This window comes from Argopecten irradians, unplaced genomic scaffold (genome assembly GCF_041381155.1).
Source record: "Argopecten irradians isolate NY unplaced genomic scaffold, Ai_NY scaffold_0033, whole genome shotgun sequence".
Classification (NCBI taxonomy): Eukaryota; Metazoa; Mollusca; class Bivalvia; order Pectinida; family Pectinidae; genus Argopecten; species Argopecten irradians.
The window spans coordinates 7,746-79,834 of NW_027187500.1; the positions used below are offsets into that span (position 1 = coordinate 7,746).

Below are 72,089 nucleotides of genomic sequence, written 5' to 3' on the forward strand. Positions count from 1 at the left end.
TTGTGTGTGCAGTATATCTAGTGCCAGAAGGACAATTTTTTAGTGAACTTTTGAATCGTGTACACGCATACCAGTATGGCAAGCCGTTTGGGTTTTTACCTATTGAAATGAAGATATCTCTATTTAATTAAATATATCTGTAATTTAAATACAGATATCTCTAATTCAATTCAAGATATTTATAATTCAATTAAAGATATCTCTAATTTAAATACAGATATCTCTAATTGTTGTAGAAATACAGATATCTTCATTTCAATAGGTAAAAACCCAAACGGCTTGCCATATACCAGGAGGAAGGTAATATTGTTACAAGGATGTATATGAGACACTTATAAATCCTTGGCTTAATCGATTACCAAAATATCAAAAAAATATACGTTGAACCCTTTAAAATAGCTAATATCCATCAAAATTAATGAAATTTCACGGTTGATTGCGGCATAACAATGGTGGACATAATACACAATGACATTAGAAGGCAATGAAATCAACATCCAACAGGTAACTGAGGAAAAATACTTGGGAGTAACCTTCGACAAGGACTTAAAATTCAACAAACATATTGCAGAAAAAGTACTAAAAGGAAATCAAATGACCAGATTAGTCAAAAGAACATTTGAACATCTGGATAAGGACACATTTTTACACATATATAAAGCCCTAATCAGACCGCAGCTAGAGTACGCAAGTTCAATTTGTTCCCTATTTACAGGAAGGACATTATTTCACTAGAAAATGTACAACGAAGGGCTACTAAATTAGTGAAATCAATCCAAAAGAAATCATACCACGAACGACTTGTAGAACTAGGTCTACCATCACTACAGTACAGACGAAAGAGAAGCGATATGGTTCAAGTCTACAGAATCCTACAGGAAATAGATGACGTGGATATGTCAAAATTCTTCGTAATGGACAATACGTGTACTAGAGGACATCAAAGCAAAACTGAAAAAATACAGAAGCAGGATAAACTGCAGGAAGAGCTGTTTCTCAAGCAGAGTGGTAAATGATTGGAACGGTATCCCTGAGACAGTCGTTTCAGCTATAAGTCTAAACTCCTTCAAATCAAGACTCATTGACCATTGGAGAAATCTACATATGAAATTCACACCTGACTGCTATTTACTACGGTACTGTACAAACCACGTTTGAAAAACGAGTGATCTTTTTTAGTGTCACTGTGTCGCTAAATAAGAAACTCAGATTTCATACCAATATCACACGATAGGAAGATAAAGATATATCGTACAATCACTACTGTTTCCATAATTGTGTAAGTAATGATCCAGTCTAGGTTGATAGTTTGATATATTGCGGTGTCAAAACTTATTGAGTGAAGCATACTGGACTCTAAAGGTGTAAGCTAGTGAAATTGTTTCGCTGCTTACCAGGAATTACTTCTTTTAAACCTTTTTAAAACTTTTAATTGTGAATAGTGATTTTAAAATATACATAATGTAAAATATCACCTCGTTGCGCAACAAGAAGAGGATCAATGACGAGACCAAATATACACTATATAGATCGGCCTTACAAGTCCAGGACTTACAAGGCTGGAAAACAGTGTGAACAGTGTGAAAATAAAACTAACCAGAAACATATATACATAGAGATTGGAAACTCCTTCTTTGTCTTTGTTGACTGGCAGCGGGACCTCCGGTTTATAGGCATTTTCCCTTGGCTAACTACTTTCTAGTGTATTCTTTTAAACATGACATTTTTGCATCAATACAAAGTTTAATAAAGTTGCATGGTCTATCACTTTCGCTCTTTTTGTCGTAATGAAAACTGTTTAAGTGTTATATATATTTTTCGCCGTCTGTCTGAGTTTAAAACCTTCTAATTTTACCACTTTTTATAAAGTTACAGCACTGGAAGTATTTTTAATTATAAATGTAAAAAATCTTTTTAACGTGTACACGTGAAAAATAGGCTCGAAAGATGCCGAATCATTCCGAACGCCAGTATATTGTTAGTAAATTCCGGATCCGCATTATCCGGAATTGGTTCCTTATATTACGCTCGCCTTGATGACGTCATTACAAGCTTTACAGTCTGCGTTTGTTTTGTGATTTGTCTTCCAACGTTTAGCCTAATATTGGCGTGGTGGCAGCGAGATTCTTACTCACACCTTTTCATCAGCAAACGGATGAACTTTTGAACTGTAAGAGACATTTAATCACAGCGTATAAACATTATACCCGGGTCGCAAGCGTGGTGTGTAACAGTGTCAATTCGCCCTACAAAAATGGCGAACCAAAATAGAGCACCAAAACAGTGGTGTCTGAGTAAAGTGGAGACAATAAACTCTTTTGAAAATTGGAGGCAAAACCTGGTGTGCACGTTGTCACTCGATGCTAATTTCGCCCCATTTCTTGTTGAAGGCGTGCAATGGGAGAAAAAGACCAGAGACACTCCTCATAGAGGTTTTGTTGACGACGATAATACTGTCCCCCAGGCACGGAGGAAAACACGTGCACAGAAAGTCAGTGCACTTGAAATGATGTTGGGTCAAATCGCGAACTTTTGTCCTATAATTTCACGCAGTACCATAGTGAAGAACTCAATTTCTCTCCCGTCAATCTGGCAGACAATTCGCTTGCACTTCGGATTTCAATCGACCGGGGCTCACTTTATCGATTTCGCGTCAATAACACTCGAAGCTAATGAAAGGCCGGAAGACCTGTTTCAGAGAATAACGGCGTTTATTGAGGATAATTTACTTCGTCGCGACATGGGAATCACTCATCACGGACAAGAAATCGCTGACGATGAAGAACTGTCTCCCACAATTGAAAACATGGCAGTCTTAACATGGCTTCGCCTAATAAACCCTGAACTTCCTCGTCTTGTTAAACAGCGGTACGGTACCGGTACGAATTGAGAACACGAACTCTTGCATCAATTAAGCCGGAAATATCGCAGGCTTTAGATTCATTGTTAGATAAAATAAGAGCTATCGACGATGCCAAAGTGATGAGAGCAGCGATATCGAACACTCGATCTCAAGGTCTCGCGTTTCCGCCCAAGCCCACCCCGCGTCCACGCGCTACCGTTTCATCGAAATCGTGCCCCCTCTGTAAGGAAGCAGGCCGGCCAAGCACACACTTCCTCAGTAAATGTACATTTTTACCCTTGAATGATCGAAAATACCTCGCTAAAGCGCGATGTGTTATGAATTCGGATGCTGCACCCAGTGACGAAGAAGACTCCGATTCTTCCCATACCGCGCGTGTCGAAGTTAGTGTGAATAGGGTACAAATCCGCCAATCACCGTATCTCGACGCCTTTTATGGACATCACACAGTTCGTTTAACGATTGACAGCGGCGCGACAGGCAACATGATTCATTCGTCAATAACTGCTAAGTTAGGCGTACATGTAAACAAGTCATCACATGTCGTGAGTCAGGCTGACGGTATCTCCGCATTACACGTTATCGGTGAAACGCGCTTCTCATTTCATCACAATGGTCATGATTTGTTTTTCGAAGGTCTTGTTGTGGACAATATCGCGACAGATGTTCTCGCGGGTATCCCGTTTATGGAGAAAAACGACATCTCTATCCGACCATCTCGACATGAAGTAGTCATAGGCGATAACTACGCGTACACGTATGGTTCCCAGCTACGAGGATCAAACCAACACATCGTACAGCGTGCACAAGTTCTTCGTGCTCCGATCGCCGCAACAACCAATGTATGGCCGGGCGAATTCCTTGAAGTGAAACTCCCTGACGATGTTGCGCCTTCTGATGAAACTTTCTCTATAGAGCCTCACCCCACGACTGATGAACCGTTTTCCTGGCCGCCACCGTCTCTTGTATCTAGCGTGGCAGGGACAATCAGAATACCCAACCTTACTACTGAACCTCAAACTGTTAAACGAAACGAGCACCTGTGCAAAATACGATCGACATTTTGCCCCGAACCGCTCCCACCGTTAAGTGATATGAACATGTCAACCAAAACTCAAACTCAAAAAGCCGGAAACGTTAGGTATTCTGACAGTGTAAACCTAGACCCTGATAATATTCTGTCTGGAGATGTGAAATCCCGCTTTCAAGACTTGTTAGGTCAACACGATAGTGTCTTCAACCCTACCTTCTCTGGTTATAACGGCGCTGTTGGTCCATTGAAGGCTACGGTAAATATGGGCCCGGTACAACCCCCTCAGAGGAAGGGAAGACTGCCCCAATATAGTAAACACCAGTTGGATGAACTTCAAAATAAGTTTGACGAGCTCGAGGGTCTGGGCGTTTTTCGTCGCCCCGAGGATGTGAGCGTAAATGTAGAGTATGTGAATCCATCCTTCCTCGTAAAAAAAAGCCTAACGGTGGCTTTCGGTTAGTTACCGCGTTCGCCGACGTAGGACGGTACAGTAAACCCCAACCATCGCTCATGCCCGATGTGGACTCCACGTTGAGACAGATCGCACAATGGAATTACATCGCCGTCACAGATCTGACAAAATCGTTTTACCAGATCCCGCTTGATAAAAACTCTATGAAGTACTGTGGTGTAGTGACTCCGTTTCGAGGCGTCCGCGTTTATGCCCGGTCTGCCATGGGTATGCCCGGTTCTGAAACGGCTTTGGAGGAATTGACATGCCGTGTTCTCGGTCATCTCGTTCAGGAAGGAATCGTTGCGAAAGTAGCAGACGATCTCTATTGCGGGGGAAACTCGGAAGAGGAATTGCTATCAAACTTCTGTGGCGAAAGTAGGCTTCACCTTTGCGTCGCATGTGTAATGTTATGTGTTTCCCCGTACGAGTGTTTTGGTGGTCGATGTCTATCAGGTGCTTCATTAAGAACGGTATCAGTAAAGCGTTTTAGTGACTCGTTTTCCTGATTAACAATAGATGGCGTTGTTTCCCTCGCAGAGTATAAATACAGCCGGCACACGAGAGTGATTTCATTCTGGGAACTGGTCGTCCGTTTGGTAAGATCTCTTGCATATAATCTATTGGTTAACGGCACTGAAAGACAGAAGTTGCTGAATAAGCATTGCCTTGATCGGTGTCGTGGCCAGGGACTTCCATTAATATAAGTAGCTATCGTGTTCTGAGCATTGTGGTTCATAGCTATTATATTATAACCTCAGTAAGTGCGTTGAGGCACATAGGTCGTGAGTTACTCGCAACATCGTCTCACGACTACTGTAGATAGTCGTGAACACTCACGACATAGGTAGGTCGTGAGTAGGACCGTCAACACTGGTGTTAGCGACACGCTCGCAGTCAGCAGACTCCGAGTTGTAGTGACCACAGTTTGGGTCGGTGTGTAGTGTTAGTACGTATATATACTGTCCGGTACTCTTAGGGTCGTAGCATCAGTCTCGTTTGTCCCTTATGTGTGTTATAGAGGGCCGTGATCAGCACTAGGTGTGTTGCGCCCTGTGTACCTATAGTGGTTGTATGAGCATACAGGGGTTGTCTCCCTTCACATAGTGTACTTTAGTTCAGAGAGGTACTCTGTCGTATTGTGCTTATTGATAACGTGTATTGTACATAGAACATTGACTAGTGTTGCTGGTTGTAACCTAACTTATCTGTATATATTGGCTGCTGTAGTATAGTTGGTAATTCATAATAGGGACCCAAGCATATCTTGGTAACAACCCCCGCCGGTACGTTACACTTCGGTCGATTACTGGATGCCTTACAAAAGTCTGGCTTGAATCTCTCCTCGACCAAAACCGTAATTGCACCAAAGGAAGTCACAATCCTCGGATGGATTTGGCGTCAAGGAACGCTCAGAGCATCGGCACACCGAATCGCCGCACTCGCCTCGTGTGAACCACCGACAACAGTCACTGGTCTGCGTTCTTTCGTTGGAGCCTATAAGGTACTCGCAGGCGTCATAAAAATCTGTTCGTCTTTAATATCGCCACTCGATAGCGCTACTGCTGGAAGGGAGTCGAAAGACAAAATATTATGGTACGATGAACTGTTATCGTCTTTCCGTAAAGCTCAGACCGCTTTGAGCACCAACAAGTCCATAACATTACCGCGATCAAACGACCAATTGTGGATAGTCACCGACGGTGCAGTCAAGTGTAAAGGTCTGGGAGCGACTTTGTACATCGCGCGCGGTAATAAACTACTGCTTGCCTGCTTCTTCAGTGCCAAACTGCGACAGAATCAGAGTCTATGGATTCCCTGTGAAATTGAAGCCCTTTCGATTGCTTCCGCTATAAAACACTTCAGCCCTTATATTATCCAGTCTACGGCTTCGGCTTGCGTGTTAACAGACAGTAAACCATGTGTGGAAGCTTACGAAAAACTGTGTAGGGGCGAGTTCTCGGCTAGCCCGCGTGTCTCCACATTTTTGGCTACCGCTAGTCGATATCAAATTTCTATCAGACATGTCGCCGGTGCTGCTATCTTACCGTCGGACTTTTCTAGCCGGAATGCCGCAGAGTGTGAAGAGCCCAACTGTCAAGTTTGTTCGTTCATTCGGTACACCGAAAGCTCTGTGGTACGCCACATTACCACAGAAGATGTGTTGAACGACTCGGTGAAGCTGCCGTACATAAGCAGACCTGCGTGGATATCTATTCAGAGTGAATGCTCTGACCTGCGTCGCACACATGCCCACTTGAAACAAGGGACACGGCCGTCGAAAAAACTCACAAATATCAAGGACGTCAAACGTTATCTACAATCTGCCTCAATTGCACAAGACGGACTTTTGGTTGTGAAGAAAGATATCCCGTTTGAACCACAGCGTGAACGAATAATCATTCCGCGCAACGTATTGGAAGGTCTTCTGACGTCGCTCCATATCAAATTGGACCACCCGTCAACTCATCAACTCAAAGCCGTTGTACATCGCTATTTCTTCGCCCTCGACATGGACAAGGCAGTTGAACGAACAACATCCGGATGTCATCAAAGTGCGTCACTCAGCAAAATTCAGCGTCACACTCGGGTGCAAAGCACTGGGGACCCCCCAGCAAAAATCGGTCTGATGTTTGCGGCGGATGTTATGAAACGCGAACGCCAACTTATTCTCGTGGTTCGCGAGTACGTCACATCGTTCACCTCCGCGATAATATTGGAAAACGAACGACGCGAATCTCTTCGTGACGGTCTGATCTACTTGTGCTCGGAAATGCATCCGTTAGACGGCCCATTCTCCGTTATTCGAACAGATGGCGCGCCTGGGTTTTCCGCTTTCGTGAACGACAAGGACTTGTCTAAACACCGATTGAGGATTGAAATCGGCCGTGTCAAAAACCCAAACAAAAATCCTGTTGCCGAACGCGCGATCCAGGAATTGGAGGACGAAATCCTACGACAAGACCCTACGTGCAGAGCAGTAACACCTCTCCTCTTAGGACTCGCTGTGTCCCGGATGAACACGCGCTTTCGAAACAGAGGGTTGTCTGCTCGTGAAATGTGGACTCAACGAGATCAGTTCACTCACCATCAAATCCCAGTTGACGACCAGCAATTGATTTCGCGTCAACACGATCTCAAAACCGCAAACCATCCTTATAGTGAGAAGTCGAAATCACCGTCCAACTGTCTGCCTACGCCTCCGCAAAGTCGCGTTGGAGACATCGTGTACGTGAACGACGACCGTAATAAGTTCTACGGAAGGGACAGATATATCGTTGTATCTTGTGACGGTCAGTGGCGTAACATTTGTAAGTTTGCAGGATCTCAACTCCGTAAATTGTCATACCGCGTGAAGGATTCTGACTTGTTTAAGGTTCCTTCCACCACTTCGACAAGAACGGAAAGAGAAACTCTCGCGTCTGACAATTCTGTACTCAACGATGAGGACGAGTCGGACTCGTGTAATGAAACATTGCCAACTAGTATTGGAAACAGACCGATGACATTTCGCGAAAATGAGCAACCGCTAGAAAACTCCACAACCACAACCACTACCCGAAATTCCTAGCGTCATATCGGAGATACCAGCGCATGAATTCAACCCTCAGTCGACCCTTAACGATGGACAAGACACTTTCACAACCCCGATCGTAACCAACAGGCCTCGCCGGGAAATCCAACGTTCGTATCTGGATGACTATGTGACTGATTAATAAGTGAACCTTTTTGATTGAAAGTGATAGTTATGGAGTGACTAGTGACCATGTACCAGTAATGTTTTTCCAACGCCTTTTAATTGTTTCTTATTTTTCTAAGTGCCAAATAGGTAGCTTTGTAATAACTTTTCCTTGTCCAATTATCGGATGTAACTTTGAACTCTAATGATCTTTTGAATATGTTAAGTGTGTCTTTTTTGTGAAAATAACCGGGGCAGAATAATCCCCTTACACGCACGAGGGCAGTCTACCCAATGAGTGTGTTCATGTTTAAAAGTATTTACTATAATTGATGTTCTCTCTTTGAAAGAAAAAAGCGGTAGCGCCAGTATATTGTTAGTAAATTCCGGATCCGCATTATCCGGAATTGGTTCCTTATATTACGCTCGCCTTGATGACGTACAGTCTGCGTTTGTGTTGTGATTTGTCTTCCAACGTTTAGCCTAATATTGGCGGAACTCTTCCGAACGTCGTCGCGACAATCTCGAAGTAACACGAGAGTTGTAAAACCAAGAAAAAATGTCAACAATTTTTTCATAAACAAAACATGTGGTCGACCTCAGCAAACTGGATTTACAAAAAAAATAATTCTCGCTCATTACAATATTTGATACACACAATATTGAATTACGTCAATACGTGAATTGGATGGTTCAAATACTCGCTCTGTGGACATATATTCCGTCTTTGCATATTACAGAGTTAGCTCCCTTGCGAGTAGGTATCGATTGTTACGTCATTATTTTGTGAGCGCAATTCACGTTGTTTTCTCCGAAACGTATGACGTTATGCTCGCAAACACATGATGTCACAATCAATACCTACCCGCAAGTGCAGATAACTCTGTAATATGCAAATTCGGAATACATATTGTATACATGTACCAGCACGATTTGCTCATATTAGCCAGAAGGAAAACGTAAACAAACACATGTGCGCTTACGCTAGTTACCTTGATCACCACGTGCAGGGCGAGTGGACGTCAGTCACGTGATACGATTTGGAATTCCGACAAAACCCGAAGATACTGAACATGGCGGTGATTGAAGGCGTTTTATTCAAAACCAGGAATATATGATTCCTAGATTTCGGCTCTCTTACAGGCTGACATATGGTTTTGGGGAGCTTAATCATTAAGTTACATGTCCATGTTTAAATATCAAATATTAAAGCGACCCAGAAATACAACTTTAAACATTATAGCATGGTTTGATGTGACCAGTTTGTCCAATTGATGTTATTTAATATGTTTTTTGAAAGCATGAAAATCGGCAATTTTACCTGGTTTTTCGAAAATCAGACATTCAAAACCGGAAGTGCATTTTGTTTTATTAATATATAAGTTAAAATTTAAATATTATTTTTTCTTTCCAAAATCGTCCTCAAACCATCTGAAAATTACTGAACTTTTATAATATTTCAAAGTTATTCTGCTCTATTTAACTATTTAAAAGTTTATCTAAAAACCCCTAACCACATACAGACCGAGAGGTACATCTGCCGATCGTAAAAATGGCGGAGTTGCCAATCTCGTTATGTATATATTGTAACAAATACTTGTCTCACCATAACTTTAAATGCTTAATTACTATTCTTAATTGTTTTTGTTAATTGTGTTTATTGCTTTGTATAAGTTTGTTTACTACACGTGTTTCTCCTAAAATAGTCGTCTGCTACAGCACTGCTCTGTCCCTGTGGTGACTGGCTTACCTGTGTCATGCTTGATTGCCTCTCAGGGGTCAAGCATGTGCATGAGAGGTCAGGCACCCAAGGTAGACAGGCAGAGCTGTAGTAGACCTCAGTTGGTGTTAGAGAGAGCTACAGTGTAGTGGTAGTGGCCAGCATGCAAGCCCAGCTACAAAGGGTGAGTTCCACCAGCGTTCTTGGGTGAAGTCCACCCATGAACTTGGTGATACTTCACCCAGGGTGAGAGGCCCCTGGTGAAGGTGAAGTCAGTGGTGGACTTCACCCTATCCAATGGTTCACTTGTATTATTATTGTACCAGTATAAATGTTATAGATATTATGTAAATAAATAATAGGACCTTCTGTTTTGTGTTGTGTAGTCTTTACTGTAGGGCCCTCCGTGGTGACTCCCTGCAGAGAGTAAAAGTCATCACTTTGTTTCTGATGTACATATATGTACATGTAACGTTATAAGAGCGCAGCTCTCTGCGCGGCCGAAGGCCGCGTAGAGCGAAGCTCTACTAACCATAACATGTGTGTAAGCATAAGGTCCAATACATTCCAGTACCCCTTGGACTTTGATAGACTGGTTCCCGCCTCAGTTACCTCCCTTGCGTACGCTTCACTGAGGACCGGTAGCGAGCAGCCATCTTGAGTGGGAATTCCAACTCCAGAGTAGTGCGCATCATTTCCGCGCATGATATGTCATCATGGAGACGGCTACTTCCGTTAAGAGAAAATAACGTCATTAACGTCGTTCCTATGAACACTCTAAACTCTGTTAGCACGAAATTATTTCAAAACTTAAGATCTTATTTACTTTTGTTTATATATCGTTCAAATAAATTATTTATTCTTTACGTTAAGATCCGTCGCTTCGTGCGTAAAGGGGTTTCCCACGCCTAAAAAAGTGATGTCAGCGAACCGGATATGTTGATTGACCAATCAAAAAAATCATCATGGTTACTCGCTACCGGTCCCTAGTGAGCGGAGCGCAGCCTGGCGGAGAGTAGAGAACTAAGGGAAGGGAACCAGTCTTGGACTTTGAAATCGTGTCCCGCGGGAAAAGTCTCGCGCCTCCATGCAGGCAGCCATGTTTTAATTCTCGTTAATAGCACGACGAGGTTTGAATTTTTTTCTAACGACAAAATGTATCACCAGGATACACTTTGAAATTACTGTAAGTAGTTTAAGATAACTACACAAAGATACGAACGATACAATAAATGTACTAGTCAAATAATATACTGTCTGTGTGTTGTCAAGCGCACCGTCAGCCGTGACGTCAGGAAGCTTGGTGCCAAAGATGACGGCACATTTTCCCGCGCTTTTTTGATACATGGCATGTTGCCAAGTTTTCCGCCTTACAGAGAAACAAGATCGAAAGGAAATTGAACTATTCCAGTTTAATGTGTCTTTCTGGCCTGTATATGACGACTGTCAATATATTGCTATACACAAAACATCAATCTATAGTATTGAAGAATAGCATTTAATAAAAATCAATGATCGGACTACAAGTTTTAATCTCGTTCTGAGGTTACAATCCTAACTATATTTACATTGTTACATGTAGCTGCGCTCTTATGAGGCTTTGCCTTAAATTCATATTACAAGAAATCACCGAATGAGAAAAGTAAAGAAAATCTGTGGTTGAGATTTGATACAATTTTGTAAAATTGAATTTCAAATCTAACTGTAACACAATTATTTTTGTAGTTTGTTTTATTGTCGATAAATCGGTGATGAACAGAATTCCTGGTACAGGGAATTTTGTACGGAAGCGGGAAACTCCCCCGATATTAAGGTGCATGATGGGATCGCTAATACCGGAAGTTATTCGTTACCTACGAAAACAAACCGAACTGGCGTAGCAAAACCTTAGCCAAGTCCAGCATGTGGCAACACTTGATGTATCAATAGGAGAAAGTGGATTAAGATCGGTGTTCACACAAATGTTAAGTGTTCTTTAAATGCACAATATTTATTTCTAACTGGCGAAATGTAATCGCAAATATACGTTTGAGGCGTTTCGGACAGCTTGCTTGGTACTTACGGCATTCCTTTCTTCATTTGTATTAAAAATGATGGAGCTGAGCGACGAGGCACTCGCAGATTTATACCAATGGGTAGATCAAATACCTTTATCCAGGGCAAAGAAAAATATTACGAGAGACTTTTCTGACGGAGGTGAGTTCGGATTCCTGTCATGTTAGCCTTGGGCCTACTGGTAATTTGCTAAGAAAATCCTTGTTTAGAATAGCTATAATGTTATGTATGGTAAATATTACTTAATTAGTTACAAGGGAATTAATCAATACATTTTTTTTACTTATAAGTTATACAAGGAAATCTTTTTTGTTGGTAGGCCTTTTTACAGAGTTCTTCAAATTGCTATTTTTATTGTCAGGTTAACTTGTAGAAAGTTTAAGCTTGATATTAATAATGTAAGTGTCCTTGCCTACTTTTATATTTGTTATGCACTCTGCATTTTCATGCAATTTAAAGTGACTTTTTTTTTTCTCTGACACAGAGAAGTAAAAAAGAAACTGGGTATTGGTAACGTTGGTTCAGTCCCCCAAATAGAACCTTGGTATTGGTAACCTTGGTTCAGTCCCCCAAATAGAACCTGGGTATTAGTAAAGTAGATTCAGTCTCGCAAATAGAACCTGGGTATTGGTAACGTTGGTTCAGTACCCCAAATAGAACCTGGGTATTGGTTACGTTGGTTCAGTACCCCAAGTAGAACCTGGGTATTGGTTACATAGGTTCAGTCCCCCAAATAGAACCTGCGTATTGGTGACGTAGGTCCAGTCCCCCAAATAGAACCTGGGTACGTAGGTCCAGTCCCCAAAATAGAACCAGGGTATTGGTGACGAAAGTTCAGTCCCCCAAATAGAACCTGGGTACGTAGGTCCAGTCCCCAAAATAGAACCAGGGTATTGGTGACGAAAATTCAGTCCCCCAAATAGAACCTGGGTATTAGTAACGTTGGTTCAGTCTCCCAAATAGAACCTGGGTATTGGTAACGTAGGTCCAGTCCCCCAAATAGAACCTAGGTGTTGGTGACATAGGTCCAGTACCCCAAATAGAACCTGGGTATTGGTAACGTAGGTCCAGTCCCCCAAATAGAACCTGGGTATTGGTGACATAGGTCCAGTACCCCAAATAGAACCTGGGTATTGGTAACATAGGTCCAGTCCCCCAAATAGAACCTGGGTATTGGTGACATAGGTCCAGTACCCCAAATAGAACCTGGGTATTGGTAACGTTGGTTCAGTCCCCCAAATAGAACCTGGTTATTGGTAACATAGGTTCAGTCCCCCAAATAGAACCTGGGTATTGGTGACATAGGTCCAGTACCCCAAATAGAACCTGGTTATTGGTAACGTTGGTCCAGTCCCCCAAATAGAACCTGGGTATTGGTAACGTAGGTCCAGTCCCCCAAATAGAACCTGGGTATTGGTAACGTTGGTCCAGTCCCCCAAATAGAACCTGGGTATTGGTAACATAGGTCCAGTATGGTTGTATTGTTGTTTTATAGACAACAGAAATGGTTGTATTGTTGTTTTATAGACAACAGAAATGGTTGTATTGTTGTTTTATAGACTACAGGAATGGTTGTATTGTTGTTTTATAGACTACAGGAATGGTTGTATTGTTGTTTTATAGAGTACAGGAATGGTTGTATTGTTGTTTTATAGACAACAGAAATGGTTGTATTGTTGTTTTATAGACTACAGGAATGGTTGTATTGTTGTTTTATAGAGTACAGGAATGGTTGTATTGTTGTTTTATAGACTACAGGAATGGTTGTATTGTTGTTTTATAGACTACAGGAATGGTTGTATTGTTGTTTTATAGAGTACAGGAATGGTTGTATTGTTGTTTTATAGACTACAGGAATGGTTGTATTGTTGTTTTATAGACTACAGGAATGGTTGTATTGTTGTTTTATAGACTACAGGAATGGTTGTATTGTTGTTTTATTAGACTACAGGAATGGTTGTATTGTTGTTTTATAGACTACAGGAATGGTTGTATTGTTGTTTTATAGAGTACAGGAATGGTTGTATTGTTGTTTTATAGACTACAGGAATGGTTGTATTGTTGTTTTATAGACTACAGGAATGGTTGTATTGTTAGGTCACCTGGACGGTGAGCTTATGTCATTGCCGTCATAGTTGTCTGTCTGTCTGTCTGTCTGTCTGTCTGTCCGTCTGTCCGTCTGTCCGTCCGTCCGTCCGTTCTTCTTGTCCAGATTAAATGGTTTCCAGATGCTTACTTCAGAACAAATGGATGGATTTTGATCTAACTTTACACAATGGAAGCATATGAGAAAATACAGCTTGGAATTGAATTTGGTGTCAAAAAGTCAAAAACAAAGGTTGCTGTTACTAAAAATTAATAGTTTCACAAATTTTATTGTCCAGAAGATAATTTGAGAACAAATCAACAGAATTTGTTCAATCTTCCTACAATGATGGCATAAGATGTGACACAACATGGTATTCTTTGTAGGAGACATCTTGTTATAATCATAACTTGCCATATAGATTAGAAAATGTAATTGTAAATGCGTTTCTTGCAACAGTTACTGTAAGCTTCTTTTTTTCCATTTTAGTGTGTATGGCAGAGATCATAAAGCATTATTTTCCACGAATCGTCGAATTGCACAATTTAAGTTCTACAAGTTCATTTCAAGAAAAAATGAAAAATTGGTATTTGTTAAACAGGTACTCTAAGTTTAATTTGTGTAAAATCGTGCCAATTGACATAATTCACTAATGCATGATCTTTATATTTTTATATGATGTTTTGCTGTGAGTTGACCTGAACACTCATATGTTGAAAAGTATTTATAACTAACATTTTAATCACTACTCTTAAAATAAGCGTAAAAATATTATCATCAACTAGAACTTTCACATTTTTACCTCATCTGAGATGAAGTCTGATATGATCTATTCGCTTTTTGTCTGTCGTCTGTAAATGACATTTTCTACTGAGGCCAAATATAGGGGCTCACAGTGGGAAAGTCTTATCTAGGAGTTCACAGTGGGAGAGGCCAAATCCAGGGGCTCACAGTGGGAAAGGCTAATCTAGGAGTTCACAGTGGGAGAGGCCAAATCCAGGGGCTCACAGTGGGAAAGGCTTCTCTACGAGTTCACAGTGGGAGAGGCCAAATCCAGGGGCTCACAGTGGGAAAGTCTTATCTAGGAGTTCACAGTGGGAGAGGCCAAATATAGGGGCTCACAATGAGAAAGTCTTATCTAGGAGTTCACAGTGGGAGAGGCCAAATCCAAGGGCTCACAGTGGGAAAGGCTTATCTAGGAGTTCACAGTGGGAGAGGCCAAATCCAGGGGCTCACAGTGGGAAAGGCTTATCTAGGAGTTCACAGTGGGAGAGGCCAAATATAGGGGCTCACAGTGGGAAAGTCTTATCTAGGAGTTCACAGTGGGAGAGGCCAAATCCAGGGGCTCACAGTGGGAAAGGCTTATCTAGGAGTTCACAGTGGGAGAGGCCAAATATAGGGGCTCACAGTGGGAAAGTCTTATCTAGGAGTTCACAGTGGGAGAGGTCAAATCCAGGGGCTCACAGTGGGAAAGTCTTATCTAGGAGTTCACAGTGGGAGAGGCCAAATATAGGGGCTCACAGTGGGAAAATCTTATCAAGGAGTTCACAGTGGGAGAGGCCAAATCCAGGGGCTCACAGTGGGAAAGGCTTATCTAGGAGTTCACAGTGGGAGAGCCCAAATCAATGGGCTCACAGTGGGAGGGGCAAAATCCAGGGGCTCAGAGTGAGAGAGGCTTAATCTAGGAGCTCACAGTGGGAGAGGCCAAATCCTGGGGCTCACAGTGGGAAAGGCCAAATCCAGGGGCTCACAGTGGGAGAGGCCAAATCCAGGGGCTCACATTGGGAGAGGCCAAATCCAGTAAAACACTGAAAGTTACAGCTTGGTAAAACAGTCTGAATGTTACTGCCCAGTAAAACAGCCTGAATGTTACAGCCCAGTAAAACAGCCTGAATGTTACAGCCCAGTAAAACAGGCTGAATGTTACAGCCCAGTAAAACAGTCTGAATGTTACAGCCCAGTAAAACAACCTGAATGTTACAGCCCAGTAAAACAGCCTGAATGTTAAAGCCCAGTAAAACAACCTGAATACTACAGCCCAGTAAAACAACCTGAATGTTACAGCCCAGTAAAACAACCTGAATGTTACAGCCCAGTAAAACAGGCTGAATGTTACAGCCCAGTAAAACAGTCTGAATGTAAACAGCTGAATGTTACAGCCCAGTAAAACAACCTGAATGTTACAGCCCAGTAAAACAACCTGAATGTTACAGCCCAGTAAAACAACCTGAATGTTACAGCCCAGTAAAACAACCTGAATGTTACTGCCCAGTAAAACAGTCTGAATGTTACAGCCCAGTAAAACAACCTGAATTTTACTGCCCAGTAAAACAGTCTGAATGTTTACAGCCCAGTAAAACAGCCTGAATGTTACAGCCCAGTAAAACAGCCTGAATGTTACATCCCAGTAAAACAGCCTGAATGTTACTGGGGATAACAGTGGGAAAGGCTTATCTAGGGTTCACAGTGATGAGACATCAGAAGCCAGCCAAATCCAGGCTTCATGGTGGGAGAGGCCAATGCCGGGGGCTCACAGTGGAAGAGGCTTAATCCAAGGGCCCACAGTGGGAAAGGCCATATCCTGGGGCTCACAGTGGGAAATACAAAATCCAGGGGCTCACAGTGGAAGAGGCTAAATCCAGGGGCTCACAGTGGGAGAGGCTTAATCCAGGAGCTCACAGTTGAAGAGGCCAAATCCTGGGCTCACAGTGGGTGAGGCCAAATCCAGGGACTCACAGTGGGAGAGGTTTAATCCAGGGACTTACAGTGGGAGAGGCCATTTCCAGGGTCTCACAGTGGGAGAGGTTTAATCCAGGGACTCACAGTGGGAGATGCTTAATCTAGGGACTCACAGTGAGAGAGGCCAAACCAAGAGGCTCACATTTTGAGAGGCCAAAGCCAGGGGCTCACAGTGGGAGAGGCTAAATCCAGGGGCTCACATTGGGAGAGCCCAAATCCAGGGCTTCACGATAGGAGAGGCGACATCCAGGGGCTCTAATTGGGAGAGGCCAGTTCCGGGGGCTCACAATGAAAGAGACTAAATCCAGGGGCTCACAGTGGAAGAGACTAAATCCAGGGGCTCACAGTGGAAGAGACTAAAATCCAGGGGCTCACAGTGGGAGAGGCTAAATCCAGGGCCTCACAGAGGGAGAGGCTAAATCCAGGGGCTCACAGTGGGAGAGGCTTAATCCAGGGGCTCACAGTGGGAGAGGCTAAATCGAGGGGCTCACAATGGAAGAGACTAAATGCAGGGGCTAACAGTGGAAGAGACTAAAATCGAGGGGCTCACAGTGGAAGAGGCCAAATCCTTGGGCTCACAGTGGGTGAGGCCAAATCCAGGGACTCACAATGGGAGAGGTTTAATCCAGGGACTTACAGTGGGAGAGGCCATTTCCAGGGTCTCAAAGTGGGAGAGGTTTAATCCAGGGACTCACAGTGGGAGATGCTTAATCTAGGGACTCACAGTGAGAGAGGCCAAACCAAGAGGCTCACATTTTGAGAGGCCAAAGCCAGGGGCTCACAGTGGGAGAGGCTAAATCCAGGGGCTCACATTGGGAGAGCCCAAATCCAGGGCTTCACGATGGGAGAGGCAACATCCAGGGGCTCTCATTGGGAGAGGCCAGTTCTGGGGGGCTCACAGTGGAAGAGACTAAATCCAGGGGCTTACAGTGGAAGAGACTAAAACCCAGAGGCTCACAGTGGGAGAGGCTAAATCCAGGGGCTCACAGAGGGAGAGACTAAATCCAGGGGCTCACAGTGGGAGAGGCTAAATCCAGGGGCTCACAGTGGGAGAGGCTAAATCCAGGGGCTCACAGTGGAAGAGACTAAATCCAGGGTCTCACAGTGGAAGAGACTAAAATGGAGGGGCTCACAGTGGAAGAGACTAAATCCAGGGGCTCGCAGTGGGAGAGGCTTAATCCAGGGGCTTGCAGTGGGTGAGGCCAAATTCAGTGCTCACAGTGGGAGGGGCAACATCCAGGGGCTCTCATTGGGAGAGACTAAATCCAAGGGCTCACAGTGGGAGAGGCCACATCCAGGGGCTCACATTGGGAGAGGCCAAATCCAGGGGCTCACAGTGCGAGAGACAAAATCCAGGGGCTCACAGTGGGAGAGGCCAAATCCAGGGGCTCACATTGGGAGAGGCCAAATCCAGTAAAACACTGAAAGTTACAGCTTAGTAAAACAGTCTGAATGTTACTGCCCAGTAAAGCAGCCTGAATGTTACAGCCCAGTAAAACAGCCTGAATGTTACAGCCCAGTAAAACAGCCTGAATGTTACAGCCCAGTAAAACAGTCTGAATGTTACAGCCCAGTAAAACAACCTGAATGTTACAGCCCAGTAAAACAGCCTGAATGTTACAGCCCAGTAAAACAGCCTGAATGTTACAGCCCAGTAAAACAACCTGAATGTTACAGCCCAGTAAAACAGTCTGAATGTTACAGCCCAGTAAAACAACCTGAATGTTACTGCCCAGTAAAACAGTCTGAATGTTACAGCCCAGTAAAACAACCTGAATGTTAAAGCCCAGTAAAACAGCCTGAATGTTACTGCTCAGTAAAACAGTCTGAATGTTACTGCCCAGTAAAACAACCTGAATGTTACAGCCCAGTAAAACAATCGTCTGAATGTTACTGCCCAGTAAAACAGTCTGAATGTTACTGCCCAGTAAAACAGCTGAATGTTACTGCCCAGTAAAACAACCTGAATGTTACAGCCCAGTAAAACAGCCTGAATGTTACAGCCCAGTAAAACAGCCTGAATGTTACAGCCCAGTAAAACAGTCTGAATGTTACAGCCCAGTAAAACAACCTGAATGTTACAGCCCAGTAAAACAGTCTGAATGTTACAGCCCAGTAAAACAGTCTGAATGTTACAGCCCAGTAAAACAACCTGAATGTTACAGCCCAGTAAAACAGTCTGAATGTTACAGCCCATTAATACAACCTGAATGTTACAGCCCAGTAAAAACACTGAATGTTACAGCCCAGTAAAACAGCCTGAATGTTACAGCCCAGTAAAACAACCTGAATACTACAGCCCAGTTAAATAGCCTGAATGTTACTGCCCAGTAAAACACTGAAAGTAACTACCCAGTAAAACAGGCTGAATATTACAGCACAGTAAAACAGCCTGAATGTTACTGCCCAGTAAAACAGCCTGAATGTTACAGCCCAGTAAAACAGTCTGAATATTACAGCACAGTAAAACAGCCTGAATGTTACAGCCCAGTAAAATAGCCTGAATGTTACTGCCCAGTTAAATAGCCTGAATGTTACTGCCCAGTAAAACACTGAAAGTAACTATCCAGTAAAACAGGCTGAATATTACAGCCCAATAAAACAGCCTGAATGTTACAGCCAAGTAAAACAGTCTGAATGTTATAACTCAGTAAAACAGCCTGAATGTTACAGCCCAGTAAAACAGCCTAAATGTTACTGCCCAGTAAAACAACCTGAATGTTATAGCCCAGTAAAACACTGAAAGTTACTGCCCAGTAAAACAGTCTGAATGTTACAGCCTAGTAAAACAGCCTGAATGTTACAGCCAAGTAAAACAGCCTGAATGTTACAGTCCAGTAAAACAACCTGAATGTTACAGCCCAGTAAAACACTGAATGTTACAGCCCAGTAAAACAGCCTGAATAAAAATCTGAATGTTACAGCCCAGTAAAACACTGAATGTTACAGCCCAGTAAAACAGCCTGAATAAAAATCTGAATGTTACAGCCCAGTAAAACAGCCTGAATATTAAGGCTCAGTGAAACAGCTTGACTGAATATGACGGCCCAGTAAAACAGGCTTAAAGTTACAGCCCAGTAAAATAGCCTGAATGTTACAGCCTAGTAAAACAGCCTGAATGTTACAGCCCAGTAAAACAGCCTGAATGTTACAGCCCAGTAAAACAGTCTGAATGTTACTGCCCAGTAAAACAACCTGAATGTTACAGCCCAGTAAAACAGCCTGAATGTTACATCCCAGTAAAACAGCCTGAATGTTACAGCCCAGTAAAAACACTGAATGTTACAGCCCAGTACAACAGTCTGAATGTTACAGCCCAGTAAAACAACCTGAATGTTACAGCCCAGTAAAACAACCTGAATACTACAGCCAGTAAAACGCTGAAAGTAACTACCAAGTAAAACAGGCTGAATATTACAGCCCAATAAAACAGCCTGAATGTTACAGCCCAGTAAAACAGCCTGAATGTTACAGCCCAGTAAAACAGCCTGAATGTTACAGCCCAGTAAAACAGCCTGAATGTTACTGCCCAGTAAAACAGCCTGAATGTTACAGCCCAGTAAAACAGCTTGAATGTTACAGCCCAGTAAAACAGCCTGAATGTTACTGCCCAGTAAAACAGCCTGAATGGTAAGGCCCAGTAAAACAGCTTGAATATTACGGCCCAGTGAAACAGCTTGACTGAATGTTACAGCCCAGTAAAACAGCCTGAATGTTACAGTCCAGTAAAACAACCTGAATGTTACAGCCCAGTAAAACACTGAATGTTACAGCCCAGTAAAACAGCCTGAATAAAAATCTGAATGTTACAGCCCAGTAAAACAGCCTGAATGAATAAAAATCTGAATGTTACAGCCCAGTAAAACAGCCTGAATATTAAGGCTCAGTGAAACAGCTTGACTGAATATGACGGCCCAGTAAAACAGGCTTAAAGTTACAGCCCAGTAAAATAGCCTGAATGTTACATCCCAGTAAAACAGCCTGAATGTTACAGCCCAGTAAAAACACTGAATGTTACAGCCCAGTACAACAGTCTGAATGTTACAGCCCAGTAAAACAACCTGAATGTTACAGCCCAGTAAAACAACCTGAATACTACAGCCAGTAAAACGCTGAAAGTAACTACCAAGTAAAACAGGCTGAATATTACAGCCCAATAAAACAGCCTGAATGTTACAGCCCAGTAAAACAGCCTGAATGTTATAACTCAGTAAAACAGCCTGAATGTTACTGCCCAGTAAAACAACCTGAATGTTACAGCCCAGTAAAACAACCTGAATGTTACAGCCCAGTAAAACAGCCTGAATGTTACTGCCCAGTAAAACACTGAAAGTTACTGCCCAGTAAAACAGCTTGAATATTACGGCCCAGTGAAACAGCTTGACTGAATATGACGGCCCAGTAAAACAGGCTTAAAGTTACAGCCCAGTATAGATATGTTATCATGGCTATTTGTTCCTGATGTTATGTTGCAGTTCAAGTCGCAGAGATTGTGAAGCACTTCTTCCCGAAACTGGTTGATCTTTACAACTATCCATCTCGTAGTAACTTTAAACAAAAAAAGGATAACTGGGATTTACTGAACAGGTAATTCTAGGTGACATCAAATATACCATGATAAGTGTTTTGTTGCATGATTATAATTAGTGAAATGGTAAAGAGATTAAGAATATGAAAAAGATAGTTCAAATAGTATAGAGTAGTTTTCAGAACTGGTTGCCAAACTGTGTTTTCAATTATCATTATTATAAAAGAAACAAATAAAATAAAGAAATGAGAAAAACAAAACATACAGTGCCCGGCAGTTATTAAATGTGGTCTTTTTAATGTGTCACAATATAACAGTCTCGTAGCTTGTTGGTGTTTTAATTTATAACACATGTGATATTGTGTTTAATCTTCTTTTGTTGTAAAACTGACTTTTGTCACATTGTATTTTACACTGTATAGTCGAGTGTGATTGACTAAACCATCTGTCAATCAAACAACACTGTTCATTAAAGTTATATGTGCCGTAACTGATAGAAAATTTGGACATGTTTTTTTTTCTTCAATTATCTATTTAAAACCATAAGTTTTAATGAATAAAGCGGTAAAATGGACAGACAATCATATATAATGCCTTAAAAACGTTCTTAGAACACATTGGTTATGCACTGTGAAATTCTTGTTTTTTATGGCTTATACATGTTTAGATGGAAATATACCTTCAGAAACCACTTTACAATTACTAATTATACTGCAAAAATGTGCAATGAAATTGTGGACACCAAGATGGCTTCATGGTCTGACCGTATGCACTCATTTCATTACACTGAAGATGTTAATATAATGATTTTTGGCCGTACTGCCAAAAATCATTTTCAGTCCTTTTTGTACTTGTAAAATTAAAACCTATGCATTGAAAGTATTGTAATTCTCAAAATGTTGGTAACTTTTGGAGTTGAATAACATATTAAAAGCTCTTCTTGATTCGTGACTATGAAAATTACGGCACATATAACTTTAAGTGTCATTTACAATGTGTGTCCAGGTGTACACTGTACTTACACCTAACATAACTAACAATATTTTAATGATTTTATATCAAATCAAATATTTTGATTGCTACAGTCACTTTTTGTTTTTTAACTTTGAAAACCAGGTACTCTATTGTAATTGTCGTACATATTATAAATAAATGTACATCTATTATAATGTTTCATACAAAGACTAGAATACAGCGGACTGGTTAAATGACGCAGCCATTTATTCAATTTTTGACTTTTGAGTTAAATGTTGTTATTCGTGATCAGTAATTCCATGTTAATGTCTATAGTTTGAGTAACTAAAATGATATCTGTATTATAGATTTTATATATACAATTTCATTAGGAGAATGTTTGATTGGGAGAGTATGATTGGTCTTTGCAGAAGAGTTTTTAAGAAGCTGAGATTTGAGCTTTCTGATGATGTGATCAGGGGTATTGCTGGTAACGAACCAGGTATGGTCGTGAAAGTACTAGATAAGCTACGAACCAAAATAGACCATGCCCTCTGGTACAAGAAGAACTATCCACAGCGAGAGAGCGACCAACCAGAAGCTGACCAAGTACATGGTGAGTTTCCCCCTTAGATTTTTATATAATTCCTTTCTCTCTATATATAATACTATAAACAATTTATCCTTTCAGAACACTTATACACCTATTAGCTTTGGTTTTATGTCAGAGTTAGTGTAAAATCAAAGTACTGAAAGTACTGAAGGCTCGGTTTTGATGAGAAGTATTTTATTTGTGTTTCTGAGTCAACATAACTTTGACGAAAGCAGTTGCCTGTAAAATTGAACATCAAATGATTAAAATGTATTTATATATGACAGTTGAAATGTGTCGTTGGTAAGCATCATTCTATGGTGGGCTTCGCTCTGGGATCTCTTGTTTCAAAAACTTAAACTTTTCTTTGTGTTTTAAGAAGATTAAATACACATCTTCATTTGTAAGCTGGTTTTAGAAGGTCAACTGATGACCCGAAGTGTCAGGATAGCATAGTCATCATGTTCCGTAGGTTGTCGTCCGCCGTGTGTAAACTTTTCATTCAAACAACTTCTTCTCAATAACTGAAAGGCCTACTGATATTTAGCATTTAACATGCTGGCATCAAGTGCTACTTTGTTTGTTTAAATGAATGACATTGAACTTCATTCAAAGCCACAGGGGTCAATTAGTACTAGTCAAGTTCTATATGGATTCTTACCAAAGTCTGCCTGAAACCTTCTTGATGGAAGAGGGACAGAAATTATATACATATCACATCATGAGTTCTGGATGGACTATAGCCAAATCTGGTCAAAACACATCCTTGGGGGAAGGGAACCAGTGCATGTATAAATTTTGTCCCTGGGCAATAAGTCCTGTTAGAAAGCAAAGTTTATTCTTTACGAATCATGCAGAAATAAACTCTAAATAATCTTTGTATAATGCTTAGTTTAACATACCGGCCCTCTGGGTCTCTTGTTTTAGAAAATGTGTTTAACTGTTTTATTTTTATAATTTGTAACTTCATTACAGATTTTTCTCAAAGAAAAGTCACACATCGTCACAAAAGTCCCACCAGAGGGTAAGTACATGCTAATATCCTTATCATATGGTCGAAATGTTGAATAATTGAAGTATTTTGTTGATGTTTATACGTTTGTTGTTGATGTTTATAAGTTTGATCCATTTTTATAAAATGTCTTTTGTTCATATTTGTTTATTTATCATATTTACATAAATTATGACTATAAAAATGACATTTTGATAACGAATTTATTTTCCTGATAACAAAACTGCATACATAGAAATCAAACCCTAAATTCTCAACAATAAGCCTGAATCAAAAATGAATGGTCTTGAAAGTAAAGCCTTCGATAACAAGCTGCTCTTGAAAGTAATCATGCCTTAGATTCCTTTCAGGGAATTATCTATTTGCGTGATGTGTGGTCAATGTAACATTCTTTTGTTGTTATTTTATTATGTATATATACATACAGTAAAACAGCAGACGACCGGGTCAATAGTTTGAGAAATATGGGGTATTTGACTCATCTGAGGTTGGTCATAGAGAGTCAGAAATAGGTATATGTTCTGGTCACAATATTTGACAAATCTTGCATAACAATTAGATTATTGTTTTCAAGCTTTACAAATATATAGGACGGTGATTTTCAATTGTAATGTTAATAAAATGAGTATTTTATGAAAGTGCACGTTGTAAAAATGCTGATTCAGAAGATGATTGGAAGTGTATATTAGGCCTACCCCCTATACCGAATGTCTAGTTGGCGATCTACATTTTGGTCAAGAGGTACATTGCAGATTTATTGTTAAGATTAGCCAATTCACTTTTCATAAATGAGTTCAAAACAATACACTGTAAAATTGATAATCGAAATATCATTGAAAGACACTAGGCTTATGTAAAAAGAAATAGATGTTTACGATGCCTACAGAATGCATGAATTTCAAAGTTAAATAACCTAATTTGTAAAATTTATACTGAAAGCTCTGAACTTTCAACCTTAACTAAAACTAAAACATCGCAAAGTCTAGTAAGTATAGGATTGAAATTGAACATCGATTACATTCCAAAATATGGAGAACTTGATAAAACAGCACTACATTTTTTATCTATGCAAATTGACAACTTCCGCATCTGTACGATAGAGAAACACTTACTGGGAAATAACTTCCAGAAATTGCTCATGGATGAGTCCAATGTTTTGTGGGACACCTGTGTTTATAACACGTTATCTCAATTAAGGAAAATCTCAAAAAAAAACTATATTTCAAAATTTTGTAGAACCACCCCACTCTGTAAACATGGAATTTTATGCGAGGGGAGAATTTACGCAAATTACGCAAAGGATGCTTGATCGGGAAAATTTTCCAAGCGTGTAATATTTTGCACATATATGAAATTTATTGTTAAAATTCTAAAAGTATATATATCACGAAAAAAACAACACTTCGAAAGGTTTATGCATGCCAATTGCGAAATTAAACACCCGCAAAATATCCAGGTTTATAGTATTACATGACATCACAATGCAAGATTTCTATATTTGGGTATGACCTCAATTTTTTTGTTAATCTTATATCACCCTGGGATGATGCCACAATGCCTAGTTAGGAATTTTCTGGTGGATATCTTGTTGTAGTTTCAGCCAATAAGGATCGAGGGAGCAAAACACAGCCGTATACGTGTAAGAACACATTTTGGTTGGACAAAGGAGTAACAGTTTGGGCCCTATGGTGGCCATGATAGATAAGCATTATTTTTTGTTTACAGATACCCGGGGGTTACAATATCATGATATGATGTATGATTAAGGTCAGGTCGGAGTCCCTTGTGAGTTATGGGGGGTTAAGCAGGAGGGGGAATTTTCTGTTTTGTCCTGTTTTGTTCGAACCAAATTATATTTTTGAATGTTTATTTATGAATTATATATTTAAAGGGCCACTACCTTTCCGAAACGGCTTTTAACTTTTAAAATAGGAATGTAAAATGAGATCAATAATTTTGTAAAGTCGCAGAAGTTATTAACTATACGTTTACTAGCACACTTATCATCACCTTCAGAACTGATTAATAAGAATGAATAAAATGTTAATTTTCATAACACGGGTCGTTTTATGTTTCCTGCCGTCGTCCTAAATACCGCGCGGTAGTTGACTATCACTGCGTCAGACGGCAAACCAGTGAAATGAATCTCCACTGTTATCGTATATTAGACAGGAAATCTTGCATATTTCTTCATCTTATATATTAGACAGGAAATCTTGCATATTTCTTCATCTTCATTATTTTATGTCATATCCACCATATAAATGTTGTTGTTGTTATCCAGATCTCGATGCTTCCTCATCTTAAGCCATCCATATCTATTTTCTTTTGTTATTAATGTTTTTAAGAAACCTTTAAATTTTGCTCCGGAAAGGTAGTGGGCCTTTAAGGGTCTAATTATAGAAGGGCATATATTTTGGGGGCTATTCCATCTGGACCAGCTGGTTTATTTTTATTAATGATTTGAATCTGGTCTATAATGTCAGTGTCAGTAATTGTAATATCAGACAGTTTTACATGACTAAGGGGAGGTAAATCATGTTGATGAGTATCATCTATATAGTTAGATATTGAGGTGAAAAAATTATTAAAGGCATCAGCTTTCTCTAATGGATGGATTAAGATTTTATTATTAACTTTTAAAGCTGGTGACTTTTTGACTTTAGTGAAAAAATTGATTTGGTTATTCTCCACCACTTACCTGGAGGGATGGATTTATCAATTTGAGAGTTTTGTAGTTTAGTAATATAATTAGTTTTAGCTTTTCTTATAAGATCGAAAGATTTATTCCAAATTTCCCTAAATGCTTCCCAGTCCTGAACTTGATTTCTATTACATGCTTTCCTGTGAATTCTGTTTTTTTTCCTAAGACATAGCCTAATTTCATTAGTTATCCACGGTTTATCAGATGGGCGAATTGTAACGGTTTTGCAAGGAATATATTTGTCAATAACATCATTAAGAATTTGAATAAATTTTTCATTTGTATCATTAACATCAGTCTATTGATTGTAATTCGTTATTAATGAAATCCCAGTTGGCACTTTCAAATTGATAAAAAAGTTTTTTGTAAGATTTTTCACGCGGTGTTTTGAAAACAAGATTTAAAAGAATAGTACAATGGTCACTACAAGTTGGAGGTAGTACCTCAGTGTTACTAACAATGTTAGGATTGTTTGTAAAAAATATATCAATACTTTTAGCAGATGTGTCAGTTATGCGTGTTGGTGTTTGGATTAGGCTGTCTATAGTTGGTATTTTGTTAATATAGAGTGAAGATGTGAAGTGTTGGGGAGTCTCATCATGTCCTGATTGATGTCACCAGTAATGATTACATTAGTGTTCAAGTCAATCAAGTTTTCTATAAGATCATCAAAATGTCGCCAATAGTTAACTCTGGAGTTAGGTGGACGATAGATGCAACACAAAATAATTTTTTTATTAGAGTTTTGCACTTCTATAACTAAATTTTCAATATTGGGGTTTTCCAGATCAGTTCGTCTGGTAGATGTTAAGTTTTCTTTGGTTAAAAATTCAGTATACCACCTCCATTATCTATTTCTCTATCTCGTCTGAACATAACTGGGTGTGAATTTAGTGCCAAGCTATCATCAGTTATAGTGTTGTTTAAGTGTGTTTCAGTTAAGCAGACTATATCATACTCCGAAAATTCAGTTTCGATAATATCTGATTTGTTTCTAAATGATCTCACATTAGAATGAATAATTGACAAGTTAGATAGGTAATGTCTCTCAGGGGGTTGACCAGGATTGGGATGAACATCACCACTAAGAAGTATTAATAAAGTTGACAAATAGAAGATTAAAAGAAAAAGTATTTTATAATGTATACATATAACATATATGGAACCGTTTGGGCTTAGTAGAAAAGTGTAGTCTATTGGCCCTGGATTAGGATGAATGTCACCAGATAGCTCCAATAAGAAAATACTCTGATGGGCAAAAAAAACATTTTTGATTTGCATAGCAATAATTTGAATTAACAGGTATAGGGTAAACAACAAATAAGCACTTCCACACACACATTCATACCAAAAGTAGAGATTAATATACATTTAGATAGAATATTACTGCTAACTTAATTAGGTAGCAATTCAATTAATATAAGAATTACTCTGAATGAAGAGTATTTATGTAACATAGACAAGTTGTTATTTAGTTGCGACTTCACAAAGGTAATTAATTAAGTAATATTTGGTCTAAATATAGATCTGTGGTTACATATAAGATTATATATACAAACAGCAGTTTGGATACAGGGGGACAACAAAATAAATAAAATAGAGTAGCTAGCTATAGAATAGTACGTAGCTAATATAAACAGTAAACAGCAACAACGGATTTGGATACAGTCAGAGGGAGACAACCAATAAATATAGTATAGCTTGTAACTGGCAATAATTGGTTTGGATACAGTCAGAGGGAGACAACCAATAAATATAGTATAGCTTGTAATTGGCAATAATTGGTTTGGATACAGTCAGAGGGAGACAACCAATAAATATAGTATAGCTTGTAATAATTGGCAATAATTGGTTTGGATACAGTCAGAGGGAGACAACCAATAAATATAGTATAGCTTGTAATTGGCAATAATTGGTTTGGATACAGTCAGAGGGAGACAACCAATAAATATATTATAGCTTGTAATTGGCAATAATTGGTTTGGATACAGTCAGAGGGAGACAACCAATAAATATAGTATAGCTTGTAATTGGCAATAATTGGTTTGGATACAGTCAAAGGGAGACAATCAATAAATAAAATAGAGTAGCTGAGTAGTTTGTAGCCTGCATTGTAATCAGCAACAACAGATTTGTCCTGTTAATTATCTAGTAATAAGTTTTTAGGTAAAAATTATGAGCAGAAAACACTAAAATACAATATGTAATAGCCAAGTCTTGCTATTTTTTAAATACTCAAATTATTTGATCTATTGATCTGACATTATTACTTATTTATTAGTGACTATTTATATAAAAAAGGAGAGATATTATAACATAGTACAAGAATAGCTAATACAAGGTCAACTCATATTCAGACACATTATTAATTTTCAATGAACAGCAAACATATGATAACTGTTCGTCGCTAGGTGCTCCAGGCTCAAAGAATAAATAGGAAGTTAATGAGAATAATACAAGCAACTTTTATACATATATAAGAGAATATTGTTGATTAATGAGATACAAAATGATAATTACAGATTAAATTTTAATAGTAGAGCAATAAAGAAAGGGGAAAAAGAAGAATAAAAAGAAATACTAATGAAAAGAAAACCATGAACAATAAACCATATAGGTATATAATTAGGAAGTAAATAGATGATAAGTTGATAAATAAGTAAGTAACTACAATAAGAATAAACACTGAATATAAAGAAGACAAGCATACAAGTTAACAATAAGTAATGCTTGGACAAGCGAGTAAATATAGAAAAAAACAAAAACAAAAACGATATAAACACTAAGCTGTACATGCAGCGGCTAGACAAGCAAGTTAAGCTAGATATTAGATCAGGTTATTCTTATGCTTTTGTTGCAAAACGAATACTTATTTGCATAGTACTTACTATATATTGCTGCAGGAAGTATATGAAGTAAAAAAACCTTAATCAATAATAGTAGGAAGTACTAAATAGGAAATTTAATATAATAAATAAAACTTAAATTAGGCAGAAGAATGTAATAATTATAATGATCATGCTAAGCAAGTGGTATTTACATATAAGTTATAGATAACATATCAAACTAATTTGTTAACATATGTACAAGTAAATCATATGCATATAATACAAAAAGAACTCTCTATTAGTAGCATATATATCAAATTTACAGATTACGTGTTTTTATTATACGATTTATACATCCATTTTGAGATAGTAGATTGGTATAATAGCTATGGAGGTTAAGGTCTATAGTTCGTCATTAAGACTTTGGCAGTGGTGTCGAGGTCATCGAACAATGCAGGCAACGGGATATAGCTAGGCGCACTAGCATTGAGTTCAGGGGATAAGCCATCCTTCAGAGGACCAGTAACAGTGTTAGTTGGCACATGGAGGGACCGGCTTGGTTGGGATTTGGTGACATTGAGTTTAATTTTCAGGAATTTTTCAAGGTCACTTACACTTGTGACATGAATAATAGAATCTTGTAGGGTTTTGACCATAATCCTGCCATCATCGGTCCAGCATCCTTGGATTTTTTAGCTCACCTGGCCCAAAGGGCCGGTGAGCTTATGTCATGGCACGGCGTCCGTCGTCCGTCGTCCGTCTGTCGTACGTCGTCCGTCTGTCCGTCAACATTTCCTTTAAATCGCTACTAGTCATAGAGTTCTGCATGGATTGTAACCAAATTTGGTCACAAACATCCTTTGGGGAAGGGGAACAGAACTTGTATAAATTTTGGCTCTGACCCCCCCGGGGGGCAGGGCCCAATAGGGGAAATAGAGGTAAATCCTATAAATCGCTACTTGTCCTAGAGTTCTGCCTGGATTGTAACCAAATTTGGCCACAAACATCCTTGGGGGAGGGGGAACAGAACTTGTATAAATTTTGGCTCTGACCCCCCGGGGGCAGGAGGGGCGGGGCCCAATAGGGGAAATAGAGGTAAATCCTTTAAATCGCTACTTGTCCCTAGAGTTCTGCATGGATTGTAACCAAATTTGGCCACAAACATCCTTGGGGGAGGGGGAACAGAACTTGTATAAATTTTGGCTCTGACCCCCCGGGGGCAGGAGGGGCGGGGCCCAATAGGGGAAATAGAGGTAAATCCTTTAAATCGCTACTTGTCCTAGAGTTCTGCATGGATTTTAACCAAAATTAGCCACAAACATCCTTGGGGGAAGGGGAACAGAACATGTATATAAATTTTGGCTCTGGTCCCCCGGGGGCAGGAGGGGTGGGGCCCAATAGGGGAAACAGAGGTAAATCCTTTAAATCGCTACTAGTCATAGAGTTCTGAATGGATTGTAACCAAATTTGGCCACAAACATCCTTGGGGGAAGGGGAACAGAGCTTGTATAAATTTTGGCTCTGAGCCCCCGGGGGCAGGAGGGGCGGGGCCCAATATGGGAAATAGAGGTAAATCCTATAAATCGCTACTTGTCCAAGAGTTCTGCATGGATTGTGACCAAGTTTGGTCACAAAAATCCTTGGGGAAAGGGGAACAGAACTTGTATAAATTTTGGCTCTGGTCCCCAAGGGGCAGAAGGGGCGGGGCCCAATAGGGAAATCAGAGGTAAATATTCAAATTCCTTCAGAAATGAAACGATGAACCTGTATCTAGAACATTACTTTGCATTACAAACCAGGTGAGCGATACAGGCCCTCTGGGCCTCTTGTTATTTTTGTATACCGGTTCGATTATTGTATACCTGTTTAATTATTATATACCTGTTTAATTATTGTATACCTGTTTTAATTATTGTACATACCTATTTTTATTTTTGTATACCTGTTCGATTATTGTATACCTGTTTAATAATTATATATATACCTGTTTAATTCTTCTTGTATACCTGTTTTAATTATTGTATACCTGTTTAATTATTATATACCTGTTTAATTATTATATACAGTAAAACCCCTATAACTCGAACAGCAGGGGACCAGATCAATAATTCGAGGAATACAGGGTATTCGACTCATCCGAGGTTGGTCATGATCGATCGTTGGCAGTCAAAATGTCCGGTCTCCCTATGACAAACAATGCATTGCAATGACATTTTAATTACCGTAATTTCAGCATTTTAGATTTTTTATGAAAACTGTTTTTTGATAGCAATATCAAGTTGAAAAAAAAACATATATTACATAAAATGGGGGTTTGAAAATACTGACGACAAAGTAAATCAAATGTAAACGATCGTCAAACGTGGTACAAAATACCATATTGGTTTAAAACAGACAATGTGTACAATTTCGATGATTTAATTATCTAAAATCATTTAACACATTTACAAAATAATTTAACCAGTTATTAACCAGCATAGTTACGAACAAACAACGATACCAATGTCTACCTTGTAAAAGCGTTAGGTTACACGTGTTCACGAGGAAAGTTACGAAAATACAATTTGCAGGAAAAGATACGGAACGCACTGATAAAAACGAACATGGGTCAATGTGATTTGTACTTAGCACTATCAAATTTTGGAATCGTTTATATCTTTTGAAAAAAAACAACACAGAAATTTAAAAAATGGACTTTTACAGGAAGCCGGACGTCAGCGATTTCTTCGACTCTTTTGTCATTTCACAATGCGTACGTTCTATAAAACACGAATCAACATCTTCAGTTATTTCGTATTTAAGCGAAGATTATTACGAGAGAGACTCGATTATTTAATGCCTTTTCTGAAATATTCAAATAAAGTTTTGCATCAAACAACGACTGGCGATCGTGTAGGTAGGTAAACCGAAAGGCTTGATACGACACCTGTAGAAACACAGGTCGAGAGCTATTATCCGTGACGGTCGGTGCAGTCAGGTGTGACACAGGTAAAAAAAATATCAAGGGCACCTGTTCGACGAATGCATGGGTAGATACTATGTATTTGCTGAAACGGGGATAAATTTCTGTTCGAGGAATAAGGGGTATTCGACGAATAGCTGTTCGAGCTATCCAGGGTTTTGTTACATAGATTATATAGGGACACAACGGTCGGGACCGTACGACTAGTTCAACGAATAGGGGGTATTCGAGGAAACCGGGTTCGAGTTAGAGGGGTTTTTACTGTACCTGTTTAATTATTGTATACCTGTTTAATTATTGTATACCTGTTTAATTATTGTATACCTGTGTAATCATTGTATACCTGTTTAATTATTGTATACCTGTTTAATTATTATATATACCTGTTTAATCATTGTATACCTGTTTAATTATTGTATACCTGTTTAATTATTTATACCTGTTTAATCATTGTATACCTGTTTTAATTATTGTATACCTGTTTAATTATTATATTACCTGTTTTAATCATTGTATACCTGTTTAATTATTATATACCTGTTTAAATCATTGTATACCTGTTTAATTATGTATACCTGTTTAATTATTATATACCTGTTTAATTATTATATACCTGTTTAATTATTATTTACCTGTTTAATTATTATATACCTGTTTAATTATTGTATACCTGTTTAATTATTATACCTGTTAATTATTATAACCCTTTTAATTATTGTATACCTGTTTTATATTTATTGTATACCTGTTTAATTATTATATACCTGTTTTAATTATTGTATACCTGTTTAATTATTGTATACCTGTTTAATTATTATATACCTGTTTAATCATTGTATATACCTGTTTAATTATTTGTATACCTGTTTAATTATTATATACCTGTTTAATCATTGTATACCTGTTTAATTATTGTATACCTGTTTAATTAATTACCTGTTTAATTATTATATACCTGTTTTAATTATTATATACCTGTTTAATTATTTGTATACCTGTTTCGAATTATTGTATATACCTGTTTTAATTATAATATATATACCTGTTTAATTATTATATACCTGTTTAATTATTGTATACCTGTTTAATTATTGTATACCTGTTTAATTATTGTATACCTGTGTAATCATTGTATACCTGTTTAATTATTGTATACCTGTTTAATTATTTATATACCTGTTTAATTCATTGTATACCTGTTTAATTATTGTATACCTGTTTAATTATTAGTATACCTGTTTAATCATTGTATACCTGTTTAATTATTGTATACCTGTTTAATTATTATATATACCTGTTTTAATTATTGTATACCTGTTTAATTATTTGTTATACCTGTTTAATTTATAGATATACCTGTTTAATTATTATATACCTGTTTAATTATTGTATACCTGTTTAATTATTATATACCTGTTTAATTATTGTATACCTGTTTAATTATTATATACCTGTTTAATTATTGTATACCTGTTTAATTATTGTATACCTGTTTAATTATTGTATACCTGTTTAATATTTATATACCTGTTTAATCATTGTATACCTGTTTAATTTTGTATACCTGTTTAATCATTATATACCTGTTTAATTATTGTATACCTGTTTAATTATTGTATACCTGTTCGATTATTGTATACCTGTTTTAATTATTATATACCTGTTTAATTATTGTATACCTGTTTAATTATTATATACCTGTTTAATTATTATATACCTGTTTAATTTATTATATACCTGTTTAATTATTGTATACCTGTTAAGTTATTTATACCTGTTTAATTATTGTTACCTGTTTAATTATTATATACCTGTTTAATTATTGTATATCTTGTTTAATTATTATATACTTGTTTAATTATTGTATACCTGCTTTTATTCGATTATTGTATACCTGTTTAATTATTTGTATACTTGTTTAATTATTATATACCTGTTTATAATTATTATATACCTGTTTAATTATTGTATACCTGTTTACAGTGAATATGTAGACTTGATCACCAGTCAGAACCTCTGGGAAGGTAAATATTGGAACTGTGGTGTTGTGTTTCTTAATCCTGTCACTGGGTGTTGTTAGATTTCTAATATTTTTCGGTTGTTGTTACCTGTCTTTTTCCAGCAGTCATATATAATTGTCTTTGTATATTTCCTCTTAATCAACCATTCGTTTATGAATGGTTGTCAACATCTCATTCATGAATCAAATAATGAAACAGTGTTTAGGAATTAATTTATCAAGATAAAACTTAAAGATTTATAATTTATAAATTTATAAGCAGAATGTTTGAACTATTTTCACATTAGAGTTAAAATAGTTTGAGTATTGTCAATAGAGTTTAAAATAGGTCGAGTGTTGTCAGTCGAGTTAAAAATAGGTCGAGTGTTTGTCAGTAGAGTTAAAAAATAGGTCGAGTGTTGTCAGTAGAGTTAAAAATAGGTCGAGTGTTGTCAGTAGAGTAGCATTTGTTTGTTTGTATGAACCTTCCTTTGTAACAAGCCTTTGTTTGTTTGTATGCAACTTTCCATTGTAACAAGTCTTTTGTTTGTATGTATGAACTTTCCATTGTAACAAGCCTTTGTTTGTATGTATGAACTTTCCATTGTAACAAGCCTTTGTTTTGTTTGTATGAACCTTCCATTCGTAAACAAGCCTTTGTTTGTATGTATGAAACTTTCCATTGTAACAAGCCTTTAAAGCCTTTGTTTGTTTGTATGAACTTTCCATTGTAGCAAGCATTTGTTTGTTTGTATGAACTTTCCATTGTAACAAGCCTTTGTTTGCTTGTATTGACCTCTCATTGTAAACAAGCCTTTGTTTGTTTGTATGGACCTTCCCATTGTAACAAGCCTTTGTTTGTTTGTATGGACCTCTCCATTGTAACAAGCCTTTGTTTTGTTTGTATTGACCTCTCATTGTAACAAGCCTTTTGTTTGTTGTGTATTGACCTTCTCATTGTAAACAAGCCTTTGTTTGTTTTTATGGACCTTCCATTAGTAACAAGCCTTTGTTTGTTTGTATTGACCTCTCATTGTAACAAGCCTTTTGTTTGTTTGTATTGACCTCATCATTGTAACAAGCCTTTGTTTGTTTTGTATGAACTCTCCATTGTAACAAGCCTTTGTTTGTTTGTATGGACCTTCCATTGTAACAAGCCTTTGTTTGTTTGTATGAACCTTCCATTGTAACAAGTCAGTTGTTTGTTTGTATTGACCTCTCATTGTAACAAGCCTTTGTTTGTTTGTATTGACCTCTCATCGTAACAAGCCTTTGTTTGTTTGTATGAATTTTCTTTCCATTGTAAACAAAGCCATTTGTTTGTTTGTATGGACCTTCCATTGTAACAAGCCTTTGTTTGTTTGTATGAACCCTTCCATTGTAACAAGACAGCCTTTGTTTGTTTGTATTGACCTCTCATTGTAACAGGCCCTTTGTTTGTTTGTATTGACCTCTCATTGTAACAAGCCTTTGTTTGTTTGTATGAACCTTCAATTGTAACAAGCCAGCCTTTGTTTGTTTGCTATGAACCTTCCATTGTAACGAAGCCTTTGTTTGTTTGTATGGGCCTTTCCATTGTAACAGCCTTGTTTGTTTGTAATTGACACCTCTCATTGTAACAAGCCTTTGTTTGTTTGTATTGACTTCTTTCCATTGTAACAAGCCCTTTGTTTGTATGTATGAACTTTCATTGTAACAAGCCTTTGTTTGTATGTATGGACCTTCCATTGTAACAAGCCTTTGTTTGTTTGTATGGACCTTCCATTGTAACAAGCCTTTGTTTGTTTGTATTGACCTTCCTCATTGACCTTCATTGTAACAAGCCTTTGTTGTTTGTTTGTATGAACCTTCCATTGTAACAAGCCAAGCCTTTGTTTGTTTGTATGAACCTACCCATTGTAACAAGCCTTTGTTTGTTTGTATGGACCTTCATTGTAACAAGCCTTTGTTTGTTTGTATTGACCTCTCATTGTAACAAGCCTTTGTTTGTTTGTATTGACTTTCCATTGTAACAAGCCTTTGTTTGTATGTATGAACTTTTCCATTGTAAACAAGCCTTTGTTTGTTTGTATTGACCTCTCATTGTAACAAGCCTTTGTTTGTTTGTATGGACCTTCCATTGTAACAAGTCTTTGTTTGTTTGTATGAACTTTCCATTGTAACAAGCCTTTGTTTGTTTGTATGAACTTTCCATTGTAAACAAGCCTTTGTTTGGTTTGTATGAACATTTCCATTGTAACAAGCCCTTTGTTTTGTTTGTATTGACCTCGTCATTGTAACAAGCCTTTTGTTTGTTTGTATGAACCTTCCTTAGTAACAAGCCACTTTGTTTGTTTGTATGAACTACTTCCATTGTAACAAGCCTTTGTGTTGTTTGTACTGTAACCTTTCATGTAACAAGCCTTTGTTTGTTTGTATTGACATCTCATTGTAACAAGCCTTTGTTTGTATGTATGAACTTTCCATTGTAAACAAGCCCTTTGTTTGTTTGTTTTGTATGAACTTTCCATTGTAACAAGTCCTTATTGGTTGTTTGTATGAACCTTCCATTGTAACAAGCCTTTGTTTGTATTGTTGAACCTTCCATTGTAACAAGCCTTTGTTTGTTTGTATTGACCTTCATTTGAAACAAGCCTTTGTTTGTTTGTATTGACCTTCCAATGTAACAAGCCTTTGTTTGTATGTATGAACTTTCCATTGTAACAAGCCTCTTTGTTTGTTTGTATGAACCTTCCATTGTAACAAGCCTTTGTTTGTATGTATGAACTTTTCCATTGTAAACAAGCCTTTGTGTTGCTTTGTATGAATCCTTTCTTTCATTGTCAACAAGCCTTTGTTTGTATGTATGAACTTTCCATTGTAACAAGCCTTTGTTTGTTTGTATGACCTTCCATTGTAACAAGCCTTTGTTTGTTGTATTGACCTTTCATTGTACAAGCCGTTGTTGTTTGTATTGACCTTCCGTTGTAACAAGCTTTTTGTTTGTTTGTATGGACCTTCCATTGTAACAAGTCTTTGTTTGTTTTATGGACCTTCAATTGTTACAAAGCCTTTGTTTGTTTGAATGAACCTTACCATTGTAACAAGCTTTGTTTGTATGGACCTTCCATTGTAACAAGCATGTTTGTTTTGTATGAAACCTTCCAATTGTATCAAGCATTTGTTTGTAAGTACCATCCATTGTAAGAAGTCATTTATTTGTATGAACCTTCCATTGTAAGCATGGTAGTTGGTTTGTAGCATTTGTTTGTATGGACCTTCCATTGTAACAAGCATTTGTTTGTATGGACCTTCCATTGTAACTAAGCATTTGTTTGTATGGACCTTCCATTGTAACAAGCCATTTGTTTGTATGGACCTTCCATTGTAACAAGCATGTATGTTGTATGGACCTTCATTGTATCAAGCATTTGTTTGTATGGACCTTCCATTGTAACAAGCATTTGTTTGTATGGACCTTCCATTGTATCAAGCATTTGTTTGTATGGACCTTCCATTGTAACAAGCATTTGTTTGTATGAACCTTCCATTGTAACAAGCATTTGTTTGTATGAACCTTCCATTGTATCAAGCATTTGTTTGTATGAACCTTCCATTGTATCAAGCATTTGTTTGTATTGTGTAGGTAACTATTGTGTAGGTATTACTATTGTGTAGGTATTACTATTGTGTAGGTATTACTATTGTGTAGGTATTACTATTTGTAGTATTACTATTGTGTAGGTATTACTATTGTGTAGGTATTACTATTGTGTAGGTATTACTATTGTGTAGGTATTACTATTGTGTAGGTATTACTATTGTGTAGGTATTACTATTGAGTAGGTATTACTATTGTGTAGGTATTACTATTGTGTAGGTATTACTATTGTGTAGGTATTACTATTGTGTAGGTATTACTATTGTGTAGGTACTACTATTGTGTAGGTATTTACTATTGTGTAGGTATTACTATTGTGTAGGTATTACTATTGTGTAGGTATTACTATTGTGTAGGTATTACTATTGTGTAGGTATTACTATTGTGTAGGTATTACTATTGTGTAGGTATTACTATTGTGTAGGTATTACTATTGTGTAGGTATTACTATTGTGTAGGTATTACTATTGAGTAGGTATTACTATTGTGTAGGTATTACTATTGTGTAGGTATTACTATTGTGTAGGTATTACTATTGTGTAGGTATTACTATTGTGTAGGTACTACTATTGTGTAGGTATTATAATATTGTGTAGGTATTACTATTGAGTAGGTATTACTATTGTTGTAGGTATTACTATTGTGTAGGTATTACTATTGTGTAGGTATTACTATTGTGTAGGTATTACTATTGTGTAGGTATTACTATTGAGTAGGTATTACTATTGTGTAGGTATTACTATTGTGTAGGTATTACTATTGTGTAGGTATTACTATTGTGTAGGTATTACTATTGTGTAGGTATTACTATTGTAGTAGGTATTACTATTGTGTAGGTATTACTATTGAGTAGGTATTACTATTGTGTAGGTATTACTATTGTGTAGGTATTACTATTGTGTAGGTATTACTATTGTGTAGGTATTACTATTGTGTAGGTATTACTATTGTGTAGGTATTTACTATTGTGTAGGTATTACTATTGTGTAGGTATTTACTATTGAGTAGGTATTACTATTGTGTAGGTATTACTATTGTGTAGGTATTACTATTGTGTAGGTATTACTATTGTGTAGGTATTACTATTGAGTAGGTATTACTATTGTGTAGGTATTACTATTGTGTAGGTATTACTATTGTGTAGGTATTACTATTGTGTAGGTATTACTATTGTGTAGGTATTACTATTGTGTAGGTATTACTATTGTGTAGGTATTACTATTGAGTAGGTATTACTATTGTGTAGGTATTACTATTGTGTAGGTATTACTATTGAGTAGGTATTACTATTGTGTAGGTACTATTGTGTAGGTATTACTATTGAGTAGGTATTACTATTGAGTAGGTATTACTATTGTGTAGGTATTACTATTGTGTAGGTATTACTATTGTGTAGGTATTACTATTGAGTAGGTATTACTATTGAGTAGGTATTACTATTGTGTAGGTATTACTATTGTGTAGGTATTACTATTGTGTAGGTTTACTATTGGTAGGTATTACTATTGTGTAGGTATTACTATTGTGTAGGTATTACTATTGTGTAGGTATTACTATTGTGTAGGTATTACTATTGTGTAGGTATTACTATTGTGTAGGTATTACTATTGTGTAGGTATTACTATTGTGTAGGTATTACTATTGTGTAGGTATTACTATTGTGTAGGTATTACTATTGTGTAGGTATTACTATTGTGTAGGTATTACTATTGTGTAGGTATTACTATTGTGTAGGTATTACTATTGTGTAGGTATTACTATTGTGTAGGTATTACTATTGTGTAGGTATTACTATTGTGTAGGTAATTACTATTGTAGGTATTACTATTGTGTAGGTACTATTGTGTAGGTATTACTATTGTGTAGGTATTACTATTGTGTAGGTATTACTATTGTGTAGGTATTACTATTGTGTAGGTATTACTATTGTGTAGGTATTACTATTGTGTAGGTATTACTATTGTGTAGGTATTACTATTGTGTAGGTACTATTGTAGGTATTACTATTGTGTAGGTATTACTATTGTGTAGGTACTATTGTGTAGGTATTACTATTGTGTAGGTATTACTATTGTGTAGGTATTACTATTGTGTAGGTATTACTATTGTGTAGGTATTACTATTGTGTAATTGTGTAGGTATTACTATTGTGTAGGTATTACTATTGTGTAGGTATTTACTATTGTGTAGGTATTACTATTGTGTAGGTATTACTATTGTGTAGGTATTACTATTGTGTAGGTATTACTATTGTGTAGGTATTACTATTGTGTAGGTATTACTATTGGTAGGTATTACTATTGTGTAGGTATTACTATTGTGTAGGTATTACTATTGTGTAGGTATTACTATTGTGTAGGTATTACTATTGTGTAGGTATTACTATTGTGTAGGTATTACTATTGTGTAGGTATTACTATTGTGTAGGTATTACTATTGTGTAGGTATTACTATTGTGTAGGTATTACTATTGTAGGTATTACTATTGTGTAGGTATTACTATTGTGTAGGTATTACTATTGTGTAGGTATTACTATTGTGTAGGTATTACTATTGAGTAGGTATTACTATTGTGTAGGTATTACTATTGAGTAGGTATTACTATTGTGTAGGTATTACTATTGTGTAGGTATTACTATTGAGTAGGTATTACTATTGTGTAGGTATTACTATTGTGTAGGTATTACTATTGTGTAGGTATTACTATTGTGTAGGTATTACTATTGAGTAGGTATTACTATTGTGTAGGTATTACTATTGTGTAGGTATTACTATTGAGTAGGTATTACTATTGTGTAGGTATTACTATTGTGTAGGTATTACTATTGTGTAGGTATTGTGTAGGTATTACTATTGTGTAGGTATTACTATTGTGTAGGTATTACTATGAGTGTACTTTGTAGGTATTACTATTGTGTAGGTATTACTATTGTGTAGGTATTACTATTGTGTAGGTATTACTATTGTGTAGGTATTACTATTGTGTAGGTATTACTATTGTGTAGGTATTACTATTGTGTAGGTATTACTATTGTGTAGGTATTACTATTGTGTAGGTATTACTATTGTGTAGGTATTACTATTGTGTAGGTATTACTATTGTGTAGGTATTACTATTGTGTAGGTATTACTATTGTGTAGGTATTACTATTGTGTAGGTATTACTATTGTGTAGGTATTACTATTGTGTAGGTATTACTATTGTGTAGGTATTACTATTGTGTAGGTATTACTATTGTGTAGGTATTACTATTGTGTAGGTATTGTGTAGGTATTACTATTGTGTAGGTATTACTATTGTGTAGGTATTACTATTGTGTAGGTATTACTATTGTGTAGGTATTACTATTGTTGTATTGTGTAGGTATTACTATTGTGTAGGTATTACTATTGTGTAGGTATTACTATTGTGTATATGGTAGGTATTACTATTGTGTAGGTATTACTATTGTGTAGATTACTATTGAGTAGTATTACTATTGTGTAGGTATTACTATTGTGTAGGTATTACTATTGTGTAGGTATTACTATTGTGTAGGTATTACTATTGTGTAGGTATTACTATTGTGTAGGTATTACTATTGTGTAGGTATTACTATTGTGTAGGTATTACTATTGTGTAGGTATTACTATGTGTAGGTAGGTGTATTACTATTGTGTAGGTATTACTATTGTGTAGGTATTACTATTGTAGGTATTACTATTGTGTAGGATTACTATTGTGTAGGTATTACTATTGTGTAGGTATTACTATTGTGTAGGTATTACTATTGTGTAGGTATTACTATTGAGTAGGTATTACTATTGAGTAGGTATTACTATTGTGTAGGTATTACTATTGTGTAGGTATTACTATTGTGTAGGTATTACTATTGTGTAGGTATTACTATTGTGTAGGTATTACTGTTGTGTAGGTATTACTATTGTGTAGGTATTACTATTGTGTAGGTATTACTATTGAGTAGGTATTACTATTGTGTAGGTATTACTATTGTGTAGGTATTACTATTGTGTAGGTATTACTATTGTGTAGGTATTACTATTGAGTAGGTATTACTATTGTGTAGGTATTACTATTGTGTAGGTATTACTATTGTGTAGGTATTACTATTGTGTAGGTATTACTATTGTGTAGGTATTATTACTATTGTGTAGGTATTACTATTGTGTAGGTTCTGTAGGTTGTACTATTGTGTAGGTATTACTATTGTGTAGGTATTACTATTGTGTAGGTATTACTATTGTGTAGGTATTACTATTGTGTAGGTATTACTATTGTGTAGGTATTACTATTGTGTAGGTATTACTATTGTGTAGGTATTACTATTGTGTAGGTATTACTATTGTGTAGGTATTACTATTGTGTAGGTATTACTATTGTGTAGGTATTACTATTGTGTAGGTATTACTATTGTGTAGGTATTACTATTGAGTAGGTATTACTATTGAGTAGGTATTACTATTGTGTAGGTATTACTATTGTGTAGGTATTACTATTGTGTAGGTATTACTATTGTGTAGGTATTACTATTGTGTAGGTATTACTATTGTGTAGGTATTACTATTGTGTAGGTATTACTATTGTGTAGGTATTACTATTGTGTAGGTATTACTATTGTGTAGGTATTACTATTGTGTAGGTATTACTATTGTGTAGGTATTACTATTGAGTAGGTATTACTATTGTGTAGGTATTACTATTGTGTAGGTATTACTATTGTGTAGGTATTACTATTGTGTAGGTATTACTATTGTGTAGGTATTACTATTGTGTAGGTATTACTATTGTGTAGGTATTACTATTGTGTAGGTATTACTATTGTGTAGGTATTACTATTGAGTAGGTATTACTATTGTGTAGGTATTACTATTGTGTAGGTATTACTATTGTAGGTATTGTGTAGGTATTACTATTGTGTAGGTATTACTATTGTGTAGGTATTACTATTGTGTAGGTATTACTATTGTGTAGGTATTACTATTGTGTAGGTATTACTATTGTGTAGGTATTACTATTGTGTAGGTATTACTATTGTGTAGTATTACTATTGTGTAGGTATTACTATTGTGTAGGTATTACTATTGTGTAGGTATTACTATTGAGTAGGTATTACTATTGAGTAGGTATTACTATTGTGTAGGTACTATTGTGTAGGTATTACTATTGTGTAGGTATTACTATTGTGTAGGTATTACTATTGAGTAGGTATTACTATTGTAGGTATTACTATTGTGTAGGTATTACTATTGTGTAGGTATTACTATTGTGTAGGTATTACTATGTGTAGGTATTACTATTGTGTAGGTATTACTATTGTGTAGGTATTACTATTGTGTAGGTATTACTATTGTGTAGGTATTACTATTGTGTAGGTATTACTATTGTGTAGGTATTACTATTGTGTAGGTATTACTATTGTGTAGGTATTACTATTGTGTAGGTATTACTATTGTGTAGGTATTACTATTGGTAGGTGTAGGTATTACTATTGTGTAGGTATTACTATTGTGTAGGTATTACTATTGTGTAGGTATTACTATTGTGTAGGTATTACTATTGTGTAGGTATTACTATTGTGTAGGTATTACTATTGAGTAGGTATTACTATTGTGTAGGTATTAGGTATTTACTATTGTGTAGGTATTACTATTGTGTAGGTATTACTAATGTGTAGGTATTACTATTGTGTAGGTATTACTATTGTGTAGGTATTACTATTGTGTAGGTATTACTATTGTGTAGGTATTACTATTGTGTAGGTATTACTATTGTGTAGGTATTACTATTGTGTAGGTATTACTATTGTGTAGGTATTACTATTGTGTAGGTATTACTATTGTGTAGGTATTACTATTGTGTAGGTATTACTATTGTGTAGGTATTACTATTGTGTAGGTATTACTATTGTGTAGGTATTACTATTGTGTAGGTATTACTATTGTGTAGGTATTACTATTGTGTAGGTATTACTATTGTGTAGGTATTACTATTGTGTAGGTATTACTATTGAGTAGGTATTACTATTGAGTAGGTATTACTATTGTGTAGGTATTACTATTGTGTAGGTATTACTATTGTGTAGGTATTACTATTGTGTAGGTATTACTATTGTGTAGGTATTACTATTGTGTAGGTATTACTATTGTGTAGGTATTACTAGGTATTACTATTGTGTAGGTATTACTATTGAGTAGGTATTACTATTGAGTAGGTATTACTATTGTGTAGGTATTACTATTGTGTAGGTATTACTATTGTGTAGGTATTACTATTGAGTAGGTATTACTATTGTGTAGGTATTACTATTGTGTAGGTATTACTATTGTGTAGGTATTACTATTGTGTAGGTATTACTATTGTGTAGGTATTACTATTGAGTAGGTATTACTATTGAGTAGGTATTACTATTGTGTAGGTATTACTATTACTATTGTGTAGGTATTACTATTGAGTAGGTATTACTATTGTGTAGGTATTACTATTGTGTAGGTATTACTATTGTGTAGGTATTACTATTGTGTAGGTATTACTATTGAGTAGGTATTACTATTGTGTAGGTATTACTATTGTGTAGGTATTACTATTGTGTAGGTATTACTATTGTGTAGGTATTACTATTGAGTAGGTATTACTATTGTGTAGGTATTACTATTGAGTAGGTATTACTATTGAGTAGGTATTACTATTGTGTAGGTATTACTATTGTGTAGGTATTACTATTGTGTAGGTATTACTATTGTGTAGGTATTACTATTGTGTAGGTATTACTATTGTGTAGGTATTACTATTGTGTAGGTATTACTATTGTGTAGGTATTACTATTGTGTAGGTATTACTATTGTGTAGGTATTACTATTGTGTAGGTATTACTATTGTGTAGGTATTACTATTGTGTAGGTATTACTATTGAGTAGGTATTACTATTGTGTAGGTATTACTATTGTGTAGGTATTACTATTGAGTAGGTATTACTATTGTGTAGGTATTACTATTGTGTAGGTATTACTATTGTGTAGGTATTACTATTGTGTAGGTATTACTATTGTGTAGGTATTACTATTGTGTAGGTATTACTATTGTGTAGGTATTACTATTGTGTAGGTATTACTATTGTGTAGGTATTACTATTGTGTAGGTATTACTATTGTGTAGGTATTACTATTGTGTAGGTATTACTATTGTGTAGGTATTACTATTGAGTAGGTATTACTATTGTGTAGGTATTACTATTGTGTAGGTATTACTATTGAGTAGGTATTACTATTGTGTAGGTATTACTATTGTGTAGGTATTACTATTGTGTAGGTATTACTATTGTGTAGGTATTACTATTGTGTAGGTATTACTATTGTGTAGGTATTACTATTGAGTAGGTATTACTATTGTGTAGGTATTACTATTGTGTAGGTATTACTATTGTGTAGGTATTACTATTGTGTAGGTATTACTATTGTGTAGGTATTACTATTGTGTAGGTATTACTATTGTGTAGGTATTACTATTGAGTAGGTATTACTATTGTGTAGGTATTACTATTGTGTAGGTATTACTATTGTGTAGGTATTACTATTGTGTAGGTATTACTATTGAGTAGGTATTACTATTGTGTAGGTATTACTATTGTGTAGGTATTACTATTGTGTAGGTATTACTATTGAGTAGGTAGGTATTACTATTGTAGGTAGGTATTACTATTGTGTAGGTATTACTATTGTGTAGGTATTACTATTGTGTAGGTATTACTATTGTGTAGGTATTACTATTGTGTAGGTATTACTATTGTGTAGGTATTACTATTGTGTAGGTATTACTATTGTGTAGGTATTACTATTGTGTAGGTATTACTATTGTGTAGGTATTACTATTGTGTAGGTATTACTATTGTGTAGGTATTACTATTGTGTAGGTATTACTATTGTGTAGGTATAGTAGGTATTACTATTGTGTAGGTATTACTATTGAGTAGGTATTACTATTGTGTAGGTATTACTATTGTGTAGGTATTACTATTGTGTAGGTATTACTATTGAGTAGGTATTACTATTGTGTAGGTATTACTATTGTGTAGGTATTACTATTGTGTAGGTATTACTATTGTGTAGGTATTACTATTGTGTAGGTATTACTATGTGTAGGTATTACTATTGTGTAGGTATTACTATTGAGTAGGTATTACTATTGTGTAGGTACTACTATTGTGTAGGTATTACTATTGTGTAGGTATTACTATTGAGTAGGTATTACTATTGTGTAGGTATTACTATTGTGTAGGTATTACTATTGAGTAGGTATTACTATTGTGTAGGTATTACTATTGTGTAGGTATTACTATTGTGTAGGTATTACTATTGTGTAGGTATTACTATTGTGTAGGTATTACTATTGTGTAGGTATTACTATTGTGTAGGTATTACTATTGTGTAGGTATTACTATTATTGTAGGTATTACTATTGTGTAGGTATTACTATTGTGTAGGTATTACTATTGTGTAGGTATTACTATTGTGTAGGTATTACTATTGTGTAGGTATTACTATTGTGTAGGTATTACTATTGTGTAGGTATTACTATTGTGTAGGTATTACTATTGTGTAGGTATTACTATTGTGTAGGTATTACTATTGTGTAGGTATTATTGTTGTGTAGGTATTACTATTGTGTAGGTATTACTATTGTGTAGGTATTACTATTGTGTAGGTATTACTATTGTGTAGGTATTACTATTGTGTAGGTATTACTATTGTGTAGGTATTGGGTATTACTATTGTGTAGGTATTACTATTGTGTAGGTATGTACTATTGTGTAGGTATTACTATTGTGTAGGTATTACTATTGTGTAGGTATTACTATTGTGTAGGTATTACTATTGTGTAGGTATTACTATTGTGTAGGTATTACTATTGTGTAGGTATTACTATTGTGTAGGTATATTGTGTAGGTATTACTATTGTGTAGGTATTGGTAGGTATTACTATTGTGTAGGTATTACTATTGAGTAGGTATTACTATTGTGTAGGTATACTATTGTGTAGGTATACTATTGTGTAGGTATTACTATTGTGTAGGTATTACTATTGTGTAGGTATTACTATTGTGTAGGTATTACTATTGTGTAGGTATTACTATTGTGTAGGTATTACTATTGTGTAGGTATTACTATTGTGTAGGTATTACTATTGAGTAGGTATTACTATTGAGTAGGTATTACTATTGTGTAGGTATTACTATTGTGTTATGGTAGTATTACTATTGTGTAGGTATTACTATTGTGTAGGTATTACTATTGTGTAGGTATTACTATTGTGTAGGTATTACTATTGTGTAGGTATTACTATTGTGTAGGTATTACTATTGTGTAGGTATTACTATTGTGTAGGTATTACTATTGTGTAGGTATTATATTGTGTAGGTATTACTATTGTGTAGGTATTACTATTGTGTAGGTATTACTATTGTGTAGGTATTACTATTGTGTAGGTATTACTATTGTGTAGGTATTACTATTGAGTAGGTATTACTATTGTGTAGGTATTACTATTGTGTAGGTATTACTATTGGTAGTTACTATTGTGTAGGTATTACTATTGTGTAGGTATTACTATTGTGTAGGTATTACTATTGTGTAGGTATTACTATTGTGTAGGTATTACTATTGAGTAGGTATTACTATTGTGTAGGTACTATTGTGTAGGTATTACTATTGAGTCGTAGATTGTTGTATGTGTTGTTTGTAAAATTATGCAAAAAGTTGTACATTTCAGTTTGGCAAGTCCACAGGATTCGGTACATATGGAATGAAATGAAGTAGAATTGTAGACCAAATGTTGTTATTTTTCGGGTCAATCCAAAATCTAAGATGGTCGCCACATCCGCCATCTTGAAATACATTTTTAACTTCTTCTCAAGTTCTGTCACTTTGCCATTTTGTTTACTAGTGTCTATAGCATGTACGTGGAGTGCTTGTTTCAACAGATTTGACTTTACAAAACATACATATCGAGTCCTTTTTGACATAGAAGTGATGACAAACAATATACGGAATTAAAATTGCTGGAATATATTTTCATTTTATTTTTTGTTAAAAACTTTGCTTATGATTTAAAAGATGCTGTTACAGAAAATAATCCATTTTAATACAGTATCACACAGAGCAAAATATTTGTCTCAGAAAAGCTTATATATTTCCTGCTAAAGTAGACTCTTTGAAAGTTTGAGGTCAGGCCTACATGTATCTTGCAAACTGGTAATAGATAAATAAAATCATGAAGATATGTAATTATTATGTTATTTTGTATGCTCCAATAATATATCAAATATAGAAAACTAACAAAGGTAAATGAATAACATAAAACGTTGAAAAGTGCTACGGATTCGCCTATTTTTCACGTTTTCAGGTCAAAATTTAAGGGGTATTAGAAAGCAAATCTGTCATATTTTGAAAAATAATTCGGTGAGGTATAGTTTTTTTGGGCTTTTCTTATTGCAAATAGGTCAATCTTCATAGAAATTCTAAAAAATCGATTTTCTTGAGATCATTTTTTCAGAAAAAAAAGAAAACATGACTATTTTGATGCAATTTTTCACTAAAATTGGGTCCGGAATTACTTTTGAAATAACAATATTTTGTTTTATTGTGGAAAACCCAGCTTATTTGATATAGTTATGAATTATATATCACCTACTGAAGGTATGAAGATGTTACGAGCATATTCTTTATATGTTAAGTGATGTTACAAGGAGGAAATATTATTTATTCCAAAATTCTTAAAATCCGGAATATTAAGTCGTTAATACATCTCTTTAAGCAACCCTGGAAGAAAAATTAACCCGGTGACATATTTTTTATGCGGTTTTTGTGATCAGGGTATACCTAAAATCAAAATATCAAAAAATGAACGAAATCCCTGAGAGGAAACTAGAAGGGACGGTCTACCTTAAAATGGCTCAACAATTACACATCAATAAAATTTACTCATCAAATTATTGCATTCAAGCAATTTATTCTCTTTTTTTTCAGAATTCCAAATTTGCTCCAAAGATCAATAAAGGAGGATGTTTGTGGGTGTTACGCACGTATCTAATGAACAATATCCTTGTTGTTGGTGGGGTTATGATTGGCTCCCTTATACCTCAGGTAAAATGTTACCATGGAAACAACATAATTCTATCTGACTAAATCAGGATTGGCTCGCTTTACCTTCATCTAAGGTCACAAGGGTCAAATAAGCTAAAATCTTAAAAATGGCGTCCTGTGATTAGGTTCCCGCAACGCCTACATTCTATAACAATAGGTAAAAAGATCAAAGAAAGTGTAATTATAGTCTGTTTCATACTAGTTTCTTATGTACTTACCTGGACTTTGCCTATGCATACATATAGAATTATAGTACACATGCCGATTTATTTAACATGTCCCGTTATTTATTGTCTATGTTCACCATTGTTTATTAAGGAGAAATATCTGGATGGTACCTGGCCTATTTATTAGTTTTAAGCCAAATATTGTGGGAAAAAAATTATCTTTCATGTTCCGTCAAAACTGGTTACACAGTAGTCTAATGTACTCTTATCGTAAACAGTCCATATTTAGTTTGATGTTCACACCTCTTTATTAGGTCACCTGAGACGAAATCTCAAGTGACCTATTCTAACCGCCTTTTGTCCGTCGTGCGTCGTATGCCCGTAAACAATTTAAATTTTTAACTTCCTCTCCAAAACTGATGAAGCAATTTCAATTAAATTTTGCTCAAACCTTCTAAGGCATAAGGCCAATCAAAATTGTGAATTATATGGTCCCCACCCCCCAGGGAGCTATGGGAGGGGCCAAAAGGGGTAACATTAACTAACAAATATTCTTCTCCACTCACAGATGTGATGGAATTAAATACTCTTCATAGATAGAAAGGTCCTAAGGTCCTTTACAAAAATTGTGAATTATATGACCCTGGGGTCTCAGGTTTCCCCCTTGGGAGGGGGTTAAGTTTACTATAGTTTATATTGGGAAAACACATTTTTTAGCATTATTTAGTCATTGTAATAGGAAATTAGTCAATTGTAGTCAGAATTATCCCTATGTGATAGCTATTGAATCCTATTAACATATTTCCATTACTGACCCCCAGGGGCCTTAGGGGCGGGGCCAAAACGAATCAAATAGGCTAAAATTTCAAAAATCTTCTTCTGAAATTCTCGAACTGGTAGAATCAAATACTCTGCATAGATGGAAAGGTCTTAAAATCCTTTACAAAAATTGTGAATTATATGACCCTGGAGTCTCGTGTTTTCCCCTGGGGAGGGGGTCAAGTTTATATAGGAAAAACACATTTATGAATATTATTTGCCTATTTTTTATAGAGTTCTGCATGGATTGTAACCAAACTTGGCCACAAACATCCTTGGGGGAGGGGGAACACAATTTGTATAAATTTTGGCTCTGACCCCCCGGGGGCAGGAGGGGCGGGGCCAAATAAGGGAAATAGAGGTAAATCCTTTAAATCGCTACTAGTCATAGAGTTCTGAATGGTATGTAACAAAATTTGGCCACAAACATCCTTGGGGTAAGGGTAACAGAACTTGTGTAAATTTTGGCTCTGGTCCCCCGGGGGAAGGTGGGGCGGGGCCCAATAGGGGAAATAAAGGTAAATCCTTTAAATCGCTACTAGTCATAGAGTTCTGAATGGAATGTAACCAAATTTGGCCAAAAACATCCTTAGGGGAAGGGGAAAGAACTTGTATAAATTTTTGCTCTGATCCCCCGGGGGCAGGAGGGGCGGGGCCCAATAGGGGAAATAGAGGCAAATTCTATAAATCGCTACTTTTCCTAGAGTTCTGCATGGATTGTAACCATATTTGGCCACAACCATCCTTGGGGGAAGTAGAACAGAACTTGTATAAATTTTGGCTCTGATCCCCCGGGGGCAGGAGGGGCAGGGCCCAATAGGGGAAATAGAGGTGAATCCTTTAAATCGCTACTAGTCATAGAGTTCTGCATGGATCGTAACCAAATTTGGCCACAAACAACTTGTATAAATTTTGGCCATAACCATCCTTGGGGGAAGTAGAACAGAACTTGTATAAATTTTGGCTCTGATCCCCCGGGGGCAGGAGGGGCAGGGCCCAATAGGGGAAATAGAGGTGAATCCTTTAAATCGCTACTAGTCATAGAGTTCTGCATGGATCGTAACCAAATTTGGCCACAAACAACTTGTATAAATTTTGGCTCTAACCATCCCCCCCCCCCCTACCCCCCCACCCCCCCACCCCCCGGCTCTGACCGCAGGAGGGGTGGGGCCCAATAGGGGATTTAGAGGTTAATATTAAAATTTCTTCAGAAAAGAAACAATGAACCTGTATTCAGAACATTACTTGGCATTACAAACCAGGTGAGCGATACAGGCCCTCTGGGCCTCTTGTTCAACCTGTAGCAAGCTGGGATGAAGGGCTACCAAGTTTGTTCATATGAATGACCTTGACCTTCAAGGTCACAGGGGGTCATAAAGGCTAGAAATCCTTTAAACAATTTCTTGTGAATATTTAAGAGGCCTAGAGACCTGATATTGAGCCCGTGACATGCTTGAATGAAGGGCTATCAAGTTTATTCAAATGAAAGACCTTGATCGTCATTCAAGGTCACAGGGGTCAAAAAGGCTAAAACCTTTAAATGACTTCTTCTCACGACCCAGAAGGCTCAGGGTACTGATATTGGACCTATAGCATGCTGGGATTAAGGTCTACAAAGTTTGTTCAAATGAATGACCTTGACCTTCATTCAAGGTCACAGGGGTCAAATAGGCTAAAAATCCTTTAAACAACTTTTTGTGAATAACTAAGAAGCCTAGAGACCTGATATTGAGCCCGTGACATGCTTGGATGATATTATGTTATTTAAAAAAAATTTTTTTTATCAAGTTTGTTCAAATGAATGACCTTGATCGTCATTCACGGTCACAGGGGTCAAAAAGGCTAAAATCTATAAACAACTTCTTCTCAAGAACCAGAAGGCCCAGAGTACTCGTATTGGACCTGTAGCATGCTGACCTTCATTCAAGGTGACAGGGGTCAAATATGCTTAAATCTTTAAACGACTTCTTCTCAAGAACCAAAAGGCCCAGGATACTTATGTTGGGCCAGTAGCATGCTGAGATGAAGGGCTACCAAGTTTGTTCAAATGAATGACCTTGACCTTCATTCAACATCACAGGGATCAAATAGGTTAAAATCTTTAAATGTACAACTTCAATGTGTTTGTTCTACTATATATTGTATTAACAGTCAGATGACCATTACAGCCCATTGGGCCTCTTGTTTAATGATAGAATGAATAATAAATTAATATCAATAAAGCAAAAAGTCAGTAACAGTAAGGAAAAGGGGAAAATAAACAATATATAAAATGTCTGTTTTGTTTTGCTTTTAGCTGATGCTCGTGCACTTCGCCAGAAATCTTCGAGACCAGATTTTAATCCAGAAAAGCAAATGGCAATCATGAGCAGTAAACCTCCAAGCTGTCGTATGTTCAAAAAGAGATTTATTCATTTCTAGATCTATGTTATTTAAAAAAATTTTTTTTTTTACATGAACTGGTTTTGTGGTGTTATGATAGAGTTATTTAGATAAAGAGCGGGTGGACAGAGTCTGTTGAACAGCAACTTAACTGGTGAGCTAATGTCCGTCTGTCTGTCAACATTTCCTTTAAATTAGTCATAGAGTTCTACATGGATTGTAACCAAATTTGGGCAGAAATATCCTAGGGGAAAGGGGAATAGAATTTGTATAAATTTTGACTTAGGGTGAAGGAGGGGCAGGGCACCCGGCCCAATTGGATAAATAGAGGTAAATTGTTTAAATCGCTACCAGTCATAGAGTTCTGCATGGATTGTAACCAAACTTGGCCAGAAATATTGTTAGGGGAAGCGAACAGAGTTCAGAGTATAAATGTAGGCTCTGATCCTCTGGAGCAGAAAGAGTAGGGCCCAATAAGGGAAATATAGTTAATTCTTTAAAATATTTAAGGATTAACTTGAATAGATTTTTTATGTTATGGAGATATAACACAAAAATCTGAGTGTACTCTAAATAAACCGCGCGAAGCGGTTTATGATGAGAGTACACTCAGATTTTTGTGTTATATCTCCATAACATAAAAAATCTATTCAAATTAATCCTTATGATTCAATTTACTAAAGATAATCTCTTCAAAATTCAAAATTCATTTTGGGGTCTATGAAATCATTACGCCGTCATCTCAGCCAATCAGAAGCAACGTTACAAACGGCAATGCCATTTTTTCCTTTATGGGCTGATAAAGTAAATTTTTAAGCCAATGAAATTACTCGTAACAAGCAAAATTGAATTATTTCAGAAAAAAAACAATGATCCAGAACATTACTTGGTATTACAAACCAGGGGAGCAATACAGGCCCTCTGGGCCCTTGTTTAATAAGATGAAGGTGAAAAGATTATTTCCATGAAATTTGTATATGTAAGGATTATCGTCCTTGCGATGATCATTTTAATTTACATGTTTGCTGTGTATATCTTATGTACTTCATAATAGTTATACATGACTAGCGGGCTCGATACAAGAATCTGATAAATGGCATTAATAAAATATTTTGACCAATTTTGCTTTTGGATAGGAGACAAAGATGAGATTGTCGTTATAATTTTCATTTTCATCTTAAATAGTCGAAAGAGTTTGGGCTTCAGTTGATGACATTTTGCCATACCATGTATATGTGCCCTAACGCATGTTTGTGCACATCATCTGAACTCCGCACAAAACAAACAATAGAACACATTAAACAATGGTAGATTGGTGCACTCTCTTAACTTTATCATCAATATTTTTGTGATAGATATTTGTTTGGTTTCTTTTTGATAATTTGTAATCTAAAAGAATATTGCCAGGGCATTCAGGCATGGTTGTGTGAGGTGGCCTTCATATGTTTATATTGTTTTACTATACATTTTGTAGGCTTTAGGATTAGAGTTCCTTTCACACAACAAAGCTCTTTAGAGAGAGATGTTTTACTTAATATATTCTGATATTATATTCACTTATTACGTTTTAATACATTTGAAATTTTTATTTAATTTTATCTTTTATAACCATGCAAACTGTTTTTAAAAATTAAATGTTTTTAAAGCATTTGGACGTATATTTTGGAATCTCAAATACAAATGTAAATTAAATATTGTTAAGTTTTATAGTAAAATATTTAATAATTTTCCAAACTTTAGTCAATGCATAAACAAGGATAAAACCTTATACAACCAATGACACCATATAGCTATTGGCCATATATAATATTAGTTATTGTTAAACACGTTAGGATTGATTTACATCACAGATTACACACTTGTTGTGTGCACGTCAAATTATCACCAGGATTTTATTCAAGAGAAAAAAGCAAATATTTTAATGTTTAGTAAGGAAGTCGGCATCAATCAGAAAAACAGAAATTTTAAAGTTTTATATTTATGCTTTGTATAACTGCTTTGTAAACTGGTCGCGACATTCATCGATGCTTTTATTATTTACATGTCAAGATAAATGTTTCAGGCATGGATAATTAGTCATTTGATATTTCTAATTAGATCAAAATAAACGGAAATGTCCACGAACAATTCCACTGTTACAGTGTGGATCACACCATTTGTTTGTCATCCACTGTTGCAGTGTGGATCACACCATTTGTTTGTTCATCCACTGTTACAGTGTGGATCACACCATTTGTTTGTCATTCACTGTTACAGTGTGGATCACACCATTTGTTTGTCATCCACTGTTACAGTGTGGATCACACCATTTGTTTGTCATCCACTGTTACAGTGTGGATCACACCAAACAGTGTGGATCACACCATTTGTTTGTCATCCACTGTTACAGTGTGGATCACACCATTTGTTTGTCATTCACTGTTACAGTGTGGATCACACCATTTGTTTGCCATTCACTGTTACAGTGTGGATCACACCATTTGTTTGTCATCCACTGTTACAGTGTGGATCACACCATTTGTTTGTCATTCACTGTTACAGTGTGGATCACACCATTTGTTTGTCATCCACTGTTACAGTGTGGATCACACCATTTGTTTGTCATCCACTGTTACAGTGTGGATCACACCAAACAGTGTGGATCACACCATTTGTTTGTCATCCACTGTTACAGTGTGGATCACACCATTTGTTTGTCATTCACTGTTACAGTGTGGATCACACCATTTGTTTGCCATTCACTGTTACAGTGTGGATCACACCATTTGTTTGTCATCCACTGTTACAGTGTGGATCACACCAAGCAGTGTGGCTCACACCATTCGTTTGTCATCCACTGTTACAGTGTGGATCACACCATTTGTTTGTCATCCACTGTTACAGTGTGGATCACACCATTTGTTTGTCATTCACTGTTACAGCGTGGATCACACCATTTGTTTGCCATCCACTGTTACAGTGTGGATCACACCATTTGTTTGTCATCCACTGTTACAGTGTGGATCACACCAAGCAGTGTTGATCACACCATTCGTTTGTCATTCACTGTTACAGTGTGGATCACACCATTTGTTTGTCATCCACTGTTATAGTGTGGATCACACCATTTGTTTGCCATCCACTGTTACAGTGTGGATCACACCATTTGTTTGCCATCCACTGTTACAGTGTTGATCACGCCATTTTTTTTGTCATCCACTGTTACAGTGTGGATCACACCATTTGTTTTTTATCTATTCTCATTTGAAACCAGTGCCTTTTCTCCATTATCTAACAAAAGAAATCCTTGTTGGTATCCTTTTGTGATTTTTACGTAGATTTCCAGATTGTCTATGTTCTTGAAACATCCAGATTGCATACAACTGAGATGACATCAGATTTGTAATTATGTCTTATATAACATGTTTATATGATCTTATTTTTGGGGCTAGTGTTTTAAGTATCCACATGAACAGAACTGATGTTTTTTATTAAGACTTTAAATAATTTAATGTTATATGTTTAAACTTCTTATATAACATTATTTCTTGTTTTTCTCTTTGTTAATAATAGTTCATATATTAGAAGCTTATGTGATACAGTACGAACGTTGATGACACAAGGAATTTTAGTCCCTCTATCCTTTTAAATATCTTGATTGGTAAATGAAATCTGAATAATTAAGAATTGACGGTATTAAATTCTGAAAAGCCATCGGGACATAACATATTATATATTATGTGTATATAGAAAAATACAATGGTTCATTATGAAGGTAAATTTGAATGAAAAAATGACAAAACTTTGCCGTTAGCCTTTCTGCCTTCATATATCTCATCTGAATTAAAAAATGAGCCGTAATTTGACCTTCTTGTCATTAACGAAGAGGCCTAGAGACCTGATAATACCTGAGTCATATATAGGAATTCTTATTGACTCTCTTATGCCTTAAGTATGCATCATGATTACCAGATAGTAGGTGGGCAATTCGGACCCATTGGACCATTTTCTTGATGTTTTCTAATCAATCCTTTTCTGTCTCAGCTACTCTTGCAATCAGTTGCTCTTTAGACTTACGTGGTATTTGTGAAATAGATTGTTAAGTTATTTGGAATGGCGAATATTTAATTCTATTATGGGATTTGTATAATGTATGTATATATGATGTTGAAGATATATTTAATATGTATACTATAAGTCTTTTGTGTATATAAAAGCAGTGAATTAATGAGACACTAGATGCAAACAACTTTCCATTATGTACTTGTATATTAGTCGCGGAATCAGTAAGAAATGCGTGCCGGTCCCGTCTTCCTTTCTCGTTTGTGTGTTTGTTTCATGTCTTGCTTACAGAATTCGCAGTGATAAATATCGCCTTGAGAATTGTTGTTACAGCCACCAAGGATTTATAAGTTATATCTGAATATCGTCATACTCATCATAGTTTCTGTTTTTTACACACAGAGATCAATCATGATATCACATTGTTTAATTCATCTTTAAAGTACATACTGTATATTAGATATGCACTGCTTTTCCACTCTTCTCATTGGCTTATACATGGTCACGCAAGGTTCGATATATAGCATATCGACTCGACGTTTTCACTTTAAGAAACTTTGTATCAATATTCTTTCTGTGACATCATTGGCCACACATTGAGTTCTTCAGGGTGACATCATATGACCATCGTTCTTGTAATAAACATATGATGGGATCATTCTTTTGACATTTGTAAAAGTAACCACATATCTTAAAAAAAAAATAATACCTTAGGTCCATAATAAAGTTCCATATTTGATAGATAAATAAATGTTTATAGTTTATATTTGTTGTCATCTGTGTACATTTATTTACAAGTAATTAGATAATAGTGTTGTACTCAGATATCATCTATACATGCATATTACTAGATTTATCGTCTATTTAGATGACAGGAATCAGCAATTAAACATATCAAAAAAAATGCGTTATATTATTTGAGCATTGTGTCAACTTTCGTTAGTACAAGTTACCTAGATTTTATGAACAGAAATATCTTGGTTTTGTTTTGTGGATCCAACTATTTTGAGATATGCAACCAACCCTAGTAACACGACGGAAACATGAACGAATTTCGGGTAGTCGAGTTAAATGTACGATATTCTATCAGTTAGCGTGAAACTCGTCCTTCGACTTATAGCAGTTGGACAGTGTTCAGTTGTAATTATGATATTATTGATACTAAGCTAGCTAGCTATGTGTTTGTATGATACTAAGCTAGCTAGCTATGTGTTTGTATGATACTAAGCTAGCTAGCTATGTGTTTGTATGATACTAAGCTAGCTAGCCATGTGTTTGTATGATACTAAGCTAGCTAGCTATGTGTTTGTATGATACTAAGCTAGCTAGCCATGTGTTTGTATGATACTAAGCTAGCTAGCTATGTGTTTGTATGATACTAAGCTAGCTAGCCATGTGTTTGTATGATACTAAGCTAGCTAGCTATGTGTTTGTATGATACTAAGCTAGCTAGCTATGTGTTTGTATGATACTACGCTAGCTAGCCATGTTTTTGTATTAATAAACAACGAATGTTTTATTTATCGTAACAATCTTAGATTATACACGTCGTGCAATGGCGAGTAACCAGAAATCGATCGTGGCCGGCCGTACGACACCTCCTTTAAATTCATTATTTAAATCTCGTTTAGGGATTTAATTGTAGCCAAATCACTAAATTTAAAACAGTTTGAATTTAATTTTCTTGAAACTTTTGACCCGAGAAAATTAGCGGGTTTATGGTAGATATGTAGGATTCGCCTTCAAAGACTTTATGTGTATGGATATTATATTTTTAAGAACAGCAATCATTCAAACATGTTTTATGTAATCATTGTTATATGAACAATCGAACTATATTTTCATATTAAAGAGAAGATTATGATGTGTATTTGTTTTTGTTTTTGATGGAGATCTTACATGCCATAACAAGATTATTTTATCTTGGATTTTAGCAGTTGATGTTTGTTACCGATATTTCTTAGAAAGTACTTTAGGGATCTGTCTCAAATTTCATATGTACAGTTGATAGTAGACTAAAGGTTACACATTGTGCACACGGTGTGAACTACGAGTGGACACGGAGTGCACGAAGTTTAGACTACAGGTAGACACGGAGTGCACGAGGTTTAGACTACAGGTAGACACGGAGTGCACGAGGTTTAGACTACAGGTAGACACGGAGTGCACGAGGTTTAGACTACAGGTAGACACGGAGTGTGCACGAGGTTTAGACTACAGGTAGACACGGAGTGCACAAGATTTAGACTACAGGTAGACACGGAGTGCACGAGGTTTAGACTACAGGTAGACACGGAGTGCACGAGGTTTAGACTACAGGTAGACACGGAGTACACGAGGTTTAGACTACAGGTAGACACGGAGTGCACGAGGTTTAGACTACAGGTAGACACGGAGTGCACGAGGTTTAGACTACAGGTAGACACGGAGTGCACGAGGTTTAGACTACAGGTAGACACGGAGTGCACGAGGTTTAGACTACAGGTAGACACGGAGTGCACAAGATTTAGACTACAGGTAGACACGGAGTGCACGAGGTTTAGACTACAGGTAGACACGGAGTGCACGAGGTTTAGACTACAGGTAAACACGGAGTACACGAGGTTTAGACTACAGGTAGACACGGAGTGCACGAGGTTTAGACTACAGGTAGACACGGAGTGCACGAGGTTTAGACTACAGGTAGACACGGAGTGCACGAGGTTTAGACTACAGGTAGACACGGAGTGCACAAGATTTTGACTACAGGTAGACACGGAGTGCACAAGATTTAGACTACAGGTAGACACGGAGTGCACGAGGTTTAGACTACAGGTAGACACGGAGTGCACGAGGTTTAGACTACAGGTAGACACGGAGTGCACAAGATTTAGACTACAGGTAGACAAGTATTTATTGCGATCAGAAACATAATATTTTACACATGAAATTGCCGTTAATTACTGGAAATCATTCGTACTGTAATGTTTATTTGAATTGATACATATAAAGTAAAATGTATCAGTACATTATCATATAATTTAATTTATAAATGAGGACATTTAATAGAAGTTATAATTAATATAAAAGCGAATTAATTGCGTAGCAAATTAACTGCGTACAGGTCGTTACGGTGAACCACTGTTGGTTATGTCTCATCAATGGATAGTTCACCCCGCACAGTAAAAACTGTTTTTCTTCGCTTGTGATATATAGTTAAAACATTGACATTTTATCTAATAAATCTTATTTTGGATAGTTCGAACCAAGGACGTAGATGAAATTCTTGTTCGAACACATAACGTAATGAACTTACGTGAAATCAGAGATTTTCAGTGTTGGCAAATCGTCGCCCAAGAGATATTTTGATCAGCAAAATATTTTGATTAAAAAGGATATATTGATGGGCATAATAAATGCAAGGACATATAAACGTAAACAGATTAAGTGCTTCATAAAATGTTTAACTATGTATACATGGAATATAGTTTTCAAAACGGCAAGGTGCGTGAAATAGTTTTAAGCCCTGTCAAATGTATACTTTTGCTACATGGAACTTGGCGCGTTGCAAAGCATTGGGAATATGAGAAATCGTCCATAGACCTTAAAGGTCGGCATTAGAAATTACATTTTATAGTGTCAACCGATTGAGGAACCTCTAAGCACTGGTTTAAGCAAGAAATAATTTAGTATCGGGCATGTGGTTGCTCGCGAGCATCAACACTGGTCAAAGGACCGATCGCTAAAATGTCAAGTCACATGCCTGATAATAAATTAAACAGCCAGAGTCAAAATAAATCCAACATCTGCCAATTGAAACTGTAGATACATATATAGTTTCTGATTAGATTCTGTATTTGTCGCAATTATTTTAATTTTAGAAACTTTGATAATTTGACAATATCCGACTCTGACCTTCTATAACAATCAGCTGAAAATGTGTGATCAATACATGGATATACTGAGATGTAGTACGTGTAATGAAATATTTGATCGACTATTTTACAGTATATTGTACATGTACATGTACACTTCAAAAGTCTAGGACTGCAGTTGCCATGGTCACTAGGACTTCATACTGTTCGATCAACTACACAGGTATGATAATGTAAATTACCTAACATTGGCAGACTGGGGCCCGGGGCCTTCATTGGGCCCCTTTCAATGTGTTCAATCAGGTGTATCACAGACTACAGTGTATCAACATCCGTATAATTACCTTATCCCGACCCCAGGAGGTCCATTTATAGCATGCTGTACTTATAATTAGGTAGTAGCCTCTCTACATATATGTATATAGGGAGGACAGTGGCGAATATAGTTCAAACAAGAAACAATTAAACATAGTACATGTACTAAAGAACTTAAAACAGGAGAAAGGATAAAACGGGCAGGAGTATACAAAACGCAACGTCACCACACTGCTACATGACGGGCTCAAAGGTAACCGGCGTAAACATTACACATGTAGAATGTAAACAAACAAAATGCAAGAGGGTCATATCCAGAACTTTGTAACGATGATATAATAGCCATTTGTGAAACTTTTCTAAAAGACGATGATAAACTCTCAGTCGAGGGTTATACATTTCTAGGTCATAACCGTACCGATATACACAAACACGCCAGACGGGGTTCGGAAGGAGTAGGTTTTCTAATAAAGGATGATCTCTTCACAAGTTATGTGATTATCGAAATAAATAAAATTACGGAACAAATCCACTGACTGTGTTATTTGTGTGTGCAGTATATCTAGTGCCAGAAGGACAATTTTTTAGTTAACTTTTGAATCGTGTACACGCATACCAGTATGGCAAGCCGTTTGGGTTTTTACCTATTGAAATGAAGATATCTCTATTTAATTAAATATATCTGTAATTTAAATACAGATATCTCTAATTCAATTCAAGATATTTATAATTCAATTAAAGATATCTCTAATTTAAATACAGATATCTCTAATTGTTGTAGAAATACAGATATCTTCATTTCAATAGGTAAAAACCCAAACGGCTTGCCATATACCAGGAGGAAGGTAATATTGTTACAAGGACGTATATGAGACACTTATAAATCCTTGGCTTAATCGATTACCAAAATATCAAAAAAATATACGTTGAACCCTTTAAAATAGCTAATATCCATCAAAATTAATGAAATTTCACGGTTGATTGCGGCATAACAATGGTGGACATAATACACAATGACATTAGAAGGCAATGAAATCAAAATCCAACAGGTAACTGAGGAAAAATACTTGGGAGTAACCTTCGACAAGGACTTAAAATTCAACAAACATATTGCAGAAAAAGTACTAAAAGGAAATCAAATGACCAGATTAGTCAAAAGAACATTTGAACATCTGGATAAGGACACATTTTTACACATATATAAAGCCCTAATCAGACCGCATCTAGAGTACGCAAGTTCAATTTGGAACCCTATTTACAGGAAGGACATTATTTCACTAGAAAATGTACAACGAAGGGCTACTAAATTAGTGAAATCAATCCAAAAGAAATCATACCACGAACGACTTGTAGAACTAGGCCTACCATCACTACAGTACAGACGAAAGAGAAGCGATATGGTTCAAGTCTACAGAATCCTACAGGAAATAGATGACGTGGATATGTCAAAATTCTTCGTAATGGACAATACGTGTACTAGAGGACATCAAAGCAAAACTGAAAAAATACAGAAGCAGGATAAACTGCAGGAAGAGCTGTTTCTCAAGCAGAGTGGTAAATGATTGGAACGGTATCCCTGAGACAGTCGTTTCAGCTATAAGTCTAAACTCCTTCAAATCAAGACTCATTGACCATTGGAGAAATCTACATATGAAATTCACACCTGACTGCTATTTACTACGGTACTGTACAAACCACGTTTGAAAAACGAGTGATCTTTTTAGTGTCACTGTGTCGCTAAATAAGAAACTCAGATTTCATACCAATATCACACGATAGGAAGATAAAGATATATCGTACAATCACTACTGTTGCCATAAACGTATAAGTAATGATCCAGTCTAGGTTGATAGTTTGATAAATTGCGGTGTGTCAAAACTTATTGAGTGAAGCATACAGGACTCTAAAGGTGTAAGCTAGTGAAATTGTTTCGCTGCTTACCAGAAATTGCTTCTTTTAAACCTTTTTAAAACTTTTAATTGTGAATAGTGATTTTAAAATATACATAATGTAAAATATCACCTCGTTGCGCAACAAGAAGAGGATCAAGGACGAGACCAAATATACACTATATAGATCGGCCTTACAAGTCCAGGACTTACAAGGCTGGAAAACAGTGTGAACAGTGTGAAAATAAAACTAACCAGAAACATATATACATAGAGATTGGAAACTCCTTCTTTGTCTTTGTTGACTGGCAGCGGGACCTCCGGTTTATAGGCATTTTCCCTTGGCTAACTACTTTCTAGTGTATTCTTTTAAACATGACATTTTTGCATCAATACAAAGTTTAAATAAAGTTGCATGGTCTATCACTTTCGCTCTTTTTGTCGTAATGAAAACTGTTTAAGTGTTATATATATTTTTCGCCGTCTGTCTGAGTTTAAAACCTTCTAATTTTACCACTTTTTATAAAGTTACAGCACTGGAAGTATTTTTAATTATAAATGTAAAAAATCTTTTTAACGTGTACACGTGAAAAATAGGCTCGAAAGATGCCGAATCATTCCGAACGCCAGTATATTGTTAGTAAATTCCGGTTCCGCATTATCCGGAATTGGTTCCTTATATTACGCTCGCCTTGATGACGTCATTACAAGCTTTACAGTCTGCGTTTGTTTTGTGATTTGTCTTCCAACGTTTAGCCTAATATTGGCGTGGTGGCAGCGAGATTCTTACTCACACCTTTTCATCAGCAAACGGATGAACTTTTGAACTGTAAGAGACATTTAATCACAGCGTATAAACATTATACCCGGGTCGCAAGCGTGGTGTGTAACAGTGTCAATTCGCCCTACAAAAATGGCGAACCAAAATAGAGCACCAAAACAGTGGTGTCTGAGTAAAGTGGAGACAATAAACTCTTTTGAAAATTGGAGGCAAAACCTGGTGTGCACGTTGTCACTCGATGCTAATTTCGCCCCATTTCTTGTTGAAGGCGTGCAATGGGAGAAAAAGACCAGAGACACTCCTCATAGAGGTTTTGTTGACGACGATAATACTGTCCCCCAGGCACGGAGGAAAACACGTGCACAGAAAGTCAGTGCACTTGAAATGATGTTGGGTCAAATCGCGAACTTTTGTCCTATAATTTCACGCAGTACCATAGTGAAGAACTCAATTTCTCTCCCGTCAATCTGGCAGACAATTCGCTTGCACTTCGGATTTCAATCGACCGGGGCTCACTTTATCGATTTCGCGTCAATAACACTCGAAGCTAATGAAAGGCCGGAAGACCTGTTTCAGAGAATAACGGCGTTTATTGAGGATAATTTACTTCGTCGCGACATGGGAATCACTCATCACGGACAAGAAATCGCTGACGATGAAGAACTGTCTCCCACAATTGAAAACATGGCAGTCTTAACATGGCTTCGCCTAATAAACCCTGAACTTCCTCGTCTTGTTAAACAGCGGTACGGTACCGGTACGAATTGAGAACACGAACTCTTGCATCAATTAAGCCGGAAATATCGCAGGCTTTAGATTCATTGTTAGATAAAATAAGAGCTATCGACGATGCCAAAGTGATGAGAGCAGCGATATCGAACACTCGATCTCAAGGTCTCGCGTTTCCGCCCAAGCCCACCCCGCGTCCACGCGCTACCGTTTCATCGAAATCGTGCCCCCTCTGTAAGGAAGCAGGCCGGCCAAGCACACACTTCCTCAGTAAATGTACATTTTTACCCTTGAATGATCGAAAATACCTCGCTAAAGCGCGATGTGTTATGAATTCGGATGCTGCACCCAGTGACGAAGAAGACTCCGATTCTTCCCATACCGCGCGTGTCGAAGTTAGTGTGAATAGGGTACAAATCCGCCAATCACCGTATCTCGACGCCTTTTATGGACATCACACAGTTCGTTTAACGATTGACAGCGGCGCGACAGGCAACATGATTCATTCGTCAATAACTGCTAAGTTAGGCGTACATGTAAACAAGTCATCACATGTCGTGAGTCAGGCTGACGGTATCTCCGCATTACACGTTATCGGTGAAACGCGCTTCTCATTTCATCACAATGGTCATGATTTGTTTTTCGAAGGTCTTGTTGTGGACAATATCGCGACAGATGTTCTCGCGGGTATCCCGTTTATGGGAGAAAAACGACATCTCTATCCGACCATCTCGACATGAAGTAGTCATAGGCGATAACTACGCGTACACGTATGGTTCCCAGCTACGAGGATCAAACCAACACATCGTACAGCGTGCACAAGTTCTTCGTGCTCCGGTCGCCGCAACAACCAATGTATGGCCGGGCGAATTCCTTGAAGTGAAACTCCCTGACGATGTTGCGCCTTCTGATGAAACTTTCTCTATAGAGCCTCACCCCCCCGACTGATGAACCGTTTTCCTGGCCGCCACCGTCTCTTGTATCTAGCGTGGCAGGGACAATCAGAATACCCAACCTTACTACTGAACCTCAAACTGTTAAACGAAACGAGCACCTGTGCAAAATCCGATCGACATTTTGCCCCGAACCGCTCCCACCGTTAAGTGATATGAACATGTCAACCAAAACTCAAACTCAAAAAGCCGGAAACGTTAGGTATTCTGACAGTGTAAACCTAGACCCTGATAATATTCTGTCTGGAGATGTGAAATCCCGCTTTCAAGACTTGTTAGGTCAACACGATAGTGTCTTCAACCCTACCTTCTCTGGTTATAACGGCGCTGTTGGTCCATTGAAGGCTACGGTAAATATGGGCCCGGTACAACCCCCTCAGAGGAAGGGAAGACTGCCCCAATATAGTAAAACACCAGTTGGATGAACTTCAAAATAAGTTTGACGAGCTCGAGGGTCTGGGCGTTTTTTCGTCGCCCCGAGGATGTGAGCGTAAATGTAGAGTATGTGAATCCATCCTTCCTCGTAAAAAAAGCCTAACGGTGGCTTTCGGTTAGTTACCGCGTTCGCCGACGTAGGACGGTACAGTAAACCCCAACCATCGCTCATGCCCGATGTGGACTCCACGTTGAGACAGATCGCACAATGGAATTACATCGCCGTCACAGATCTGACAAAATCGTTTTACCAGATCCCGCTTGATAAAAACTCTATGAAGTACTGTGGTGTAGTGACTCCGTTTCGAGGCGTCCGCGTTTATGCCCGGTCTGCCATGGGTATGCCCGGTTCTGAAACGGCTTTGGAGGAATTGACATGCCGTGTTCTCAGTCATCTCGTTCAGGAAGGAATCGTTGCGAAAGTAGCAGACGATCTCTATTGCGGGGGAAACTCGGAAGAGGAATTGCTATCAAACTTCTGTGGCGAAAGTAGGCTTCACCTTTGCGTCGCATGTGTAATGTTATGTGTTTCCCCGTACGAGTGTTTTGGTGGTCGATGTCTATCAGGTGCTTCATTAAGAACGGTATCAGTAAAGCGTTTTAGTGACTCGTTTTCCTGATTAACAATAGATGGCGTTGTTTCCCTCGCAGAGTATAAATACAGCCGGCACACGAGAGTGATTTCATTCTGGGAACTGGTCGTCCGTTTGGTAAGATCTCTTGCATATAATCTATTGGTTAACGGCACTGAAAGACAGAAGTTGCTGAATAAGCATTGCCTTGATCGGTGTCGTGGCCAGGGACTTCCATTAATATAAGTAGCTATCGTGTTCTGAGCATTGTGGTTCATAGCTATTATATTGTAACCTCAGTAAGTGCGTTGAGGCACATAGGTCGTGAGTTACTCGCAACATCGTCTCACGACTACTGTAGATAGTCGTGAACACTCACGACATAGGTAGGTCGTGAGTAGGACCGTCAACACTGGTGTTAGCGACACGCTCGCAGTCAGCAGACTCCGAGTTGTAGTGACCACAGTTTGGGTCGGTGTGTAGTGTTAGTACGTATATATACTGTCCGGTACTCTTAGGGTCGTAGCATCAGTCTCGTTTGTCCCGTATGTGTGTTATAGAGGGCCGTGATCAGCACTAGGTGTGTTGCGCCCTGTGTACCTATAGTGGTTGTATGAGCATACAGGGGTTGTCTCCCTTCACATAGTGTACTTTAGTTCAGAGAGGTACTCTGTCGTATTGTGCTTATTGATAACGTGTATTGTACATAGAACATTGACTAGTGTTGCTGGTTGTAACCTAACTTATCTGTATATATTGGCTGCTGTAGTATAGTTGGTAATTCATAATAGGGACCCAAGCATATCTTGGTAACAACCCCCGCCGGTACGTTACATAAATTTGGTGGCAGCGTTGCGGGATCCGTGTTAACCTTTAACTTTCTATGCTACAGTAGTACATGTATTGTTTATTCATAGTTTGCTGTTAGTTATTGTGTGTTGAGACATACATTAAAATATTTGATATTTTAGAGGTTGTTGTTATTTTGTCACAATTATATTGTAAATATGGCAGCAAAGTACAGTTATGATATTGGTCAGGACCTTAGAATTGCTTTAGATGGCCAACATTTGGATGATGATCATGATGTCTCTGACACAATGGCTCGTGACTACTCGACCCCTGTGACCAAGTCCAGCGGAATATTGAGAATGTCGGACTCGGGTATCATGACTATACCCAGTTCTGAAACCAAGGACCCTGAGTTTGGGTATGAGCTAAATGGAAAGAGTTTTAGTGAGGATACTCAGAAAATTGAAGATGAGATCAAGATGCTAAGGAACCAGATTTCGTCTATAAAGCAACATAGTATGGAGATGTTGCATAACCCACTGCATGCTACGAGTAGTCAAACTCACTCCAACAGCAAGGATAGGAAATCTCATGGCCTGAGATTTGATGATGATCGGAGCAATGGAGATGATGGCCCAGTGACTTATAGGAAAGGTGATACACGTCAACAACGAAGGAGCATCAACTCAGACAGATCTCCTAAATATGTATCGGTTAAAGCCTCGACCTATGATGGTACTACAGCATTGATTGATTATAAATCCCACTTTGAAGCATGTGCTAGAATCAACAATTGGTCGGACTATGAGAAGGGTTTGTACCTGGCTGTTGCTTTACGAGGACAAGCTCAAGGTATACTTGGGGATCTCGATGTCTCTCAGCAGCAGGATTACGACTCTTTGATGACTGCATTGGAGGAGCGCTTCTCTCCGCCTGACCAGACAGAGCTATACCGCGTACAGCTAATGGAAAGAAAGCAAAAGGCTTCAGAAACACTGCCTGAGCTAGGACAAGCAATTAGGAGGCTGGTAAAGCTGGCATACCCCACAGTGCCCAGTGATGTACGGGAGACTCTTGCTAAGCAGCAGTTTATAGAGGCATTGAGCGATTCTGACATGAGAATTCGCATCAAACAAGCTCGTCCCCGCAATTTGACCGATGCAACCCGGTTAGCAATGGAACTCGAGGCATACAACCGTTGTGAGAAACAACATAGAGATGGACGTAATTTCCTACGTGCCACCACCACTGAGACAGGTGCTAGCGTGTGTGAGGTCAAAGGGGCTGGTGCCGGCGATGGTAGTGCTATTACCAAACAATCTGAGTCCAGTGAGATGGTCAAACTGTTGGAAGATATTCAGAAGAAACTCGCTACACTGGAGACAGATTTTCAGAAAATGAAAGAGAGGAGGCGCAGACAGAGTGGAAATAACTGCTACAATTGTAAGAAAGAAGGACATTTCCAGCGGGATTGCCCACAGCTTAAGAAAAAGGATAGCCGACCAACAGCCCAGCGAGTTGGAGTGAGGCGTAGGAAGAAGCTATCTAAAGCTTCAATTGGTGCCTCTGCAGCAGCTCATGAAGCTGGTATGTACATAGAAGCAGATGTACATGGATCCAAGGTAAAACTCTTGGTAGACACCGGGGCAACTGTTAGTATAATCTCAGAACGAGTGTTTGATAGCATCACACCATCAGCCAGACCGAGACTTACCAAGGTACACCAAGATATTTTCACGGCAGGAGGTGACAAGCTACATGTTGTCGGGCGTGGTAGTTTCATGGTGCGACTCGAAGCCTGCAAGAATATGAATATAGAAGCAGTCGTAGCCAGAATCAGTACAGATGGCATATTAGGGCTTGATGTCATGAAGGAGAGGCATGGGTCTCTAGACTTTGAGAAAGGTCGTTTAGTATTGGATGGTATTGAAATCGCCACCCAGTACGAGGGTGCAATGGGTTGCTTTCGAGTTTACTCTACAGAGCAAGTTTTGTTACCGGCAAATAGTGAGGTTATTGTGCCGGGGAAAGTGTGCACCCCACCAGGGGATCATATCCGAGGAGAAATGCTTTTAGTTGAAGGTGCTGAAACCTTTTTACGACGAGACACAGCATTAGTCGGAAGGTCACTAGTTCAGAACATGCCTACTGTACCTGTGCGTATGATGAATCTCGGAGCAGAAGAACAAAAGATATACCCTGGCACCACCATAGGTCAAGTTTGTGCCATACAGACGGTAGTCAATAGTCAGGAATCGGAGATGACAACAGGGGATACTGCACTGAGGCAAGATCTCAATGATTTATTCTTAGCCTCTAAGGCTAATCTAACCGAAGCACAGCAACAGGATTTGTTGAGTTTATTGAAGAGGTACGAAAAACTATTTGCAGTCACAGACTCGGACCATTGGACGTACGGATGTTGTTAAACATCGCATTCGCACAGGGGATGCTCGTCCCATTAAGCAGCCGTTAAGAAGAGTTCCAGGAAACCTTGGACCAGAGGTGGATAGACAGGTCGAAGATATGCTGGAGCGCGGGGTGATACAGAAGTCAACAAGTCCATGGAGCTCGGGAATTGTTCTAGTGAAGAAGAAGGATGGTACGATCAGGTTCTGTGTCGACTATCGGCAACTGAACTCTGTGAGTATTCCCGACGCCTATCCGTTGCCGAGGATCGATGAAACTTTGGATCAGCTGGCAGGATGTTCTTGGTTTTCGACCCTAGATTTAAACTCCGGGTACTGGCAAGTGGAAGTAGAGCCAGAGGACCAACCCAAAACAGCGTTCTCCACACGCACTGGGTTGTATGAGTTTCGGGTAATGCCTTTTGGTTTGACATCAGCGCCCGCAACATTCGAGCGGCTGATGGAAGCAGTGTTATCTGGCTTACAATGGCAGATATGCCTCATCTACCTGGATGATATCATCATTGTTGGTAGATCGTTCCAAGAAATGTTGAGCAACCTTCAGAAAGTGTTCGACAGACTTTTGAGTGCTGGATTAAAACTCAAGGCTAGGAAATGCCATCTGTGCAAAGATGAAGTCTTGTTTTTGGGCCATGTGGTTTCTGAGCAAGGGATTGCTACCGATCCTAGTAAGACTAGAGTTGTCGAACAATGACCTAGGCCAAACGATGTGAAGGAGCTAAGATCCTTTCTTGGGTTTTGTAGTAACTACACAGACGGTTCATAAAGAACTTTGCTCAAATTGCTAAGTGCCTTCATAAACTTACGGAGAAGGGCCGAAAGTTTGACTGGACACCTGCTTGCCAGCAGGCATTTGAGCTGTTGAAAGAAACACTGGTTACAGCTCCCGTGTTGGCACACCCAGATTTCACAAAAGAATTCATCTTGGACACGGACGCCAGTCATGAGTCCATCGGTGCAGTACTTTCCCAAGTAGTGGATGGGGTAGAGATGCCCATAGCCTTTGCTAGCCGCACTTTGACGAAGGCAGAAAGAAAGTATTGCGTCACCAGGAAAGAGTTGCTTGCGGTCGTACATTTCACCAAGTACCTGCGACACACTATTTGTACGGAAGACGATTCACCGTGCGGACGGATCACAGCTCGCTTCGATGGCTATTGAACTTTAAGGATCCAGAGGGGCAAATGGCTAGGTGGTTACAAGTTTTAAGTTCATACAATATGAATATTGTACATCGACCTGGCAAACAACATCTGAATGCTGATGCCATGAGCAGGATACCTTGTAGACAGTGTGGCTTTGACCCCGAGTGGGAGAGCAAGAGTTTGGACACTGGTAGAGAGTGCCATGAGGCCCAAAACTGTTGCGTGGTGGTTACAAAGAATGAATCATCCAAAGCAGACAACGAACAAGAGTCATATCTACAGGGACAGCAAGAAGCAGATGAGGACATTAAAGCTGTCATTAAGTGGGTACAGGACGGGAAGAAACCTCCATTCAAGAGTATTGAGAGTCGCAACATAACTGTGAAATCGCTTTGGTCTCAATTTGAGGCATTATCCCTAGAAGATAACCTGCTGTATAGGAAAAGTCCTAATGGGACCTTGCAAGTTGTCCTTCCCAAATCGGAAAGACGAACTGCATTAGAGCATACCCATGACAATAAGGCTGCAGGACACCTGGGGTTGAGAAAAACACTTGCAAAGATCAGGCAGTCCTATTACTGGCCGGGGATTCAGGCTGATGTGAAGCGCTATGTTGTCGGTTGCCTACAGTGTTGTAGAGGCAAAACTCCTAACCAGACAAAGAGAGCTCCGATGCAGGTAGTTGAAACTGGACTTCCTATGGAGCGCATAGCAATAGACATTTTGTGTGAGCTGCCTGAAACTGATCATGGGAACAGACACATTTTGGTAATTTCGGACTATTATACCAAATGGACCGAAAGTCACGCTCTACCGAACATGGAGGCTCAAACTGTAGCTCGAGTCCTGGTAGAGGAGGTCATATGCCGCTTCGGTGTTCCAAACATGATACACTCCGACCAGGGAGTCCAATTTGAGAGTGCTTTGTTCAGCGAGATGTGCAAGCTTCTTCAGATCAAGAAAACACGGACAACGCCCTACCACCCCAAATCAGATGGAATGGTTGAAAGGTTCAACCGAACATTGATATCCATGCTAAGAACAGTAGTCAATGAACATCAACTGATTGGGACCAACAACTTCCCTATGTCATGATGGCGTACAGGTCTGCAGAACACGAGACCACGTCGAGTACTCCAAACTTCATGATGCTTGGCAGAGAGACCAGCACCCCTCTGGATATCCAGTATGCCATCCCCAGAGGCATGAAAGCTATCCCTCAGAACCAGTGGGCTTGGCAACTTCAGGAAACCATGGAGGACGCCCATCAACTAGTGAGGGATCACATGAAGGGAGCTATGCAGAGACAGAAGAGGAATCATGACAACAAACTGTCCTGGGAAAAATTTAAACCAGGTGATGAAGTCTTTGTATTCTTTCCCAATGTGAAGACTGGACTGAGTCCTAAGTTGGCATGCAGATGGCGTGGACCATTTAGAGTACTATCAAAGCTGACTGATGTAACATACAGGGTACGTTGTGGTCGTAAAGGGAAGTCTCAAGTGGTACATGCAGACCGGCTGAAACGAAGACAGATGCAGATTCTTCAAGGGGAGAGTGCCAGGGAGCGTAGTGGATTGAAGGATGCAAAGGTCCAGGTTGATGAGAGTTGTTTCATAGAAGATGCTACAACATCACAGGAGACAATGCAGAACTCTTCAGGGGAGTTGGCAGACAGCACCTCATCAGATAGTGAGAAGGATGAGGACACGCTAGTAACCTCAAGGCGGACTGGGCGAGCGAGACGCCCACCAGCGTGGCACTCTGACTTTGCAAAAACATATTAGCTTATGAGCAAGGGGTTC

At 37.6% G+C, this 72,089-nt stretch overlaps 2 protein-coding genes and 1 long non-coding RNA gene across 5 annotated transcripts; all 3 read left to right on the forward strand.

Moving 5' to 3' along the window:
• Positions 1-11,581: 11,581 nt before the first annotated feature.
• LOC138311490 (sperm flagellar protein 1-like) lies at positions 11,582-34,286 on the forward strand. Its single transcript, XM_069252819.1, has 5 exons — positions 11,582-11,942; positions 21,102-21,213; positions 22,540-22,724; positions 23,676-23,724; positions 34,190-34,286. The coding sequence occupies exons 1-5, from the start codon at positions 11,837-11,839 to the stop codon at positions 34,284-34,286; spliced, it is 549 nt and encodes a 182-aa protein (XP_069108920.1). The 5' UTR covers positions 11,582-11,836.
• Positions 34,287-38,850: 4,564 nt separating this feature from the next.
• On the forward strand, positions 38,851-39,969 carry LOC138311494 (uncharacterized). 3 transcript variants are annotated; one of them, XR_011206672.1, is made up of 3 exons: positions 38,851-39,309; positions 39,664-39,796; positions 39,843-39,969. It is a non-coding gene; the product is annotated as an uncharacterized lncRNA (long non-coding RNA). The 3 variants fall into 3 exon arrangements; XR_011206674.1 differs by having other exon boundaries at positions 38,851-39,275; XR_011206673.1 differs by having other exon boundaries at positions 39,664-39,711; positions 39,843-39,956.
• Positions 39,970-71,378: 31,409 nt separating this feature from the next.
• Positions 71,379-72,071, forward strand: LOC138311491 (uncharacterized). Its single transcript, XM_069252820.1, has one exon. The coding sequence runs from the start codon at positions 71,379-71,381 to the stop codon at positions 72,069-72,071; it is 693 nt and encodes a 230-aa protein (XP_069108921.1).
• Positions 72,072-72,089: the final 18 nt, after the last annotated feature.

What these genes read in the sequence shown, in the direction of transcription:
- LOC138311490 (XM_069252819.1), top strand. Translation starts at nt 11,837, where the DNA reads ATGATGGAGCTGAGCGACGAGGCACTCGCAGATTTATACCAATGGGTA. An exon ending in GAGAGACTTTTCTGACGGAG is followed by an intron (nt 11,943 to 21,101) that starts GTGAGTTCGGAT and finishes GTTATGTTGCAG; the next exon opens with TTCAAGTCGCAGAGATTGTG. An exon ending in CACAAAAGTCCCACCAGAGG is followed by an intron (nt 23,725 to 34,189) that starts GTAAGTACATGC and finishes ACCTGTTTACAG; the next exon opens with TGAATATGTAGACTTGATCA.
- LOC138311491 (XM_069252820.1), top strand. Translation starts at nt 71,379, where the DNA reads ATGGCGTACAGGTCTGCAGAACACGAGACCACGTCGAGTACTCCAAAC.